The sequence below is a fragment of the Dermacentor andersoni genome, chromosome 1 (assembly GCF_023375885.2).
Source record: "Dermacentor andersoni chromosome 1, qqDerAnde1_hic_scaffold, whole genome shotgun sequence".
NCBI classification, from domain to species: domain Eukaryota; kingdom Metazoa; phylum Arthropoda; class Arachnida; order Ixodida; family Ixodidae; genus Dermacentor; species Dermacentor andersoni.
Genome location: NC_092814.1, coordinates 324,707,715 through 324,779,803, shown reverse-complemented (window position 1 = coordinate 324,779,803; position 72,089 = coordinate 324,707,715). Strand labels below are relative to the sequence as shown.

General features: G+C 48.8%; 1 protein-coding gene across 1 annotated transcript; it reads left to right on the top strand.

The window, feature by feature from the left end:
• The first annotated feature begins 19,912 nt into the window (after positions 1-19,912).
• On the top strand, positions 19,913-66,720 carry LOC126516879 (uncharacterized). Its single transcript, XM_050166967.3, has 3 exons — positions 19,913-20,742; positions 60,463-60,706; positions 64,343-66,720. Exons 1-3 carry the CDS (start codon positions 20,418-20,420, stop codon positions 64,863-64,865), a joined length of 1,092 nt encoding a protein of 363 aa, XP_050022924.1. The 5' UTR covers positions 19,913-20,417; the 3' UTR covers positions 64,866-66,720.
• Positions 66,721-72,089: the final 5,369 nt, after the last annotated feature.

Below are 72,089 nucleotides of genomic sequence, written 5' to 3'. Positions count from 1 at the left end.
CGCACGAGCGAACGGCTCCATGAATGCAGTTTCTTGTTTAGTTGAAGTTATCAAAGTGCCTTCCGCAATGCCACGTGATCTTAAAGAGGGGGAAGCATGTAAATATAATCTAGTAATTAGTGCACACCTTATTAAAATGCCCGATAAGAGAGATATGAGTTTAGTCAAGTGTATGTCAATATAATGAAGATTTTAGGCGAAAATGCAATGTGACTGAAGTTTACGTTTCAATTACGAAAAGATAATGTGGTATACTGTTTCTTGATCTGAGGCTAAGTTTTTTTTTTTTTTTTTTTTTTGCAATATCATTTGTGCTTAATGTATAAGCCCCGTTCTGTGAAAACCTTTGCTGCCGTACGATCCGGGACACAGCGAATTGGTCAGAAATGCTATCGCCTTGTCTTGCCTCCGTTCCGCCATAACAAAGTATTGTCAGCACCGCTTGCTGGAAGGCGCTATAGGTATCAAGTCAGCAGGCTAACCATGGCTGGTTACCCCGAGCACACAACCAGGACGACTGCCGAAAAACTGGCGAAATGTTTAAAACCCAGAGAAAGAGCAAGTGATGGAAATGATGTTGGTGATCGCAAAAAAGCCAGCAGTTCTTCCTTATGCGCATAGGCTGGCACATGGGCTCAAAAATTTCGCCAACCGATATGAGGTTAGAGTTGTTTTTTTTTTTTGTTTCTTGTCCGGTGAAACTATCCAGTGTGTACCAGGCTGTGCAGTCGTGCGCACAAATGTTGCGCACAATTCGTGCAAAGTATACAGCATAAGCCAAAATTCATGGCGTGCCGCAACACTGTTGTGTACGAGATTCGCCTGCCATGCGGATATTGTTCTATCAGCTAAACGGGCTAGTGTATAAAAAAAAAAAAGATTGCACGAACATTCCTCCACATTAAAGAACGCTGGTCTATCGAATTTGGCCACCCATTGCGCAGCTTGTAGTTGCAAGCCCATTTTTGAACGCACACGCGTAATCTGGACAAATAAAAATGAAAAGGCCCGCCTCATTTCGGAGGCGTAACTAATCAATAAATGTGGTGACAGTTGCGTAAGCCAGGCGTCATTCGCGCTTCACAAAAGGAAAAAAAACTTTTTTTAGATGTGTCTAACCGTTACAATATCACACTATCTTGTGTTACTGCTCTTCTGTCTTGTTTTGCTTTTGGTTAGGGGAACGAATAGTGCGCGGGCCTACGCATGCCTAAGTTGTTCTATTTATATGATTGTCTGTAAGCAATAAACTTTTAGTCGTGAGTCCGCACTCGTGTTACGTCTCTCTTCTTTGTCCGTGCTTGATTTGTTTTTGCAATGTAAGTAGTAAGGATAAGAGAGAACCGTCGCATGTAGGTATCTCGTTCTCAGCAGAATATGACGAAATAGTGACGCGTGTTCCGACATGGGGATTTGCTGGCCGCCGAGTTCCGAAGCTGGCTGCCTCTGAAATGAATTCTAGGGTTTTACGTGCCAAAACCACGACCTTATTATGAGGCACGCCGTAGTGGGGTGCTCCGGATTAATTAAGGACCACCGGGGAATATTTAACGTGTCCCCAATGCGCGACACACGGGCGGTCTTGCATTTCGCCCCCATCGAAAATGGGGCCGCGGTGGCCGGGATTCGATGCAGCGACCTCGTGCTTAGCAGCGCAGCATCTTGCCCGATAGCAGCTGAGCCACCGCGGCGGGTGGCAGCTGCCTTTCTGCTGTGCACATCGTTATCGCGGTCGGTCGGTTTGTGCAAATTTTATGCAGTGACGAGTACGTGTGCGTCTCGAGGGCTCCGAAATATTACCGGTTCCATGTTTGCGATCGGTGAGCGTCTCGTTTTGCACGCCGTTCGAATGCTTGCTTACATAGCGCGCCCGCATTTAATGCATGAGCACTATGTATCTGTCTGAGTACAGCCTCAATAAGACGACGTATTTTTTTTTTCTAACTGAATAATGAACGAATTCCGCTCGCAGGACCATGAGAAGCCCTTGAACAACGATTGATCCAGTTGTGTGCGCCGTGTGCTTTTAGAAGCTTGATAATAAATGGACGGTGCGACTTCGCCTACTTCAGGCCGCACGAAGGGATCATCTATACTTGGCGTTGCCGCCAAGCTCATGGCGATGGGCAATGGTAACTCAACTTGTGTCTCTGTATGCGGAAGTGCTTCAAAAGCTTGGTTTATTGATTCAACAACACACCCGTATACATATTACTGACGCATCCGTCGGTGCGCGTCGAATGAAGCGCGCTGCCAAGCCTTCGCAGGTAGAACCAGAAAATAGGACTCGACTATATATATATAAATTATGGGGTTTTACGTGCCAAAACCACTTTCTGATTATGAGGCACGCCGTAGTGGAGGACTCCGGAAATTTCGACCACCTGGTGTTCTTTAACGTGCACCTATAAATCTAAGTACACGGGTGTTTTCGCATTTCGCCCCCATCGAAATGCGGCCGCTATGGCCGAGATTCGATCCCGCGACCTCGTGCTCAGCAGCCTAACACCATAGCCACTGAGCAACCACGGCGGGTGACTCGACTATATAGTGCTCTCAGTTATTCTCCGTTTTTGTACTTGTGAAGGTCTGCACTTAGATGCATAGAGGTCGGGCTCTCTACAACGTGAGCGGTGTAGAGCGATTGGGGTGCCTCATCATCAAATCGTGGTTTCGGCACGTAAAACAGCAGAAGTTAATTATTATTATTATTATTATTATTATTATTATTATTATTATTATTATTATTATTATTATTATTATTATTATTATTATTATTATTATTATTATGCTTTTTTGTAGAGCGATAAGTACAGGAAAGGCACACGTAGTCAGTGAAGCAAGCACAGTAAAAAAAAAAAACGTAATTAAAAGCCACCAATGCAGAACCTCACTGTTACCGCTAACAGCCACAGCTGTTCTCCCGCTTGGTTTTTACGACTGTTAGGGCTCGTTGCGGTGACTTGTCGCTTTGATTACGTAGTTGCTGTATAGCAGTATTGCGCGTGGCTTGAAGCCAGCCGAATATTCTGCAGCTTCCATTGATAAGTGGTGCCGATGCTCTGCTTCAGCGGCACTTTTTAATGTGTGCGTGCGTGCGTGCGCGCGTACGCGCGCACGGTCATCCGTTGCATGGTGCACCTTCAGGATCACTTTATTAACTAAGGTGATACTGCTTACATACCCTCAGCTATAGCTTTGAGATTGTGGCGATATTGGGCTAAAAAATGTGCGCCGGCGGTATAGACTTTTTTATGCTATTGCTAGTGCTTTACGGCAGTTACGAGCGTTGAAGAAATATTTAGACAGCGTCCTTTGAACACGCGGTTTTACGTGCCAAAACCACGATTTGATTCGGAGGCCCACAGTAGCGTGGGACTCCGGATTAATTTTGACCACCAAGGGACCACCAAGAATGTTTTTGCATTTCGTCCCCATCGAAATGCGGCCGCCGCGGCAGGAATTTGGTCCTGCGACCTCGTGCATATATATAGCAGCGCAGCACCATAGCCGCTAAGCCACCGCGGCGGGTATACGGCGTCCTTGTAGATACCCGAAGCAACTACGGAAGTTGTGTAATATAGGCAGATGAGCATATTTGAAAAGGCATGCTATCCAGGGTGTCTAATAATGGCGTATGGGCACCTCTACTGCGCCACTAGCTGAGCTCAAAGATCGGCGGTTGAATTTGAGGGTGGCATGTAGGGCCAAACAATGAAATGTTCCTTACCTCAGTAAGGAAGCCTTCTATGCGGTGAGGCCACCTTATGTCACTCTGAATGTCACCTTATGTCACTCTGCCCTAGTCTGCTTTCCAGTTAATGGTGCCCGTTTTGAGTTGGACTGTGTAAACGAGGGTTATTTATTTTTCTTGCAAGAGTGCTCGAACGTATGGGTTCTTTGGAACGCTCTTGAGCAGTGAATCGTGCTGTGAGGAATGAGAGTGCGACAGGAAAAGACGCCATCAAAAGTGTAGTTCGATAGTGTAAGGATATATGTAGATTAACGAATGCACCGGCCCAGTCATCCTCCACCCTTCCCACGCTGAGCACATGCCTATACTTCGTATGCACTCTTGTTACCCCAATTCTTATTTCTCAAGGCTTAAGCAGATTGGTATTATGCCCATATTATGGTATTCTTAACACATCAGAAACTACATTTTACATCCCGGGCGATCTGGAAGATTTGCACGAACTGTCAAATCTGAGCCAACTCTGTCAGTCACATGCGAAGTACGGAGCAAATCGCACGCTCAAAGAATGCAGGTGCGTGGGGCGGTATCGATAATGGCACAGTTTCCTTTCAGAAGAGGTGCATCAACAGATTCAGCTTCATTGGAGCTAACAGAGTAAGTAGCAAAAATATTGAAGGAAAAAAGAAGGACGCTAGTAACTCTAGGCCGCTCGTTTATTGATGAACAGTAATCCAATAACTTGGCACCATCAATGCCTGCGAAAGAATACGCTAAAACGTTCGGCACGCAAGTTACATTTTCTTTTTAAAAAATTATTCTGATGTCGCGGTCAAAACCATGCGCTCGTTCAAAGTCTGTTGTTGTTTTTATTGTGGGCGTGAGTGTTCGCACTTTCTTGGATCTGTGCTTCGCGAGGCATTCCTATAGCTGTAACCCTTTCATGGCTGTGCTCTAAGGTTGCAAGTTAACGCGCGTGTTTCTGACCCGTAACCCAGATTTATTTGCTTCGTCCCGCAGAAACTGAAGCGAGGGCTGCCCTCCCTTCACCAGCCATGAATTGCCAAGAGTGCCAGCAGTGTCAGGAGCATCCTGAGACTCCCGCAGGAAAGGCCACCGGCTGTCCCCGTAACGAGACAAGTGGTCCCCAGGCTGCCGACAAAGGTTGTACAACTCCCACTGAGTGCTTTCATCGAGCGCTCAAGGTGCAAACTAGACCAGATCAGAGTAACGCGTTTAAATTGTGACTACAGGTTGATTTTGGGAAACCTCTAAAGAGAAGGGACAAAGGACTGACTGCGGCCAACTATGAAAAGCTCACTTGCGAAGCTCCATAGCGACTTCGCTGTCCTTTACGATCGCACCAAAATCGTCCAAAAATGCGTCTTTTTTTTAGGTTTAAATGTTGAAGCATCTATTGCACATTTTTTAACTCAGTGATAAGCCCGTAAGCACTCTATAGAAGTAATTTAAGTATAGCGCCAAGCACGTAACCGTGTGGCTCCGCCTACTGGCACTGCAAGCTTGAGTGATGCATGCTGGGTGACATTTAGCGTTACTGTTCTTTAGAAAAAAAATACTTCAATGTTGCTGCTTGTGCAAGAATTTAGAAATAGGCTTAATCACTTTAATGCTTGCATTAGGTCAGTATAGGTGGAAAAGTGATAGTATAGCGTGTTATCATGCCATTCGTTGCTTTTAGTGTAATTCAGTCTCCTGTAATTTCTGCTTATGTATGCTTTGTAAAATAAGTAAAGGATGATCTAGCTTTATTATCGCTCTGTAAAAATTCCGTATGGAAATTTCAGTATATATAAATTAATTGAATCAGTTAAAATATTGCGATAATTCTGGCGGGAAACACTTGTTTGCGTCCATGTTCATTCCATTCGCGCGCTTCGTAATTTTTTGCTTTCCTGAAAGTTCCCAAGTTTTTGTTTCATTTACGAGCGTCTGGCGAAAACAGATATGCATTTGAGCTTGACGCAAAGTGCTTCAATGGATGAATCCAGAACACAAGCGAGTCATCAAATAACTTCGCTTGGTGTACTTGCCAAAAAAATAGCGCATTTGTTTGAGAAAACTGTCAAAACTTCTGTGTATAGTGGCGCCATTAGATGTCTTAATGATGGGAAGAACGCTATAAAGAAAGTCTATGAAGCCATCGGTGTTACACCAGGAGTGTTCACTGATACGGTGCTGATCAGGACAGGCATTAATAAAAGCGCCAAGGCAGACTTCTGGGTCTCTGCCTAAATATAATTATAAGATGAAGATAAGAGTATGCGACAGGTACGGTTTCGAGAGGCTGTCGGAAAACGAAAAACATCTGGATATTACGCAGCACAAAGTTTCTGGCCTGGGTGCTCCGGAGTGAAAACATTATTTCGTGTTATTTTAGTAGACATAAGGAACATTTTCTCACAAACCGTGAATCCTTCGAAACAGATATTGATGTGAGTCGTTAGTCTTTCCGAATACCTGTCGCGCCTACTGAAACGACAAAATTGTGTCTGCTGCAGAGCTTTCGTGCTTAATAATAAGTTTGTCTAAGAAAACTGGTCTAAATTTGCGCCACTATTTCATTTTTTTTTTTTCGAAGGGGTGGTCACAGCCACAATTATTGTTTTGGTAGTGACTACAGTGACGGGGCCCGGCACTTTAACATCTGCACTACAGTGACGGGGTCCGGCTCTTTAACCACATTGACATATGACAAAAATACGAACATATATATGGACATGTTGATATAAGAACGGTAATCGAGGTACCATGACCATGATCGCATATGACAAATGGCGGAGAATAGCGTTCTTGCGATTTCGCTAAGTTCCACGTTTGGGGCCCTCCTGCATACACGATACATTTTTTTTTGTACATGAATATTTTCTCAGCGATCAGTGATCAAATCTCGATACATCTTGCGTGAAGGTTGGGCTGCAAAGTGGCTTCTTCGTAGTGCGTAACTCGTGGAGAAATGTGTAGGAATTTCTCCCAGAATAAGAAGACAACAAAAGAAATATTACTTAGTGTTTGAAACAAAACAAGTTGTTAGGCTTACATGAGAAAATCCTCAAGCAAAAATTGTCCATGCAGGAGGGCCCCAGACTTGGAACTTTGCGAAATCGAAAACATATAAAACGTTTTCCCAAGAAAACTAGTGTTTCATGCAGCTAAGGGTTATTCCTTTGTGTCAACGTATTCGCCCATCACATATAAAATTCTACAGAAAAAACATGGTAATGGGACTTTGATTAGCGTAATCTGAACACGCCCACATTGAAAAAACTGCATAATTTCGAAAATTTCACACAATTCCGACAAAACCACACCTTACTTTTGGCGTAGATGTGACAGACACATATTTAAAGTGCAGACACTTCAGGCACGCGTCACACCCAATGGCGTTATCATGAACCCTTTGTCGACATGCACTACATGTCCACAAACTAGGATTACGCTTCTGAGTGATTGTTGCAGTGAGCGCGGCCCACCCATCATCGGTGAAATAGTTTCGGATTTCACCTATCTCAACTCTGTCGTCCAGAACTGCCGAAGAAACTTTCTCAGGGGCGGCTTCAATTTCTTTTTCACCAATCTTGTGTCCCCTGATAGCCTTTGGAGACATGGAACAACATACCCTCCAAAAAAAAAGCACTACATTTCGGCAAAGCACTACAATCATATTTATTAGCTATAAACCACTGATTTGGTGCCTGTATTCTTGCTTGGCGTTCTCTTCTTTGCGGTTTGATAATTTATGTAACTGGTGATAATTTTTATGCATGCTGTAAAAAATTCTTTTTTTTCTGTTTTTAATTTGCTAATGTGTTGCATTCATCCTCTGCATTGATCCCCCTATGTTTGTACCGAATGTGTATTATATTTCGCATCCGGACCCATCCACTAGCCTGCGGCTGTTGGGTCCAACAGTCTTTTGCGTATGCACTGTAACCCTTATGATAATGATGATAATAAAGAAAGAAAGTTTACTGGAATGGAAAGGGAATGGTACAAAGTGCATTAAAAAAAGGCATGGCATATGTTGATGCTTGTGTAGCACTGTACTGGATTAAGAAAAAGAAGCAGCGGGTAATTGCTCGCTTAGAAGACCGATAAGCATCCAGTGCGATGCAACATGAGAAATAATGATATTGAAGCTTCGAAGACTTTAGAAGAAAAGAAAAAGAAAACACTGAATCATCGCGACGGCACAGCACAAGTCGCCGTGTAGACGTCGAAGTCTCTAGCTATAGCGAAATTATTTTTGAACAGCTCTTATAGTGTACATGCAACAATGGTTGCTTGCGTACGGTCAAATGCTCATATAATGCGGCATAAAGCTCACGGCACGGTGCGAAAACGCTCTCGCAGCGAAAGCGAAACATTGTGCGTGGACATGTATGCAGACGCGCAGTCGGTCACCGCGAACCCGTGCGACCGCTGCATTGAAGCTTCATTCTGTGATGCTCCATTTGGTTACACAGACGGCCCACTATAACACTGTAAAATAATTTACACCCTAAAAAGTGAAAAAGGGTGTAAATGTGTCTATAACTCACGCCCTTAGGGTGTCCATTATTTAGATAACACCCTAAGGGTGTCGGTTATAGACACATTTACACCCTTTCTCACTTTTTAGGGTGTAAATTATTTTACATTGATGAACATATTTCACATAGTTTTCTCTCGGCGATTGCTACCTTTAACGCAAGAAACCGGTTCGGGGGAATCGATCGCGGCGACCGCGCGCAGTGTCCCAGCTTACCGTACGTAGTAGGTAACGAGATAGCGTCTGTAAACCATTCTGTGCCTTCTGTTTGTCCAAGATTATTATTTTAAAGGTAAGATGCTTCTGTCATTTCGAGAGTACTTGCAAAAATGTCCAGGAGAGCTCCCGCGTAGTATGTTTATTTAGCGCCGATAGCCAAACCTATGCGGAGCGCGCCGCGTTGTCCCTCAGACTACGCAAGTGAGGCGCTTCCGACAGATGGCGACTCCGTAAGTCCTCACCCCCAATACCCCGAATACGGACATCGTTATAGTGACGGCCCCGTCGCTACAGTGTTGTTAAAGTGCGGGGCCCCGTCACTGTAGTCACTGCCTTTTGTTTTAGTTCAGAAGGAAGCTTAGTATATCTAAAATCAAGGAAAAAAAATTTTAGCTGCGTTGATCGTGAAAAATCGTGGCGGCGTATCGTGCACTTTTTGCGTAAAAAGATACTCTTTTGCTCAACAAGGGTTGAACACACGCACACGCGCACACGCACATGCACATGCACACGCGCATGCACACGCACACGCACACTCACACGTAGACACGAACAGGCACAACACACACAAACAGACGCGCGCGCGCTCACAGACTTCTGTGAGCGCGCGCAAATGAGCAATGAACATTCCGCGCAAATGAGCCACAAAACATAAACTTCAAAGTTGGCCCCTACGTGTAGTGGGAACATCTTAGCGGCAGCAATATAGGAACCTAGGAATATAGAAATATAGAAGATAGAAATATAGGAAAAGAAATGAAAAGAAGCGAAATAGATATCGTTCATGAATATTTAGTCGACATGTTTTAGACGACCTGCGTGGCAACCAGCATCCCAGAGATCCTTAGGCAGTCGGCGGGGGGGGGGGGGGGGGGGGGGGGGTTTACGCTGCTACATTGGAGACGCGGCATTTCCTTGCATCCGGCCTTCTCGCGCCGACGACCGGCAATTCTTCGCATACCGTGGGCTGTGTAGTGTTGCTGCAGTGTCGGCTATGTCGGTGTTGCTTGAAAGAAGAACTGTGCAGCACCGCTGCGCACCTTCGTTTTGACAGCAGTGTTAGAGCTGAAGGATCGCGTTCATCACCATTATTATCATGCTCTTTCATGTCCACTGCTGTACGAATGCATGTCACCGATCTCCATTTCGCATGCCTTGTGTCAGCTAACCCCATCCTTTGCCTGTATATTTCGTCCTTTCATCCCATCACCTTTCTCCGCCCTTCTCTACGGCAGTTCCCTTTCCCTTGGCAATTTCTCTGTACTCTAGTAGGCCGTGGGTTATCTATCCCACGTGTTATATGGCCTGTCAAACTCCACTTCTACCTCTCAATGTCAACTAAAGAATATCGCCTGGGAAGCCCAAATAAAGTTGGGAATCCGAGCCTGTCGCCTCAGACGTGACCCGACGAACGCCGAGATCGGACCATTAACACTCTGGGCCCGATACGTGCGGCGAGCCAGTGATCGTCGCAGGAACGCCGAAACATTTGAGCACGCTTTTCGGCGTTAATATATATATTGCTAATATATTCTGGATTAAGTTTCTCACATGGTGAACCGAAATCTGCGTTGTGAAAGAAAGCTAACCACTTAACTGGTGGCGTTTAACGTACAGGAACTGCCCTGTGGGCTATGAGGGAAGCCGTGGTGGAGCGCTCCGGACGAATTCTGACCACGAGGGCTGCACATAAATCCAAGTACATGGGTGTTTTTCGCATTTCGCCCCCATATGAAATACGACCGCCACGGCCGGGAAACGAACCCCTGACCTCGTGCTTAGCATTAGAACGCCACTAGCCACTGAGCGCCGAGTAATGCAACAGGTACAGGCAAACACTTCATATTTCGTTTGAGAGTGAGTATTGGCGGCGACTAACAATAGGGGGGCAGAACCGTGACAACAAGCTGGCTTCGCCACAAAACTAATAGTAGTGCGGAGAAGCCACAATTAACAGGTGAGTCGATGACGACGCGTTTCAGGCCTGTCCGTACAAGCGCATTTATTAGTGCTACGCTTGTGCATGCGCGCACAGTACGGCCTTGTACTTGTTAGTGTAGAGGTTTAGTGTGTAGTTTGACCGACCGCGGTAGCTCAGTGGCTGTGGCGTAGCGCTGCTGAGAACGAGGTCGCGAGTTCGGTCCCTGCTGCTGCGGCCGCATTCCAACGGGTGCATAATTTAGCCGTGCATTCGGTGCACGCTAAAGCACCCTGGGTAGTCGAAATTATTGCGGAGTTCCTCGACTACGGCGTCTCTCGTACCCGCAGAGTCGCTTTGGGACGGTATAAACTCCGCAATTTCAGGTTTAGCGCTGTTTATAAGTGCAACGTGTTCGTCCAATACAGCGTTGCTACAATTGAAAATAAACAGTCGTTGCTTTTTTATCATTGCACGGACGAAGAACTCAGCAGACAATCGGTTTTAGAAAATAGGTATGTTTTGATTGTATATATTTTTCCCCTCAGCTTTATCTCGCTTGAGTATATATAGCGCGGTTCCAGATTGTTATACCGAGTGAAATCCCTCTACATGAGTGTCGACGAGAGGCGCTGGAGTGAACGGACGGCCTAGCAATTTTTTACATTTATGAGTTAAGGCGGGTGCTATGTAAGCAGCAGAAAGAATATAAATAATAAATAAGAGCTTCAAAGAGGAGGAAGAGAGAGAACAAGGAAGTTGGCTATCGATGTCGGGGGAGGAAGAAGAAACCGAGCGTGGTTTGGAAGAAATGATGGTGCCACCTTTAGGCGCCGTTGTTTTAGGCTGTCAGGATGTCACATGTTGCGTGTGTTTGCGTGTTAGATATCTGCTTTGATCCGCTGGATGAAGGAGGAAAGTTTGCAGAAGCAGTTTATTTGATTCGATAACGTTCGTGCAATACCTCCACTTAACCATTGTGGACTAGGAACTGCGACTCCTCCTTGCTAGCTGAAGCTCCTAAAGCCTAGAACTGTGAGTAGAGCACATTGATATATAGTCAGCCGTCGACTAATAAACGTTGAAGAGAAGTGGAGTCCCGAAGAAGCGAATGGTTGAGCTCAATAATTTTGCGAGAAGCAAGAAAAGTCGCATACCAATCATGATGCTTCAAAATCTTAAAGAAATACTGTCCCATAATTTGTTTTTCTTCTGTTTTTTTTATGATCGGAGTTTGTCGGATCGCTAATCGCAGTATGAGGCTTTTATACCTTCAGAGCGTGACAGAAATAATTACGTCATATTTGAAAGCCACCATTTCAAAACGCGCGCCAAGGGCACTGCGGCTTCGGTTCTGAACCAGGTTTTCTTGTGACACCATGCGAATTTGAGGCGGTGGTCACGTGGCATTGCAAACCATCGACGTAGGCGTCAGTGAGCTCGGTACAGAGGTCGCAAGCCACGCTGTGACCGCAGCGAAAGCTATGCAATTCAAAGTATAACAGGGGGAGAAGGGGAGAGGACCGTTTCATGCATGTTCCCAGGGAATTCCTTATCAGAGAAGCAAAAACACCAAAGGACCAGGCTTTTCTCATGTCGCATTCGCAAGGGCACCTAGTGCAGGATGAAAGATAGCCTCATTTTTGTCTCTTTTCATGGGCATTATCAAAAAGTCGGAATAAACTGAAATATGGCGATGTGCATCGAGTTTCTGTGCTTAAATGTCTCGTGACCTCCAGCAGTAGACTGCCCCATTTAACCGGGCTCCCTGACGTGCTATTAAGCGTTTTCATATACCACCTGATCACCATGCACCACCGAGTTATTCCACATTGATGCTTGCTTCATACCCGAAGCTAGGCAGTACTCGGGGCATGTTTGAAACTGGTCTCATTGAAGATGGTGTACGGTTGATTGGAGATCGCAGGCAGAGGCCTTCGTCCTGCAGTGGACATGAAATAGAATGATGATGGTGATGAATTAGGGATATGTTACGAGCTCAAGAAGATGAGGGTTAATACCATGATTACGGAATATGCACCTACCTAATAATGCCAAAAAAATACCCCACAGTTTTTTGTTAACATAATCTAAATTATGGGGTATTGCGTGCCAAAGCCGCTTTCTGATTATGAGGCACGCCGTAGTGGGGGACTGCGGAAATTTGGACCACCTGGGGTTCTTTAAAGTTCATCGAACTCTAAGTACACGGGTTTTTCGCCCCTATCGACATGCGGCCGCCATGGCCGGGATTCGATCCCGCGACCTCGTGCTCAGTAGCCCAACACCATAGCCACTAAGCAACCACGGCGGGTTAGACGTACCGAAGAGCCCGCTTACTAAATAGTGCGCTTTCGTGCACAATATACCTTAAAGGATTCGTGTGTCATGTAACTATATAGATAGCAGCGACCAAACGCCTTATACTGGCTAATAATAAGCCCGGCATGGTTTCGCATCCATATGCCCTGTATACACTCAAAGGAACTCCTTCCTTGACGAGGTTGTCACATTGCTCTCGAAAAGCTATAGCGTTCCAGCTCAAAAGCGCACTTGCGACGCATACGCCTGTGTGCGTCGCATACACAAGCGCCTACTATGCTGCCCTGTTTGTTCGCGCTGGAAGACTGACTTTTTCCAGAGTCGTTACGGACGGAAGTTTACGGTAAGCGCGACGCGTGGCGTATATACATGTTTCGAGCGCATGCACCGCAGGATCGCTTCGAGCGCACACGACGCACAAGCGGAGCAGGCGTCGCTCACGGAAAAGCTGTTCAGTGCACGATCGAGGCGCACGGCGAGAGCCGATCAATGGAGCTTATAAGAAGTGGCCGTGCTGCTTCCTTCGCTCTCCGAACGGCAACGACGCCATTGAAAAACGATGGGCGACCCAAGACTCGCGCGGAAGACCGGCCAACAAGTTGACGCTGTAAGGACCCCGACCGCCGCGAGATACACGGGTGTCGTGGACTGGAAACGCTTGTTGTGCGTGCGTGCATGCACGCGACGCGTGATCACGCGGGGTCTCCCACTTGCCGTGTGCGCTCTCGTATACGCACATGTGCCAGCTTCTCGGACTCGCCGTCTCACGGCGGCGCCGAGCTTTTCATCGTCCTGCTTTATAAGCGTGTGTGTGACGCGGCTTTGTGGCCTGCCCGAGGAGATTGCGGCCTGTCTCTGCAGCGAGGACCTGGGCACTCTCGTCCGGCGCCCTCATACTTGTAGCTGTCTGAATGTTTTGCTTTGTTAACTTTTTTTTTTTTGCTATGGCTTGTCTTTATGTATGTGTGTGTCGCGTTTTATGAGTCCTTGCGCGGGCCTATACAGTGTATAGGCGGTAGCCCGGCTGGGCCTGTATACGCCTCGGTGAAGCGGCGTGAATCGAAATTACACGCGTGTGGACGGCGGTCGCTTACTTCCGTTTGCAGCGATCGATGCTGGTGCTGCGTGGAGCGCTCGCTACACTGCCCACTCTCTCCTTACTTTATTCTTGAACGCGTTTTATTTCAGCAGTCTGACGACATTTTTGTTTACTGTGCTCAGTTATTATAGCGAAGCATTATTTATTTATTTATTTATTTATTTATTTATTTATTTATTTATTTATGTCCACGAAGCGACTTCACTGCCACGGCACACGATATCTACAATTCATCGATCACAGTTCTTGGCGATCATCTCGTTTTATTTAGCTTTATACCACCGGTGTTACCAGTTATTTAGTAATCTGTATGCTCTGCGGCAAAAATTAATGCCTTCGGTTATCTATTAAAGAAAACGAGAGAGGGAGACAGAAAAAAAAGCGTTGCTTTCATTTCGTATGCGCGGAGACAAACCTTCTCCAATACTGTAGAAGGATCGACATTTCAGCGCTGTCCTGTGTGTTCCTGCCTTCTGTCATCGTCTTTTTGCGCTGCCTCTTCAAGATGTTCTTCTCCAATACCATTAAGGTTTACGTAGATTCGTTGGCGAGAATAAGAAAATTGAAGTAATTAAACGGCCGTAAGGAAATCTATCGCGTGAATTAAAAAAAAAAAACCTAGCAGCTCACCTGCATCTAACTGAAAGTGGCAGCTGTCAGTCATCAGCTTCCCGTAATGCTGAAGTGCGATTCGCTCTATGACGGCGTTGAAGAACTCCAAGCGTTATCCATCGAAGATGCAGAGGAGGGTGATACGCGAAGGCTGACGATTACAGAAGCGAACATTGCGCTTCCATACAGAGCATCACCCCTGTCACGCTTACGGGCTCGCAGCCTCAGTGCTATAAGTGCTCTTGCATGCTCAGGAATGTGCAGTGGCACTCACGCTGTTCAAGCTCACTCATGTTGACGGTCGTTTGTGCATGCAAAACTGGAAAACGTTTGGACTGTATGGTATAATACGTTTGGTATAACTTATGGGCAAACGTTTAGCTTAACGTAATTACAGTAGCGCAACAGAATGCGGAGCCTATATGATGGCGATAAAGCGCGGTGCGCACAAAAAAGAACAAAAAAAAACATTAATGTGAAGTTACAGTGTATGACACTTAAAGGACACTCAGCTGCGTTGTCAAATCGATTAGAGACAAAGTAAAGAACTGAAAGCCGGCTTAGTTAGTCTTGATTCGTTCTGAATTAATAAAAAATAACTCTGTCGTACGGCAGTCGGCTACATCGGACAAGTTAGACGATGTGCAAATGTCAGGTTAAGGGAGTACCAAAGAAAAATGAAAGAGAAAGATTCGTTTTAAAGCCTTGTCGTTGCGCACTCTACAGGGTAGAAGTGTAACTCTGTCCTATTCCATATACTATGTGATATAGATCATATCATGTTAAGGGCACCGTTATTTTTTCATGTATAAGCCACTGTGTAAATATGTGCTGTATTGCAGAATCTTTGATATCTTCCTTCCTTTTTTCTTCCTTTTTATTGTTTCTTCTTTTTTGCATTGTAACAAGATGACGCTTTGCTTGTTGCCACCTTTTTTTTTCCTTTTCTTTTTCTTTCTTGTGTTTCACATGTTATTAGGTTGTTAAAGCCTTTATGTATATCCCACTCCTGCCTAGGGCCTCTAAAACAGGCTGGCGGTACGAAATGAATAAAAAATAATAAAAAAAACCCGCATTTTGTAACACGGTAATTTTAGGCATCTAGCTGTGTCTGCCTAAAATTACCGTGTTACAAAACGCGGGGTTACACTGCTACCTTGTGCACTGCGCAACGACAAGGCTTTAAAATGGATCTTCCTCTTTCATTTTTCTTTGGTACTCCCTTAACCTGACATTTGCACATCGTCTAACTTGTCCGATGTAGCCGACTGCCGTACGACAGAGTTCTTTTTTGGTTCATTCAAAAACGAATCAAGACTAACTAGGCCGGTTTTCAGTTCTTTAGGAAGTACGTTCTTTAGGAAGAAGTACGTTTACCTAGGTCATTTACTCACAGCTAACCCTGATCATGAGAAGGAAATTTAAAGAAGAATAAAGATGGGTTGGGGCGCATACGGCAGGCACTGTCAGCTCCTGACTGGAAGCTTACCATTGCCATTGAAAAGAAAGGTATACAATAAGTGCATTTTACCGGTGCTGACATATGGGCCAGAAACTTAGAGACTGACAAAGGAACTTGAGAACAAGTTAAGGACCCCGCAAAGAGCAATCGAACGAAAAATGTTGGGCGTAACGTTAAGAGGCAGAAAGAAAGTGGTGTGGATCAGAGAGCAAACGGGCATAGCCGGTATTCTAATTGACACTAGAGAAAAAAATGGAGCTGGGCAGGTCATGTAATGCGTAGGTTAGACAACCGGTGGGCCATTTGTGTGACAGAATGGGTGCCAAGAGAATGGAAGCGTAGTCGAGGACGGCAGAAGGCGATGAAATTAGGAAATTCGCAGGCGCAAGGTTTGAATCGGTTGGTGCAGGACATGGGTGATTGGAGATCGCAGGGAGAGGCCTTCGTCCTGCAGTGGACATAAAATATGATGATGATGATGATGATGATGATGATGATGGTGGTGGTGGTGGTGGTGGTGGTGGTGGTAGCTATAGATGAATCAAATTGTCATTTTGAGGCCTATCAAATAAAGAAAAGGCGGCTGTGGTGCATCAGACAACCGTTAATCTCTCTAAGTTATAAGGAAATTTAACTTTTTCTTTAAAAAAAGGCAAAAGCGCTAATAAGGCGTTTCCGGGGCGCAAGAACGTCTCATCAGTAATTACTTGGTGCATCGGAGTGTCGTATGCTTTGTTGGGTTGTTTTAACAGACATGTGCCTAACAGACAGATCTGACATCCGACTAAATTCCTTGTCTGCTAGTCCGGGCATTTGGCGGGTCAATAGTCTGTCTATTGATGTCGCATATCATATTTCCGTTAGCACCTGCGACGGGTTGGGGGCCGTTTAGTGTTTCAGTGTCTTTATCCGTGCTTTTCGTATATTGTAGTTCCTGTCGCGCACGCGCACTTGTCTTAGTTGTCCGCGCTTTTTCTGCAATAAAAATTCAGTTGTGAGTCAGCGATATGTCAGAGTGTGCTTCGCTGTGGCCGCTGACCATTTTTCATTTTTTTTTTTGCACTAGACTTTCAAGATATATACGAAAAGACAGGCGTAAACAGACGCCCCCGCCAAGTGACGGGGCACTGTATACGTTCTCCTCGGAGTTACGTTTGGACGCCATCTTGTTTAGGTTACCGCTCAGAGCAAGTGATCACGTTTCTATTGTTCCAAAACCACATAATAAGAACTTCACATGCAGTAAGGAAGCTGTGACTCGACGCATCAATCAAAAATCAAGAGCACGCGCTTTCGAGGAGTCGCTGTGACAGTCATAGCTCGCTGGCAACGATTGCACCACGCATTTGCAAGTGGTGGCGGCGCTAATTATAGGACAGCTATTGGGGTGTTGAAATGTTATTGAGTGGTAATGTCCCATAGAAATACACGCGGGCTGTGAGTGACGCCATAGGACAGATGGGGAAGGGGGGGGGGGGGGGCACTGTGAAATAATTTTAATTACCTGGGGTACTTTAACGTGCAGCGAAAGTACGTATACACGGGCATCCTCTTACATGAGCATGCTCGCGCGGGTCTCACGAGCGTTCTCGAGCGAGCAATAGCGCGGTATCATTGACACACTGCGAAAGCAAAACGTTTACTTAAACCAGTGGGAAATAAAAGAACTCGCGCTATTTCCCGAGTGTCACAATAAAGGAGAATTGATTTGAGATTAGTAATCAGATATTGCTGACAACGTGCCCCTATAGTTCATGGTCCCCCGGCGGGATACGCGTGTTAGGCATTGTGCATCTCGCAACATTGAGTGTATACCTACAAGCTGAAATGCACCGCTGACATGGATAACTCGGTGAACCAAGTCGCCTACGACCTTCGGCGTTATTATTAGAGAACGACGAAAAAGGAGCGCGTGCCACGATCCCGACCCGTGACACATCTTGGACGTGGTCCACGCGCGTCGGCCATGACGAGCGCATGCAGACAAGACGCGCTCTCGCGTGGTGGCAGTGTAGATACAATTACACACTGGCAGGCCGAGCGTCTAGCTGCCGACCACCATTACTCACGCGCATGTCTAGCCAAAAGAACTGCGAGCCCCCATGGGCAAACAGCCGAATCAAAGCGGCGTATATATTTGCCCATCAGCGTCGCAGACGCAACACACCCAGCTCGGTCCTTTACACAAAGCGCTTCATTAATAACGTGTGTCGGTGCCTTAATTTCAATAAGAGGCCGTTACGAGGGGCTAAGGCACAATTCTGGAGCCAAAATGACACTCAAGAAAGGAAGAAAGAAAAGGGAAATAAGTGAAGAAGAGGAACCGGAAACGGGAACGCTCATATCCGCGCGCGCTTTCCGAACCGCGGGTATGAGTGACGCGTTTATTCCGAGCTTGCAGACACACGCGCGCCATAAACGCGCGAGCAAAACCATAATTCATTCGACGCGATTTCTATACACGCGGGGCCGGTTCCGCGCGCGAGAAGCGTTGAGCGTTAAGAGCGCGGCGCGGCAGACTAACGACCCGGTTAAAACACACAGACTCCTCGGCGTCTCCCCCAAACAAAAGATGCTGAGAGCTTCTTTAAGGACGCGAGTGTATGGGACACGGCGGCGATAGCATGGTCTCTCAGAACTACGCATATAAACGAAGTAAGCGAAACGAAGAAGAAAAAAAAAGAGGGAGCGGAAGGAGCGAAGACAAACTGCGCGCTCCTCGCGCCTTTCAACACGTCCGCCCGAGCAAGCGCCGAGTGCGCTCGCTTTCTCCACTTTGCGCGCGGCCCCACCGCTCTCACTTACGCTCGAGTTCGTCGCGCACGCGAGAAGGGCGAGCGAGCTTTTTTAGACTCCGCTCCTTTGCATGGCTGCCGCGACTAATTAAGAGTGGGCGAACCAGCGCCGACCTAAACTGGTCGTTTAAAACAAGTCGTCGGCGCCTCCTCCTCCTCGGCCTCGTTAGCCACCCTCGCCTCAACGGCTCCGTTCTCCGGCGGCGCGCCTCCCTAACTGGTATTAGTGTCGATCATTAGGAAGGAAGAAAGAGCGATGTTCATTCGCAACAGCCGCGGCGGCGAGGGCGACGAACATCACCTCGCCTGCTGAGAGGGAGAGAGACGCGCTGCGCGAGGGCGGGAAGAGGAATACAGGAAAGCACAGAGGCCGAGGTGGAGAAACGCGGCGCGAATCGGGTGGAGCGAATTAATAGCGCAGTCAGGAAGTGCTTAGGAAACGCGTGAGATACGCGAGAGCGAGCGAGTAGGCCCCCACACCGGTGCAAGACGGCAGGCACCGAGGGAGCAGCGCGCTCCTTGATAAATTTTAATGAGTTCGGTGTCACCACTTCACGCCGCCGCCGTGAGCTCACCTACCGCTGGTGCGGCGATGGCTTCTTGCCGACGCTGGCCTGCTAACAGCGGCGAGCTCGTCCGAGCAAGAAAAATGCCTCGCGCGCCCGGCTCTCGCGGCCCCCGTCTTCAATATTTTCCCTCTTTCCCTCTCTCTCGCTCACACTCTTGTCAAGTATTCCTGTGCTCCGTTCGTTTTACCCTCCGTTGCGCCTTCAAGCTCTTCTTCTTTTCTTTCCCTCACTCGCCCTCTTCTTTCTCTCCCCCCTTTTCTGCGTCCCAAGAAACGCGTGTTTGTTTTATCGGTGCGGCGCTTTCCTAATCACCGAAAACGAACCGCTTATTTCGCGCAGAGAAGCTGGCTTGCCCTCTAGAGGGGAGCGAGCAGCAGAAGAGCGGCATCGCCGCCTTCTCCTCCTCCTCTTCCTCCTTCGACATCCCACCTCCGCGTGCATTGCGCGCGATAAAGTATAGCAGGAAGAAACGAACGGCGCAGCGGAATCGAGTGGCTGAGCCGCGCACGCGTGCAGCTCCGGGCGCCGGTGCGAAAGAGGCACAACACAGCGTTTCCATTGGACGACGCCAAATACGACGTCACTGTTCAAGGGCGGGGACTGAAGAACCGCCTCCGCCGGGAGGCGGAACGACGGGATCGCTGCCGGCGGCCAGTCACTCGGCCGCGAGTTGTTCGTGTTCTCCGCACGGGAGCTGCGCGTCGTTATTCTTTTTTTTCCGACCTCCTCGTAGTCGGCGAGTGAGTAGTGTGCGCGGCTTCCCTCGCTGGCCACGCTCAACGAAACATCACAGTGAACCCGACAGGCAATCGACGGCGGCAAGGACCACGCGGCGATCGCTCCACTAGAGCGATTCGACGTTGGAAACGGGACTCCGCTCAGCTGCTGCTACAGCGACGACACCACCTGACATCGCCCGGAGCTGTCAACTACCCGACTCGACACGTTGCACGGCCGCACTCTAGGGTGATCCATCCGCGCCTAGAGGGATCCTTTGTGAAGAGTCGCCCGCAGGAAGGACGTCGTCTTCTTTGGAGAGTTCGTCGCCGCCTCACTACGTCCAGTGGGGGTGGACTGTTGCACAGGACTCAGCGGCGCGTTCACTCGAGCCCCGCGTGGAACGACGGTGTCTGGGCGTCGACGGACGTAGGGTGGCGGCGAAGACCACGAGCCCGATGACCGTGGACCTGTCGCCGGGCCAGCAGCAGTCCAAGTGCTCGCGGCAGCAGCACGACGGCGACGCGATGCCCGGCGGACCGGCGCCCCCGTCGTTCCTCATCCGCGACATACTGAGCGAGTCGGGAGCCCAGGGGGCCGCAGCCGCGGCGGCGGCCGCTGCGGCCGCTGCAGCCGCCGCCAGCCTAGCAGCGGCGCAGGGGCTCGTACACATGCCGTTCGGACAGCACCACCCGCTTCACCCGATGGCACACCACCACCTGCCCAGGCCGCCGAGTCCCGCGGACAGCTACTCGAGACACTCGGACCGCGACGACGGCCACGGTGAGAGCTCGCGGCCGTCTTCTCCCTTTACGTTTCTCCAGCGGGTCGCACCTTTGGATGTCGAGCCGAACAGCGAGCGCACTGCACGCACTGCGCCGCTGTTCAGCGGGGGGAAAAGTTGCATGCAGCGTTCTCTGTGATCCGTACTTATTCACGTCAGACGGATTACTGGACGAGGACGCAAGAGTTGAAGAGCAGGCATATATATTTACGCTTGCCCGGGTCAAGCAGTATATCTGCCTCCTCTCTGTCGTTTCTGCGTTCGCAGCATGCATTTAAACGTTTGCTGTCGTACAAATGAATTCGCGGCCCACATTGTGAGTGCTACTGATCGCGAATGTGTTATCCGATATAGCGTTCACTATAGATTCGTTCTCTGTAGGATGCGTGAGCGTCCAGAATTTTTACGCTTTTCTTTTCCCTTCGTTATCGCGGCCTGTTCGCATCGAAAAGCAAGTGCCTCAGCACTGGCTCTTACTGCCTTTCTACCCTTCCAATCACGGAGTTGAATTTCGGGTTACCCAACGTGTCGTTTTTGTGTGCTCAAAGAAGAATAGAATCTGTGGTCTTACAGAAGACCCAATTACTACTTCTCAGGTTTCACCTGCATACAACGTTGCCGTCTATACTACCTTAACTATCTTCTATATACCGCAACAATGATTTCTAGGTGATATTTCGCAAATGCTATCGCGGCCCCGCGTACAAGTGACACAGAAAGCATCTCGTGCTATATATATGAAAAAAATTATGATAAAGCCACGAAGAAAATCACTGCTACCGTTTCTATGCCTTTTCTATACATCTCTCTATCTCTTGGCATATCCCTCAGCAAATGTTGCTGCGCAGCTGTTGAAACTCCCCCATTTAACTCGCCCATTTCGCTGAAAACATCTGAAAGTTCCCTTTCGATAGAAATCGAACTGCTAACATCGGTATACCTTCAGAGATATTGCTGATATTGATATATCTTCCAATCATCGTTGGCACGAACACAGGCGTCACTTGTACAATGAACCATTAAACACAATTGCTTTTGTACCTGGGTGCACATTGCACAGCCCATGCACGGTGCGGCGCAAACATAAAGAAAAGCGCATTTCTGTAAGGTGCGAATGAAACTGAAGTTTGTAGTTGAAATCACTGTATAATTACTTGAACACGATGTGTTTATATTCGTTGGACTCTATGCGTAGGACGCTTAAAACATGTCAACGTATATCACTAAATGACCAATACGTATTCCACAATCGCTTCAAGGAGGAAGCGGCTGATCCTGAACGTGTGTGAGTATTCCAGCTCCAAATGCTTGAAAAAGGTGGGGAATATATATGCCAGCAGAAATTCTGACAACTGCGTGTACAAATGCTGCAAGTGAGTTGTTCTCGCAGACCGCTGTCTTATGTCTCGACGCCCTTACGGAGTTACAAACGTTGTGAAACGCGTCGGGAAACTAAAATTGAGATCGAGAGAGGGAGAGAGAAAGCTCCTTACTGAAATGCAGAGAATCCTGCCGGCGTATATAGGCGCCTACATGCTACTGTGCCTAGGGAAGGGGATCGGAGACAGAAAGGACCTATGAGGAGGAAGGCGGGCAAATAAAAGGTCGAAAATGTGTGAACATGCTATGTACAGGTGAGACAAAGGTGATGGTATTTATGTATATAAACAGGCTATAGCTTTTCAATCAAGCCAATGTCTTCAAAGGAAATGAAAATAAATGTTCAATCTTGCCGTTGTTTTGAAGGAGAAGGCATGGCACCTAGTATTTTCCTAGACGTATATTGATTCTTGGGATGCAGAGCACATTCTACTGAAATGGCAAGGGGCTCTAAAACGTAAAACTATTTCAATCTGTTTTTTATTCCAATCTCCTAACGTCAAATTTACGTAACCGCCGACGCAAGCATCGTGCAGTGACCCGAAGCGTTCTCGGAACACTCCAATCAAACGCTCTCCTCGTTTATAGGAGGTCACTTTTGTTTCATTTAAAACGAATAACATAGCCTACATTGAGTGATTTTTCTCATCTAATTGGCTGACAAGAGGCGATCGAGGAGCACGCTCAGGTGGAGAGGGTTTCGATGGGGCGGAGCCAACGCAGTGAAAATAGATAACCGGATGAGGAGGGTGTTGCCGGCGTCTGTGACTGGTCCGCTTCCCCTGTACTTAGCTTGCTATGGCTGGTTGAAAATCGCGGCTCCGTGCAACGGAAAGCTAAGCATGCCACTGAAACGGATCCTCAGAAAAGAAGGGTTGGCATAGCGATGTCTTATACGTGCCTAAAGGGCTCGGTAACGTTATACTGCGACGCAAAAGGCTTTATAATACGCAAATAAATCTATGCTGTCCGGCAGGTGCGAATAGCCACTGCCTGAGCAAACGGTGGGCAGCCATCCTCTGTTGCTTTCGGAACGGGGCAGGCTCGGACTATTCAGAAAAAAAGTTAGTTTTGATCGGCATATTAATGTATCTTTAACGCGTACACGTCACATTGACGCGGTGAGTTTTCGCAGTTTTGTGACGTCGCGTTACAGACAGGTGAAGTGGGCGCAGCCCGAAAACTGTTGACCAATAGCCGATGGCTAATGGCAAAAAGGCGTCGAACCAGAAATAAGCATTTCTATTGCTCAGTCTCTACATGCATAATGAGTGTGTACTCGTCATATCAGGTCGGGAGTTATCGCGGTTGTCGTGGCGTCGCGTGACAGGTAGGCGATGTGGGGGGTGGCCTGAAGATTTTTTGACCAATCGTAGAGGGCTGATTGTAGAATTGGAATAGAGAAGTTTGTAATAGTTTTACGCTGTAGCGCCCAAGGTCTCTCGTCTCTGTAATCTGGGCATTCCATCAAACTGTGTTCCGCAGTTTCTAACGCGTGCGCCACGATTTATCACAATGCGGGTTGGTGGCCAGTCCAAGACAGTACAGGTATAGCTATTGGTGAATGCGGCGTTCCGACGAAGTTGATGATACATTGTCTAAGCGTGACGGGGAAACTGATCTGGGAGTCTTGATTTTAGGCCGAGGTCTGTTGAGTGGAGAAAGGGACGTTAAAGCGACAGAGCCCACGGGCGATTCCTTCCCGCGTGAGCACATGTTTATTTGCCATTGCTGACATAGTCTGCAGCTGCAGTACTGCCTTACGCAAAGGTGGAGTGTTTGCGAAATCGCCAAGACTATATATTTTATAAGTCAGAGGCACATTAGACCACCCACTAAAAGCAATTTTGTCAGCCGAGAGACTGATAAGATTGCTCTTGGTTCGCGCCAAAGCATTAGGTTGAAGAGCTAAATCTAAATGCAGGTGATCTTCACTTGCAGTTTGTTAAATGTTCTTAAAGCATGCAAGGACTGGAACGGGGCAGGCGACGAATGCCACTTTTCTATAAAAAATTACCGATCCGTACTCGGCCGACGCCTTGAAGTGCTCCTCAGTTGTGCTTTATAATGTTCGCCATCGCCAAAATACTGAATTATCGCATATATGGAAGGCACCTGCCAAAGCGAATGACAGAATAAAGAATCCCCACGCGGGGTCAATCTTTCAGTGAGCCCCGATATCTGAAGAATGTCGAACGTGTGCGTTATATACATGCACGCATTCGTGAGAAAATTGTTAGGCGCACACGCGCCCGAATAAAACGTGAACAGTTTGTGTGGACGCGAACAACGCACTCTTGCGAGTAACTTCTCGTTTCGACTTCGAGGCTCACAAAATCGAGCGCAGGTGGATACGGTGCCTTCGTTCCTTAATTCGCCAGGTAGTGTTGCTCGGCATAAATGCTTGAGCCGGGACGAGCATGCAGCTTTGGAAGTATATATGGGGGACCCTTTTCAACCTAGCACGGCGCTCACAATAGAACCACAGTGGACATGTCCAGTTAGAGCGCGCTCGTTCCGAACTCGGACACGTGCACGTCAAGACGTGACGCCCTCCGTGCAACCCTATATCACAGGCGGGGGGCTTTAACCTTGTAATCACGGGGTTCTCAGCGTACGTGCACCCGCTGCAGCTGCACGGGCCTCAGCTTGCATATATACGTATACGCGCGCTCGGGTATAAAAACCTGCGGACGGACGTTTCTAAAACGATCGCATTGGCTTGGAGGAAACGAAAATGAGCGAGAGAGACTGCCGCACTGCAGTGAGTGTGACAGGCATGTAGTAGCCGCGCACCTCCGTGCTCCCAAGATTAACCCAGTTCACATGACCGAATCACGCCGAGCGAGCATTATATATACGAGTGTGTGTAGGGACACGGACGGAGACACCCGTTGCTGCGGGCGACGGACAGATGACCACGCCATGCGCGCAGAGGAACACAGCAGGACGCGCAGGGGTCGTTAGGCGACGTTTCGGGCGAACAATGGTTCACGCCGGCGGCGCATCGCGAAGCATGCCTTCGCCCTTATCTTTTTTTTTTTTTTCTTTCTTTTTTTTTTTTTTTTTGAGACTGCGTGTATGGTATGCGCGCACTCGTGAAAACGTCCCTCCGCTACAGCCACAGGCTCGCGCTATAAGCGCCCCTGTCGAGGAAAAGGTTGTCCGCGCGCCGGTGTCGCTGCTGCGAAGGACTGCATCCATGTATCTGAAACACTTCAGTAAAGCATCGTTGCAGCCGTACGGAAAGCGCGCTTGTGATTGCGTCTGAATAGGAAGACAGGGGTGCAGAGCGGTATGCCAGCTACTTGTACACTTATAGGTAGCTGCTGGCAAATATTCGGAGAAGCATCTGGGAACGGTATACTCAGTGACGCCCGAGACATGCGATAGAGAGAGAGAGAGGCTCGGATTTGTGGCGACGGAGTGCGTGCCTTTTTCGACCGTTTTGACATGTTCACTCGTATCACTTTTCCGTATATAGCTTTGAACGGCGAGTTCCCCTCCAGTGAAACTCAACCTCCCCCTCCCTCCCTCCCCTGGAGCCAATTGAGTGGCATCTCTCTTACGCGACCAGTTTTAACTTTCAGGGGCTCGTGAGTTACAGACCACGAGCCACTAAACAAGAAATATGTTTGTCGAGTTGGTTGTAGGTATTGCGATACACGATTCAATCGGCGCTGTTTCCTGTCTGAGTTCGGCGCCGTGGAATTGTGTACCACGACATTACCGAACCCCTTAAAGACACACATTTGTGGTCTTTTAGCATAAACCGTCTACAACATTTTGTGCATATGCTGTGGCATGAGTATAGAAGTATCGTGTGACCAACAACGGCAGTCGTATATATATATATATATATATATATATATATATATATATATATATATATATATAGATATATATATATCTTCAAGTCAGCGATTGCTCGCGTTCGGTTTGAACACAGTCGAACACGACGGCCCTTGCCATGTGTACGTATACGTTACCAGTACTTCGAGTGAATGGAAGTGTTTATAACACGCTGCTGTCGCGCCGCTATTTAACTTAGTGGCTGTCTACGTTATAAGCTATCCTTAATTGTATACCACGTATACAATTATGTATACCCTCACAACAACTTGGTAATATGTAAAATTGTCTAGCAGTAAATGTGTCAGTAATATCAGTCTCACCTTCCAAGTCTCTTATCCCGCGACTCTTTTTATCGTACGCGGGCGTTCTTAGTTTCACTATTCTGAAATTGACGCGTGCGCACTTATGTGCTAAGTATCACGTATAAAGGTCGTGACGTCCGGCACCGTCGCACTGAGAAAAAAAAAAGCTATCGTGAATAGTAGAAGCGTCCTCCTGCGTTATCCTGACGCATTTTAGTTCACGTGCATTTTTTGTTCGAATAAAATTCACGCGCTGGGATGAATGCAAAGCGTGCCGAATGCGCATTGCATTTGCTGCGCCAGTGGATGCATCCGCTGCGGGACGTATAATGCTATAGACATTGCACATTTTCAGTGTTCTGTGTGCGTTTTTCCTTTTTGAAACTGAGTATATGTTGCGAGCACTTGCGGCAGCATCGTTTTATCCTAGTAGATTTTTAGCATACAACAGTACCAGTCTGATAACGACCACGAGTTGCGTGCCGGAAAGATTTGATTTGCTCACGAGCGGCCGCCGACGCGCATGCGCGCTGCTCCGCAGTGCCTCGCGTATATAGCGGTATAGCGGGTCGCGTGCCACTGACCAAGGTGTATACGAGATCATCTGAAAACAAGAACGGGAAGCAAATGTGTCGGCCAACGAGAAACAGATATTACAAGCACAAGGTTTTGCGAGCCCGGCATGGAGCCTTCCATTTATTTATCATATGCTTTTTGGAAGATTGTAACAAACCGTCAGTCTGCGGGCACAAACAGTGCATGGTGCCACGATATACGCTCGCGTGCATAACAACCGACGGCAGCCTCATGGTTACATGTCAGCGTGAATGCATAAGATAACACGCATAGAAGAAGACAGATTGGAAGCGAAGCTTCACCTTAATCATTGATTCGTATACAGGCACGAAGCCTTGACGAATGCATTTCGACTTAACTTGTGAGCGTCTGCTCACCGACACCGCGCATCTGTACGCTGCACATAACGTTCCGGGACTCGTTGCGATCGGCTGTAACGCTTCGTAACTGCAAGTGATATGTACCCACACTCGCAGCCCGTAAATGTCGAAACAGGTCTGCTGCGCGCGCAACTGTGAATTTTCTCGGCCTCCAGTGCATCCTGTGCGGGACGTGTTCTGCACTTGTCGTATCGCGCTCGCGTGGGGCGATCGGGGTCCGTGGCCCCCATGTGAGAGCGCGGCGCCTAATTCGGCCGCTTAGACGCATGGCTGCGCGCCGCTCGGCCGCTGGCGGAGAGCGACTCGTGTAATTGGGGCCCATTTAGGCGGCCGCGCCTCGACTGCGGCCCAAATGGCCGCGAGACAGTTGGAAGCGAATTAAGAAACGGCGCCCGCGGGCTGTCAACGAACGCGTTTATCAGCTGGGAAACAAACACAAGCACAAGAGAGTAGCGCGCGGCAGAGGAGCACAAAATGTGCGCCCGCGCCGTGGCATCGGTGTCACGCGGGGGATGCCCACCAGCGAGTGGGCATGCATATATATATATATATATATATATATATATATGTGGCTTGCGCCTGGTTCCTAAAGTGCAGCTGCAAACTGTTACAGGACAAGAAGTGTCCTGAGGCCGCAGACACACACACATGCAGCCAGCACACGCTCACAGAGATGAACACTAAGAAGCCATTCCCACCTTTCACCGTCGGTTCTTCAATATGCGAGTCCATGCATCCTTGTTTCGTGTATATTTACAGCGTGTGAAGTAAACGAAGCTTGTTTAGCAGATATTCATGTCGGCAGTACTGCGCACACTATTGTTATACAATATAATCTGTGTAGTGTAATACAGTGAAAATGCAAGACCTGCTACTGGGTCATTAGAGCTCTGATACGTTGCTGTGATGGGGCGGCTTACTTCGGCCTGTGAATATAAGTTTAGCGCCTGTCCATGTCCTCTGCTATGTCTTATCGTTGCAACCGATACTAGGTATCAAGTATATATGCACCTACCTATCAGTCCTGACCTGAGCCTCAGCGTTAATCATCTTGGCCGCGTAATAGAGATGCGTAATTTTTTCCTATTTCAGAATGCTAATGGTAGCAAGTCCCCCCATTAATTTTTCTCCGCTACATCTACTGCCCATGATTTTGCCTTTTGCACGTTTGCAACGTGGCCTATACTCACGTGAAGTATACCGAGCCGGTGAACACGCATCTGAACGCACTCTCGGGACCTGTGAATCCCTCTGTATGTGCAGCCAGAGTGTATAAAGCATCCCTCTGGTGACAGCTTACACAATGTGGATCACCAGGAAGCGCCCCACTCAGTTCGCTGACGGTGGTATTTGCAAGGCGATCACGAGCACATATTGAAAAGCGTGCCAGAAGTGCGCGCAAGGAAAAAGTTTTTACCGAGGTGGCTAACAAGTCAACAAAGTAAAAAAAAAAAAAAACTGCAGCATTTGCCTCGCTAGCTTTGTGGCTACGTGGGCGTCCACTAAGAGACGGATAGGAAAGAAAGCGCCGTCGGTGCTGAGTCACTGCGACGAACACTTAAGCCGGTTAGTGCTTATGTGCGGGCTTAATTGGCTAAGAACGCGCATCTTTTTTCGTGAGCTATTTGTTCTTCCCCGCCCCCCTAAACTTTCCCGTTTCAGGCATGCAAATGGTATGGCAAACGCGAATAAACATCAAGGAGGTCGCCTCAGTCTCGGTTAACTATAAGGTCACGCAACACCGCAAGACCACAGAGCACGGCTTTCGGGCACGCCCTTTCAATTCTAACTCGTCAAACTATACGAGTGTCTGCCACTTGCAACCGTGAAACCTCCGCGGCCTTTGCGCTTTCCTGTCCCCTTTATCCAGCTCTGGGGAAAGCGGCCAACGATCGCTGCAAAGTGGCGCCCCTGGTATGCATGCGTTTCATGCCCGTTTCCGAGCAGGATGGGAACGCTTTCACGGCGAAGAATTTTTTTTGGCTGTGAAAAGCCCGTGAATGTTTGCTCAAATTGCCACTACGGGCGTACTTGCGGTGGATTCGTCGCGCTTGCGAGACAAACGCCTCGCCCGGGTGCGAACGAAGAAAGAAAAAAAGTGTGCGGGGGCGAGCGTCGAGTGAGGGCAAGGAAGCGGTGGTCGCACTCGTTTGCGGCAACGACCCTTGGCTGGCTTTCTGCGTTTTCCAGCATGCGATCCCAGTGTCTCTTACACGCATCCCCTCTCTGGCGGCGGGCACCAAAGCTCGGACGTCGCTTACTTCGAACTCTTTTGCACCGAACAAAGACAGGCTGGCGCTGTGTACACCTCGCCCGAGTGTACGTGTACGGTTTGTTAGGGAGTGGGGCGGTAAACAATCAAACCGCAGCACGCACGCACATGCAGCGGGCGTGGGAAGAAGACAGCAGGGGACGTTGGGCGGATTTTTTTCGGGAACGAGGGAGTCTAGACTGAGGAGGGGGTACGCGGAACGTCGCTAATACCACTGCGGTCGGGAAGCCAGCGTGACTTCCTCTCCTCCCATCGCCTCTTCTCGTCCAGTGACACAGCGGAGCGTGGAGTCCTCTCGCTCTCTCGAGCGCACAATCGCGTACGCTCACTCGCACGACGATGGCCAAGCGTGCACGGGAAACGGCGAGTGCTAACAAAAAGGCCCAAGAAAGCCACCCTGCGCGATTGCTGGACACAGAGCCAGCCGTTCGAAGTCCTTTTTTTCTCCAGACCCGCCTCCTCGCATTGTCTTGTAAACGACCGCACTCGTTCGGCCGTGATGAGTCGAGTTTTTAACCAGCTCGCGCGTACGCAGATATACGCGCTGAAGTGACAACAGCACCCACGGAGGCATACAGCGCGGGGGACGCCATTTGTGTCTTTCCTGGCCGTCTCCCACAGCTATAGGTGAACGGGTGAATCGTTTAGTCAGCCCCAAAAAAGAAGTTTGGCTGTTGGTATGCGCGCTCGTTAGCAGCGCACCCACGTGTGAGGGGACATGCAGCGGTTTCCCTCCCGGAGCGCGTGTGTGTGTGTGTGTCAGGCACGCATTGCTCTCCTTCCGGCAAGTGCGGGGAAGGTTTTGATGGACGCGGCCGTCATTAGGTGTACGGGCTCGCGCTTGTTGTGGTGGCCGCGTGTTTACGATCGTTTGCACGTTACTCTATCGAACGCGAGCGAGCACCCAAGGAAGATGGAGAAACGACGCCGAGCTAAGCAAGACCTGCGTCAGGCATTGTGCTACCCTCCCCCCTTCCCCTGCAGGGTGCGCGCATGTACTGTCGGCGGAGCAACGACGAGGCTGTGTGTTGGTCATTCAGTGGGACAACGACCCGGCAGCGCAGCTTTTAGGCCGCATAGAGTTGGCTTTTTCCTGCCGGTACAACGAATCGCACAGTTGTGTCCGTGAAGTTTGTTTCCTCTGTTTCCGAGCCGTCGTGAAATTTTCTCAAGCTGCGCTTCGAGTGGGTCGTGCTACGCACGTGTTCCTAACGGTTATCACGACGAACAAGATTGATTCGTTCATCCGGCGAAGACAGCGGTAGCTTATAGTTGGCTATGGCGTCGCGCTGCTGAGATCGAGGCCGCCGGTTCGAACCCGGCTGCGGCGGCTGCACTTTAGTGGGGGTAAAATGCAAACGCGCTCCTGTACTTATAGACTTAAGTGCACGTTAAAGATATCCCGGTGGTCAAAATAATTCTGGGGTTCCTCACTACGGCGTGTGTCATTGTTTTGGCATGTGAAACCTCAGAATGTAGAGATGCTGATGTGATGTGAGAATAATCGCCCCAGGAAATTATCGCGGAAATGCGCGGGCGAAGGCACCATTCGTAAATACGTTCTTCATATAGGAACGCGCATCAAGAAATAATGATGGTTGCGCTTCACGGCAGGTAAATATTAAGCATTGCACGCAGACGTTGTGTGTGTTTTGCATTTGCTTTATGATAAACTGCTGACTTAAATATATTGGTTTATGATAAAGATATGCGTCCCAGTGTTATATATATATATATATATATATGAGTTACCTATAGTTGTCGTACGGGCCACAATTAAGCTGCGCGATAGCGCATGCCGCAAGGAGATACAAGCAGATTGTGCGTGTTTTGCCCCTTTTTTCGTCTCGTGTCGTGCCTTATCGCGCTGCTTATTCATACCCCATTACCAGCGATAGTGGAACAACCGAACCAGTATACAGTGATTGGAAAACGGGGACATTTGAAAAGCTAACACACACACACCGGTCGTTATTGCTTTTTTTATTTCCGAGGTGGGGAAACTGGCAGTTATGCCGTTGTAAAACAGATTACTAACGCTGTCTGGCTGTTGGTTGTTGTTCGTCCGTGGGCTGTCTCACGACTTCGTTCACTCCCACAGTTATCGGGCCGGCGCACGTTCTTCAGAACTCTTCTTGCATGTCTGAATGCTGTGGAGGCAGACTGTGGTGTACTTGCAAGTATCGGCGCGTACTGGGCGTTGCAGTCGGTTTAATTTATAGCGTTGAGGCACTTCTTTATAATTGGATATTAGAGACACAAGACGGCAGCAGACGTTTAAGAACACACAAACAAACAAACAGACGGACAACAACAACTACAAAGAAAGCAGGGCAGCTTTGTACACGTCGCGAAACGTTCGGATAGAGCTGCTAAACTCTGCGCTGACCAGCGGACCAAGGCGACACCTGGCAAGCGTGCGTGTGGTGTATAATACGCGAAACTGCGTTCAAGGCTAGCCGGCGAGCGAAAGAGGGGGGGGGGGGGGGTTCCAGGTTTTTCTTTCCTGTGTTTTCTTTGATCTTTATTTGACGTGGTTGCTCTGCTAACTTCTCTTTCTCTTTTGTTTTGTTTTGTTTTTTTACCCCTGGCATTTTCGGCGCATACAGGCAGAGGAAAGAAAGGCTGCCGATGAGTGCGGCATAAAAACAAAAACTCCGTCCTTACAAAAGAAGTGGATCCTCTTCGACCAGAACAGAGAAACGTACATCTCTTGGTTTAAAAAATAAATAAATAAACTAAGAACAGCATATAGGCAGGTATTGAAACCAGACCCCCTCCCCCCCCCCCCCCCCCAAAAAAAAAGGAGAAAACAGAATAAAAAGAAAAGAAAGCAATAGGGCTTCTTTACATCTTTTTCTCCCTAAACCTCGTAGAACAAACACTACAGACTCTTCTACAAAAAAAGAAAAGTATTAAGAAAGAAGTTGGAGGTGCGCACAGTGATGGAGCGCGAACGACTGTACACTGACAATTGGCATAGACTGTAAGCAGTGGTCCGGAGCAAAGTACGGGACGTGCTTTCTTCTCTCTCTCTCTCTCTCCGCTTTTTGTAATGCGCTTTTCAGCTGGACTGGAACATAGCTGCAGGATGGTTCGTCTCTCGCACAGAATGCGCACTTGACCGGAGTTTAGTGACCGGTCACTGGTGACGCCTGAAACCGGCTGTGTTTTTGTTTTCCTTGTACCTCTCCCAGGTCTATCATCCTTTTGTTTATTTTGGGGCAATTTTATTTATTTTTTCTCACTAGCCAAACTGCAAATTCAGGGCGCAACTGTTACTGCACGTGTCTACATCACGGTGTTCTCTGAGACAACTTGTAATGAAGGTATTCTCCGTCTACGTTTCTGGTTTGCTCGAGCGACTTTAACTGAAGTGCTGTCCGCACACGTACCTACACCTTCTCTCTCCCTTCTTTCTCTTCCCCTTCTCCCATCCCCCAGTGTAGGGTAGCCAACCAGACTATTGACTGGTTAACATCCCTGCCTTCCTACATTCTTCTCTCTCTCTCTCTCTCCGTCTACGTGCGTGACGCGCGTAGCCGCCGAGTGGCCGTTAAGTTTTCGAGAAGCGTGGCTGAATTTACTCAAATGTTTTTACGGCAAAACTGTTCGTTAGAGCAAATTAGCGGAGGCAGCGCTCCGATGGCGAAGAGCGCTTATACGATCGAGAGTCTTTGTGAATTCGGCCCCTTCTCTTTTACTGGGAAAGAGGGCACCCAGTAAACTATTGTGGCTCACGTTATCTTGCAAGTAAACACCCGCGCCGGGATTCTACGCTGAACGTGCTGAATATTCGATGCAAACGAACGAGCTATTCGACGCCGTCGTCATGTCGCGCTGCGTGGAATGCCATGTTAAATGCCGGTGTGAATGAAACAGGAAGATGAACCAAAAAGAAGTGTGTGTGTGTGTGTGTGTGTGCGTGTGTGCGTGTGTGCGTGTGTGCGTGTGCGTGTGTGTGCGTGCGCGCGCGAGGGAAGGGGGGGGGCACATAGGCGAGGGAGGCGGTGGAGGTTGAGGGGATCTACGGTTTGCAAGTCATATCGCGCGCTTTTCAAAGAATCCCACCACTTATCGCCTCATATAATACACAAAGAAAGTGCATTCAACGTTGTTGACTAATTTGACATATATTTTCGTGAATGCTACGTCTTTGCTTCTTTTTACTATAGCTGCGCAGATGCGCGATATTTGCCTACTAAGGAGCCGACTATATCCAAACATTAGCTCAGAAAATAAAGCTATAAGACTGAGAGAAAAGAAAAGGCGGGGGGGGGGGGGGGGGGTGAAAGAACAAAATGCGAAGTGAAATTTCTGTAAGCTAAGAATAAATACAAGTAGAAAAAAATAGTGTATGCGTACATGACCCAAGTACGCATAACCTGTGCACAATGTGCGAGTTCCAGAAATCTCCAGTGGTCTTGATCGAGAGGCGTTAAAAGAAGAAGAAAGAAAGAAAGAAAAGGCCAACAACAAATGTACCGTGCGAACATTCACAGAAAGTTACAAGCGTGTTAGAGGAAGAACGCAGGGAATGCACCTGCTTCGGCCCCTATGGCTTTAATTAGCGTCCTGTAGACATGAGGTGATTGTTACAGTTGTTCTTTTAACGCAGATTTATAGCGGCCAGTTTCACAATAAGCAGTCAGGCCCCCCTTTAGAGACACCAGCAAAAAAAGTCACCCTTCCAGCTCCCGGCCACAATGTTGAGAGCGGTGCTGTAATTAACAAAAAAAGAATGACGTCGAATTTATACGTTGCGTTGGTGCAAATATTTTGTAATTGCTTGCAGGTCCGTTTTCCGCCACGCAGATGCACCGGCGTATGAAGCAGGCTATAAACGTTTTACAGGCTACATTCAGAGCTACCACAGCCAAGCAGTGACGAGAATCCGCATTAACAAAAACGTTTTTCTTTAATTTTTTTTTTTATTTTAAGGCTACATAGAACTGTTCCTAAAAGCAAGTGCCAGCCAGTCGTGATTCCGGACATGTTATTAGCGAGGGCAACCGGCCAATGACTGGCAAATAGCACTTATGAACAAAAAGCTTCGCGAATTCGGCCCGAGGTTCTTCGGCGCAGTTTTAATGCGCTGAGCAGTAATCGGCTGCTGAGGCTCACTTGCCGCTGTTTCGCCATTGTTCGGACCATTCATTAAAGTCACGCCTGGCAGGACGCGGTCAGGCACTCGTGTGTTATGTACGTACCAGCGTATAAAGCTGCCAGCACGTACGCACACACATACACAAACACCCGCAAGGGTACATAAGCTTTTTACGCTGCAATCTGAGACCCTCGTTTCGCTTCAACCTGTCTTCTACCCGTGGTAGCATGCAGTTCACCACGCGCGAGGCTTCGCAACCCACGGCACAACAGAAGCGTGCGCCTGCGGTGGTGAGGGCGCTCGCAGCTCCCTATATACTGCGAGTTCCCATGAGGTCCACGCGCAAAGTTATGTAGTATATATGTCACACACGAGCTGCCGCCTTTTTCACACGGGCACCGGCGACCTCTGGAAAGCGTCTCGACGTCCCCCATAGGCGACGCCCAGTTCAAACTGCACGATATCTACAGACGTATGGCTTCCTTTACAAAAAAAAAAAAAAAAAAAAAAAAACCACGCTTGCGTCCCTCTTTCTTTGCTAATACGTATACGTGGCATATGACGAGTACATGGAAAAATAGGTGGTGCACGCCCACGTCTGCTGCACGCATGCATGAAAGCTTGGCTGGCTTACATTTCACTTGGCCTGCCAACACTGGCGAGTGATTAGGTGGACCAAATAGTGACGGTTTCTGACTCTGGAAGCTCTGGAAAAGAAACAAGTTCCCTGAAATAAGGTACTCTGGAGACACGTGTGCGACATGGCGCCTGTTATCAAGAACTCAAAGACGCGCGCTTGTCAATAAAGGGTGTGCAGTTTTGTATCATATAATTTATTGGGAAAATGGAGAAGGAGGCCATACAACTCAGCTTCCGTTTTATTCTCTTTTAGTTGCCTTGAACGTCTACTGCCTCTGCCAATAAACACGCATACAGAGAGCTCGTATTGACAACAAAGTTCTCATATACCATATTATATGGAACAGTTCGTAAGAGCAGGTTCGGGCCACTCGAGATGCTGCATATGTTATGGGCGAAGACGGCCGACCAATAGCAAGCAGCGCTTACGAACCAAATGCGTTGTGAATTGAGCCCCAGACCCGCGCGCTACTGACAGTTTCTCGCGTTTCTTTCTCGTGTGTCCCGCTGGGGACACTTATTTTCCGTATCTCCCACCTGCATCGTCTAATGCGCGCGGAGGATAATATGTACACGTCACCTTCGAAGGGTTTAGCCGCGTTCAAATCTTAGCAAGGAGTGTCCACTGCACGCTTACGAACTGCCGTTATGGTAATTAAAAGAAGTAAAACAAAAAAAAAAAGCTAAAGAAAGCTGACCGGTGTGCTGAAAGCGTTAGCCACACCCCGCCGCAAAGACAAAGAAAGCTGTCTCTCGCGGTGCTCGATAGCGGCGCGTGAAAACTGGCAAGTAGCGCCAGGCTTCCGACGAAGAGGCAGCGGCGGGCGCGAACGAGTGACGAGAGCATCACGTCGGCGGCGGCAGCGCTCGCCCCTTGTCGGAGGGCGGGTGGTCGTGAGAAATGGCTTTTTAATAGGCTCGCAGCGGCTCGCGGTTTCGCCCTCAATGGGTTAATGAGCGCGTCCGCTAATAGCCTCTCCTTCCTCGGACTCCCCTGCGTGAGCACATGGGGGGGGGGTTCGCTGTAAGGAAGGCAACCGCCGCCGCTAAAATGAACGATGAGAAGAGAGGCGGAGGGGTGCCCGGGGCAAGCAGGTTATCAGCCCTCGGCGTCGTTGCCTTGTCTGGATCACGACCTCTGCGGCGCGGCGGGAGACCCGCGCGACGCGGGCGACCTCCTCCCGGTCGCGGGCGCGCGCTTCTTGACATTGCTGTTTTCGGCTTTGTTTAGCGCGATGACTGGACCGGCAGAACACGGCGTCTTCGTGCGGGCGCGCGCAGAGGCGCGGGTGTTTGTGGGTGTTCGAGAATCGGTGGCGCGAGCCAGGCGTGCTCGAGTGTAACCAGAGGGCCTGAAGCCTTCTTCTAGCGGATGGCCCCCACGGAAAGAGCATTTGTGGCTCGCACAAGCCGAGCGAGACCCAGCTATCAGAGAAAGCCGACTGTCGAGAGGAAGTCGCATGCTTAAAGAAGTCTGAAGAAGCCTAGGGCATGCACCAACGCAGGAGGAAGTCCTGCCCCCTGTCTTACTGTTCGGGAAAGCACCTGGTCGTATAGGGTCGATATTTGTATTAAGCAAAGCGGAGGGGGCCGGTGCAAGGGAGAGGGTCACTGTATTACCCTGCGGGACGATACGGAAATTTTACAGCGCTAAAACTTGCTAGTATACACGGTGCCGCAGCCAACGTCAGCCAAGTGTTTAAAAATAAAGTATAGAATATACGAGGGTGCAACCAATGGTATTCTGTCTGCTGTGACGTACCGCACCAGTACGGTAACCTTTCACAATTGAAATATCGATGATTAGATTAGAATAATTGAAGAACCTTTGAATTGCTGAATTGAGGGCGCGAATTTTGATATAAATGCAATAATTGTGTTTCAAAGCATCCGATTCACTTGTCTTCAGTGCGTTGTGTCTCGCGTAATTATTTTTTTTCCGCGTTATAAAGAAAACGCGCGAAGTGTGGAAATAGCCGCATGATTACGCGTCCGCGCGCCGCGACAACAGCGGTCCCGTTCGTTATTCGGAAGACTCAACTCTGCTCAATGCCTGGCTCGGCTGCCACGTGAAAGTGGCGAGGTATTGTCGTTGGTCACCGCGAACTGCGAGTTGCCCTATGCGCGAAGCCAGTGCAGTGCACCACGGCATTGAAGAGGAGGACGAAAGCATTAACCTCGCAAATATGCCGAAAACGTTATATTGACTCAAGGGATGGTCGCACCGCGTACTTTCGGCAAATGAGCCTGCAAAGAAATAATTTTTTTTTCGTTTTAACCCCGTTCAGGAGGTGAAGAGCACCGTTCTCCCGTGAAGAAGGTATAACGATCTCCTTTTACCTTTCCAAAGCTGTCAAGCTTGTTAGAATAAAGCCCGGTGGATGAAAAGTACACCAGAGGATCGTTTACCAGCGGCGAGGAAATAATATACAGACACCAGTGGAGCGACAAGCATAAAGTCAGTTATTTGGTAGCTATATAGACTACGGAACGGAAGGCGCGCATTACATCGATGAGTGATTATGTGGTGAATCATGCTCAAGCAGTGCCCAATGTATCAAACAGGCTATGAGGACGCCCTGTGCGTGCCAGCATAGGTCCTTTCTCCGTTGATAATCTGCGGATTACTTCAATATTGCAGGCCTCAGGAGTGTGCATCTGTATGGGTGATTGAGAGGGAGGGGAGGGATGGAATGGCTGTTTCCGACGTCGAACAACGATCACCTTATGGCAGAACTGCATGAGCATACGAGAAGCCCCTCTGAATGGCTGAAACCCGTCTACTGGACACTGCACCTTTTTTCTCGTTGATCAGTCGTTTCACGCATGCTGAGTCTTCGCGCCGAGTTACAACGTACAGGCCAACGCGCATCGAAAAGCCGCAAATATTCAGCCTAACCTGCGCTGAGAGACGGCAGCCGGCGGCCTCTCAAAGGCGGGTCAACAATGCCTCGGGGCGGGCAACAAACCTCAGCCGCGTGCAACTTTCTTTCTAGCAAAGCACACACTTCTCGAAAACCCGCCTCTATCGGATCCACGGCGCAGGTAGTCCCCGCATCCCAGTGTGTGGCGTCATCAAAGGCATCCGCGCACAGCATGCCGTCATCCGGTCCGCTACCGTTCGTCCCTCGCCTCTCTGGCTCTTTCGTTCCTCCGCCTCGAGGTGTGCTCTCATTTTTCTTCGTTTGCTTTCAGCGAAACTCGGAAGCTCCGTTCGCCGCTGTATTTATAACTCTCTACAAGTTCATTAAAAGCGAACGAGCGGGGTGCGCCTCTTTAGACTCCGAACCCGCGACAAACGCACGCGTGCACAAGCGCAAAACGAACGGAGCAACGAAAGCGAGAGCTCGCGGCCGGCGGCGGTGGCCTAATGGAGTAGTGGTGCTGCTGCGCGCGCGCGCGGCGAGCAGGCATCGCGAGAAGGCGACTCCGCGGGAGGGCGCGCGCACTAATTTGTTTCCGACACCGCGAGTCGAGCCTGATGGCCGTGACGGTAGTCGTGGCGGCGGCTCTCGGCCGGGACTGCGCATCCAGCGAGAGAGCGAGAGGCTCGACCGCGCGACGCCAACGTACAAGCGCCGGCACCTCTCCCTCGGCGCTTGGCCATCATTCATCAACCCGTGCCACGGTCGGAAACAATTTCCTGTCCGCTCGACGGTCCACGTACGTCTGGAACAAAGCATCGGGAGCTCGCGGTATAGGGTACAAGAGCTGCTGCGGCTTCCAAGGAGGCACCCCAGCCGGTTGGGTTAGAGGGCACGCAGCCTGCCGAACTACGGGGCGCGCAGGTGCGGTTCGAGTTGTAGCTCTGCGTCAACTCCCGCTCCACCCCCCTTCCTTCGTTCTCCTTTGCACCGCCATTTCGCAAGCCAGCGCAGCCTCGGGCAAGGTCAAAAGTTTAGACTATTTTCGGGCTCTTCAACACGTCTCTGAAAATTAATCAAGCTTCGTCCGCTCCGTATAGCCCGAGTTTTAGCTTTTGCATAATACGCGGCGGTCGCTTTGTGTCAGCGTGCCGTTTACGAGCACGTGCTGGGATCGGTGAACCGCCACTTTTCTTCTACTCTCCGAGTGCGTGCCGCGAAAATACATATACTGACTTATAGGCTAAGAAGAACTTGATATGACAAAATTATTCCTATTGCAGGGCGAACGTGGAAGTAAGCACGTAAGTAAAACTGAGCGCGCATTATTTATATGATACAATCTAAGCACTTATTGGCATGCAGGTCAAGTAAGCTTCGCGTTTTGACAAGTGCCGGGCTAGGCAAAAGACAGTATTATTCGCAAAGCTTTTCTTTCGCAAGTGCTCTCTGCGATCGGTCATCTGCATTCGTGGATGTCGAATCCTGATGCCTAGAATCAGGATTGGCTATAATTTTCTCTTACGAACAATTCTAGCGTAAGAGGTTGCTGTCAGGACGGGCCCCATTGCATCGGCGCGTGGAACTGTGCCAACATTTTGGCTGCTGTTACCAGTGTATGCGAGCTAAATGAGACAAGAGGTTCACTGGACGGTGGAGACTTGAATTGATCAACATTCGCCGGACGAGAATTGCCTCAGGCTAGAGCCAACGCTTTGACAACAGAATTCCTCAGGAAGCCTAAGCACTGCAGCTTTAATAATTGGCTCAACGGTCTATCCCTGCTAACGTTAGTTAAGTTGTTAAAAAAGGGTGAAAAACAAAGAAAAAATCACGGTGCAAGATACTATTATAGGTCTTATAATCATATCTTGCACCTTGTCTTTTATTACTTTTCTTTCGGCTAACGTTAGCTGAGACCCTATATAGCCTATAAGAAGCAAAATGGTGATTACTTTAAATAAAGTTGATATTTTATGCTTTCCACCGCCCTCACATGCTACTGCTGACAAAACATGGTTTATAGACTAGGTGAGAAACTCTCACAGCATAACAAAACAAGCACTATACAAAACGCTAGTTATGGATTAGAGAATCGCAGTATGTGGTGCTTACAAACAACATAATTCATGTACAGCCGTCATCAATATGAGAGCTACAACTTTTAGTACTATATTTTTTTTCAAATGCCCGTAGGGGCTAAACAGACATACCCTCCAGAAAAGTGTTTAATGAGTTTAAAGTTTAACAGGAAAACTTATTGGTATGTATCAAGTTCCTAGATTTGAACCCATGCATGACGAGTTGTCGTTAAAAAAAAAAGAAAAAAAATCAATGTTCCCTTTCATATTGATGGCGACTGTACATTTTGTCGCAGATAGTACAACCTCTGTAAGAATACGTCAGCAGCAGCAACGAAATTCTAAAGTACCGGCCTGTGTGAACGACTTTAACTGGAACGCCTTTTGTGTGTGTGTCTCTATGTGTGCGCGTTCCCTTTTTTTTTATTTTTTTTATTTCCTTTTTTTATTTTTATTTTTCGTTTTCCTCTCTATCATCTTTCCAACCCCTATCCCCCATCCCCAGTGTAGGGTAGCAAACCGGAGACTCATATCTGGTTAACCTCCCTGTCTTTCCTCTTCATTCTCTCTCTCTCTCTCTTTCTAAAGTACCGGGTATCTGCTTAAATACTGTTCGAGAACGAAGAGTTAATGCACTGATGTCTGACTAGCCCAGTTATTCCTTCCCCTAACCTAACTGAACGATGCATTAATAGCGCTAGCGCGTCGACGCCAAGTTGTAAAACAGGGAGAGCTTGGTTTCGGCATATATAGCATGTATGACATAGAACTGAAGGAACAAATAAACAAGCAAAAAGTGTTAAGAGAAAGCCGCGAAAACACGAAAGGACAAAGCCGCAACACAGGGGCGACAGCACAAACAAGTGACGTAGCTGGGCGTAAACACTCTTGGCAGAATCTGTTCACGGTTCGAGAGCCCTCTTCGAGTCACAAAACTGCATTAAGGCTGATTCGATAAATGCCAGCAGCGCTTTAGTGGGCCAGTCCCTAGCCATATTGGCTAAGCATGCGCGTTTCTATATATATATATATATATATATATATATATATATATATATATATATATATATATATATATATATATATGCATTTTTCGTTCTGTTTGTGAATGCGCAACGAAAGTGCTCCTCCTCCCAAAACGGTCTTGGTTTACACGAACAAGCAGAAACTGAACGGCTTGGCAGGAGCCGACGAGGATGCTTGACGAGGTGGGGGAAGCGGGGTTGCAAGCGTAATGCACTTTGGAGCGACGCCTTCCTACAGGGCGGGGGAGGAGCGCGCTAGCCTGACTCGCGAATGCGATACCCCTTCGAAAGGCGTCTCCGAGAATGAAAAAAAGAAAGGAAAGGAGATAAACGAAAAGAAGGCGATCAGGGACGAATGAATAAAGCACCGAAGACGCGTTTACCATGCCACGATCGCCTTTTACGCTGATATAAATGCGCCTCATTAAATTACCCGGACGAATACGAAAGGAGTGAGGGCAGATGAAGAGGCAGGCCTCGCTTAAGCGCCTGTTGCGAAATGAGCTTAATTTATCCCGGGAGCCAAAAGAGATAGCAGAGAGAGAAAAAAAAAGGGGGGGGGGGATAGAAAGGCTAGAAACGCGACAGCAGCAGCACCAATCTCAGGCACGGTGCGCGCGCTGCGTTTGTCGAGGCCCGACCACCGTATATGGGCGCTGGGATTATCATGGGCTAGAGTTGGGCAGTTTATGTCATAAATGTGTCTCCTATACAGACATGCAAGGACTGAGCGAAGGACGGCCTTGTACCGCATGTGTCGCATCTTTTTTTGCATGAAATTATAAGTCATGTTCGATAGTGAAATTTCCAGATGGAATCGATGCGAACGTTCCAGAAATAAAAAAAATAAGAGCGGCCCCCGAAAATCTAATCGAATAGATTAGATTTAGAACGAAGTTCTAATAGAACGAATAGAACGAAGTTTGAGTGGAGTCCTTCTGATGAAAGAAACAGAGCAATAAGCTGGCTTACCGATACAGCATATGTATGTGCACGTATAATGTGCCGTTCACAACTGAGTTACTCGCTAGTCATAAACAGCTGCTTTCCGTTATATGGTGCGCCATAGCGTTATAGTATAGTGAAACGATTGAACATCAACCCACGAGATGCAGGTTTTGTTCGTTGAAGGAGATTAGTACGATACTAAGCCGCACTTGCGCTGTGCATACACTGTTTTAAAGCGATAACAACGTGGCGAGACTGGAAACTAATAATTTGCTTTCCCTAAATTGGGACAACTGGTAGGTTGCATAAAAGCGATACATTCCTATTGAATGAGTGGCAGTCATTCAGCAGAGGTTGTCCGCCTGGCACGTTCGCCCAAGAACGGGGCCCGTATTCACACAGCCTTTTGTCTCGTACGGGTTCCCTGCCATTGGCTGACCGCCTTCGATAATGCCATGTCCGGCATCAGGAATGGCCGCGATTTGCTTCTACGAACAAGTCTAGCTTTTTTCTGAATACGGGCCCCGGTGCCTCTGCGATACAGCCGCGGCTCTCCTGCAGCACAATCGCGCGCATCAGTCCCAACTTGCATCGGCTGTTCTCTCCCGAGGCCTCCGATACGTGTGCTAATACTTATATTCGGACGGAAACGAATATTCGACGACTTCCAATAGTGAATACCCGAATCAAATACAAATCGAACAGTCAAGATTCCTATTCGGCATTCATAATATTCGCACACCCCTAAAAATTATTATTTTTGATGAGTTTCTTCCACTTCGTGCTCTCATAACAGTATTCGCCTCTATGCAGCATTTTGGCTTGAAGGCATTCCTTAACAATGCCTTGGTACCCTTTAATATGCTAGAAATGTCGACTTAATTTGCCTCTTTTTTTTTTCCTCTCTTTCCCTGACGAGGCACGAAGTTGCTTGCTTTAATTTTGTCAGCGTTCCCATAAGTGCTCTCGCGTGTATTCTTATTTTTTCGTCGGGTGTATTATACATGTACCCTTCTTTAGGAAAATCGATGTAACCACTAAGTTGTCAGAATCGGCGGATAAGCACAGATTAGCTTATGGCGCAGCTATTGTGCGTCGTGCTTATGCGTATGCAACGAGGCCATCAAAAGGCGCCGATAACTTTCGGCAAAAGACTGCTCATTCTTCTCATTGTCTTCTAAAGCGCTGGTCGGTTTTTTTTTTTCATTAACGTCCGCGTAAATACACGACAATAAGCAGCTGTAGGGCATAGATATATCTTCCGCATATCTCAACCGACCATTACGGCGACATCCAGTTACATGGGAGGTAGGGGGGGGGGGGGGGGATAAAAACCGCGAACATGCGTCTGCACGGCTGCTCCCCTCCTCAACTAAGGGGTCGCCGGACACCGAAAACCCACACCACACACACACGGGACAAATTCAACGATCGGCTCCGAGAAACGAGGCCTCGACACGCGCCTCGTGCATGTGTTGCCATGCAGTGGTCCGTCGCTGGCGGCTCGCTTTCCGACCTGTTGGCACGGGTCGCCAGCGTGCGCTGGGGCCAACCGGCGTCGCGCCGGACATTCATCACGAGCCGCCGCCGGCGTAGCGCGACATAGGAGAGAACGCGCGCGCGGGAGAGCCAAGCGTGACGAAAATATGCCGCCTCGTGGCCACTCGACCGACGGTGGGACACCGATATTCCGGGCTCCGTCCCATTACGTCTCCCCTTGCGCGGCGCGGGTCACAGCCGGGCGGGCAGTGAGCGGGTGATCGACGATATCAACTAAAGTGCGGACACGTTACCTGGGAGCATGAATAAAGCATGTGCGACGTAGAAATGCGTGCGTGCATGCGTGGAAAGGCCGCGTATTGGAAGTATTTAGCGCACGTGGTTACCGCCGCCGCAGCGCTAAATTCCCGCCCTCGCGTACATCGTGTCATACATCTATCTGTACAACGGATATACGTATACATAGCGAGCCCGTGCATTGCATCTGCGCTTGCAATGAGGGTATATAACAGTGCACTATAGCTGTAAGCAGATAAATCCGTGAATAAGAAACATTAAAACACGTATTCAAGTTCATTACAGTCCAGTGAAGCATTTAGCGGCGTCGTACGGTGACGGTGTCGAAGGCGAAGACGTATGTTCTTTGATATTCGCGCCGGTTCTTATCTGTGTGTTGGCGTCAGTGTAAACGTGAATAAGATTCCGTCTAAATGAGGCTTGCATGCTTGTACGATAGCGCAGGAGTTGTGCCCCTTCCGGTGGCAGTTGCCAGCCTGCTCCCCTCGCTTTCCCTTTCCTGTTAAATGTATATATGTTTTCATAACAAATAATAATAATAATAATAATAATAATAATAATAATAATAATAATAATAATAATAATAATGTTAGCTGCTGAAACCGTCTTTATTATTTCTTTCCGGATGGAATGCAGGAGGAGAATCCCATCAAAGCCAGCAGTTATATATATATGCGAGTGAATCTAGTGGCCTCAGCCCAGTGGAGTTCATGAGAGTGGAATTGAAGACTGAGTGCAGGAACAGGGGGAGACAGCATTGTTTTGCGTATACACCACACACACACACACACAAGCGTGGAAGACAGTAACAGAGAAGGCAATGAACGCAGGGCTTCGCACAGGTTGTGATTTACCGTGAACTTGCGTCTTGACGTCTCCCCGAGAATCCCCGGGGGCACGTTAACGTTAGAGAACTGCAGGTGGTCGAATTTATTCAGAATAACTCCTCCCCCCAACTAAACGGCGTCTAGCATAGTGAGTAAGTTCGCCTTGATCGGTGAAGCACGATTATCTGATTTAAAAAGAAACGATATATATATATATATATATATATATATATATATATATATATATATATATATATATATATATATATATATATATATATAATCATAGTTTTCGAGAAGATCTGACGAGTAACACAGGATGCAGCATGTAATGACGGAATACTGGTTTTTTCTCAACAAGCGACCAACACGTAGCTTTCCCTCTTTTGTTACTCATCAATTATTTTATGCAAGTTGTTCCACGTGTCATTCCTTCGCGAGCACAGCAGTGAGGGCAAGTAGCCTACATTAAGGAAGTTTGTAAATTAACCGCGGGATTTGTCAGTAGTCTCATTAGATTTCCAACTCGCGTTTAAACTTACGCACGTTTCAACTCACCTTCTCGTTCAACGTTTTCTCAAAGATGTGTGCGAATTTTGTTGGGAGCAGTTTCTCGATGTATACGTGCATTTGCTCACGCCGTGTATCCAGGCAGCCTTTAAACCTAACAGCCTTTAAACTTAACGAGGCGTTATTCAAGTTTACGCTTTCCGAGCACGTTTAGTTGCTTCTCGTATATACGTATACTCGGGAGAGTTGCACACTGCCGGACGAGAGTCGCATTTGTGGTGTTTCGTAAAGCATGTTGCCCGCAATTCTTCTCTGTTTTTCTTTCTCTCTCCGTTGATGTTTCCTTCTTTCGGTGATCGAGCACGGCCACCATGAACATCCAGCCTGCCCCGGCCGCATAATACGAACTGTTTACAAAGTCTACAAACCCCGCAAAGGCACAGCAAATCAAAATGCAAGAAAGCCGCCTGTTAAGTAGCAACAGTGAAGACGAATGAGGACGAGAGCTATACACCAAGCCTTGGTTTCCGGAAACCTGCAGCGGCTGTTCTGTCCCAAAGCTGCAGACACGCGCGCGCTCTGACTCGGAAAATTTGCCAGGCCTGGTCTCGAGTATAGGTATGGACTGCGAATAATAACAGCGGGTTACGGATGATAAAGAAGAAGAAAAAAAGAGCTGTAGCGCGACAAGCGTTTGGTAGACAGGTCGGCGCGGTTTGCTTGGAAACGCGCGGAGCTCTGAAAAAAATGGGACTTCCCGAAGCTATATGCGCATGCAGCGAGCGTAAACGAGGGAGCATTATGTGACAGCGCATTCGGTGCACGCGCCGCAGTGGCGTATGTGCAAACTCGGTGCAAAAAATAAAATAAAAAAAATGCCGCGTGCTATGTGCAACGGAGCAGTTCTTGGCACTCTCAGGATCGTGACTTGGCACCAGTGGGAATGGCGAGCCGTCCCAGTGGTGCCAGTATATATATATATATATATATATATATATACACACACTTTGCTAGCGATGGAACTATAGGCTAGTCGATAAACGAAACTGCTTGCCGCGTTAATACCTCGTCCCGAAGGCCTCAAGGGATTCTATTCGCGATTACTGTTGCGCGTTCCATGCACGTTCTAGGGGAAAAAAAAACGGTCCCGTTTACTTTTCTTTTTTTCTCGACACAAAACTGCAGCGCGCAGGCGCGCGCTCGAGAAATCTATAAACACATGGTAAAGAAGTATATATGAGTCGCAATTGAAGTGACATGGCGGATTAGTCTTTCATTCGCGGTTTTTATTTTAGTTTCTTGGAGAAGTGTAGAGCCCTGAGGAATGGATCGCGCCATGTGCCACGTCTTCGTGCGTGCGCGAGTAATAAGTGCGCCGCAAACGCACCAACGTGTGCGGCGAGGCTGTGGAAAATGCACAGCATGTGCGCTGGAATCCTGTCGGAGCTTGAATGGGGTCGTGAGAAGCTGCTCCAGTCCGGAAAGCTCTACAAAAGGGCCAGAAGTTTATTATCAAAATAAATGAATGAATAAATAAATAAATAAATAAATAAATAAATTGTTCTGACAGCCGAAACGTAATCAATAAGCACGAGAAATTGTATAAGCGACGCAAATCAAGCGTCTAATGAAGATGTTCTGTGTGCTTACATATTGACCATGCATATACCGATTAAGCATGGTCATATTTCGCATCACTGTGCGCGTTGTGTCAAAATGTTTCGAACATCAAAACACGTTCATGGGTGGAAACGGCCCTCCGTTGCAGCGTGCGTTGATTCGTCGCATTTTCGTTGCTGAGCTGCTGCCTCGACGGCACACATCTCCGCAGCGCTCGCGCACGAAGCTTCTTTTTTTTTTTCAAAACACGCCATGTGCGCGTCGTCGAAGCAATCATTCTTCATCTCTGACTCGTCATCGCTCGAGTCCGAGGCAGAGACTGAACACGAGACCGCGCTCCCGATGGCTGCGCGTGCTTCGAGTGGGTGTCATTAATTTTTGTTGTTTGGAGTTACGCTTATTTCGGCGAATCAGCGGGCAGATGAAATGAATGTGTACACATGCGCGTGTGTGTGCGCGCGCACAACACACATACACACCGGAAGTGCGTCGTTGCCTCGTGCCGCCTATGTGTAATTGCGGGGGCCTTTGTTCGCAAAGCGCGGGAGTTCCCAAATACGCATGCCGAAACGTGAATAGCATAATCGCGAAGGTTTCATGTTTTCTTCGTCATCTTCTTGCGAGATGAGGTAAACTGCGTGGGTGCGCATATGCGCATCTCGAACACAGCGAAGAAACAATGAAGTGAAATGGGCATGTGCGCACGCAATCTTGTAGCTGCATCAGTTTTTCATGGCCTTGTACGGAAAGTGCCTTTAACCGGAAAGTAGCGCAAATGAACAGAATCACAAGAAAGAGTTCGCTTGTTCTTCTTACGCTCCCTTGCGACTGTATTTATTTGCGGTATACTTTCCGCTAAAAGTAAACGTTAGCTATGCGTTTACGTGGACCTGATAAAATCCGGTCGAGTCGGTTTTTTTAGTTGAAGTACGCTCGTTTCCGGTCCACGTAAACGCTACTGCATGGATCGACTCGAGCGATCGAGCGTCGATAGGAATAAATAAATAAATAAATAAATGCGTTCTGAGGTGCGCTCTGATGCACAGGGGCTGACTGTGTAGCGTTCGAACTTCAGAACTCGTTGACGCTAGTACACAGCGAAGAGGTAAAAAGAGGAATAAAGGAAAGACAGGAATATTACCTTGTGTGAATTAGGTTGAATTACCAGCAAGAGCGAACTGAAGCGCTCAAGGAATGTAAAAGAGGGATACTCAGTCGCGAATACAACAGAAGTGTAATCGCGAGAAGGCATAAATAAATAATAATAAATCCAACATTCAAATGTAGAGATTGAATCCTATGCACCGCTTCAACTTTTTTTTTTTTCGGTGACGTCCCTACTACTCAAACTTCTGGACGTGATAGCCCATTTGTACCGGCAGAAATAACCAAATGAAGTCTCAATGCAAGCATACTCCGAACACAAATCGTCGTTCGCAGTCCAATATATACTATCCGCTCCGAAGACACACACCTGCGTGCATGCAAAGCGATAGACGGCTGATTTCGTCCTTCTTTTCCTATTTCAGCAAATATCGGGAATCGACCGCTTCCTACGCAGCAGAGAGCGCCTATTAGGAATACTTCCATCTTCTCCCTGCACACGCTCGAAATTGGCGAAGTGCGGCGCCCGGGCTCAGCTTCATTCACTTCATTCTCCAGTCTGTCTCGCCCAATGTATGCACCGGCTTGACTGAACAAACATTTAGTTCCCAGTGCCGGGTAGCAAACTCGATATCTATCTTCTGGTTGACCTCCCTTACTTTCGTATCTCATTTATCTCATCTCTCCCCCTCTCTAGTTATACGGCCCTAGCGAAAAGTAAGACACACAAAAGAACACGGCGTGGGCGTAGATGCTTTCTCGTTAGCCTCCTTTATATAATTTCCTTTATTCGTTATATTATATATATATATATATATATATATATATATATAATTTTATTTCCGTGCCGGGCAACTGCACTGGTGGAGCTCTTTCGAGTTGCCTTCCTCCATTGATGCTTTCAGGTTATAGGACAATAATCTGAGCGTTGTGTTTAAACGAAAGAAAACAAAGAAACGGCATGCTGGATTCATGTGGTGTAGTTTTGGTATACTATGTGTTCGACGGTACTTCTTCGATCAGTAGGACAATGGATTTCGTACCGAAGGACATCAAAATAATCGAGAGCAAAATTTAAGTCGAATTTCGCGTGCCACGAAGGAGAGATATGTTTACATAAAGCGCCAGAAGCCCAGGGCGAGCATTTGGTGCACAGAGTGGGAGAGAATCTAAGCTTTTTGGTCTCGAGCTAAACAGCAGGGAAGCTCACTGTCGTGGTAGGAATTGTGATGGGCGCAGGAAAGTATTGAATGGGTCCTCGATTGCAGGACATCTCGATGCCCGATCTCCCACTAAAAGAAAGGAAAAAGAACTGATTTGATTTGATAATGTTTCTCTTCATCGCATGGGTCATTATTATCAGCCGCTGAGTTGTCATTATTATCAGATCATTATTATCAGCCGCGCATGAGTTCAGCAAGGTAATTACGTAACCCTGGCAGAACTGTTCTACTGACTGTGAACTGACAAGACTGTTCTACTTGCGAACGCATCGGCACAATGTGCTGCTCTAGCGTGTGTGTTCAGTTTGGTTACCAAACATGCGTGTCCATGGGCAGTCGGCTGGACATAGCGAAATAGTCGTGCAGACATACAGCACTTGGCTTGTCGTGAGGGGAAGCGCCACCGCACGCAAGAAATAATGCTTGGGGCACTGCAAGCACGTAGAATTCGCATTTGCCTTCACTTCATGTGTACTGCGCGGGGGTCCGAAGGCGATCGCTAAGTATATGGGATCGCTACATATTTAGCCTGCATAAAAGTTCCGACGAAGCCAGCCAGCATTGCATTTCAGCTACTTCCCCGAAGGCATTACATTGATTCTTACTGATTAATGGCGGTGACAATAGACTTAATCTAGAATAATACGTGCACCTCGGCAATCACTTGTACAGGACGGATTTAAACGCCCGGCCGTTACATACGTTAGCGTCACCAAAGTCGGCGGCATGTGTTCGCCTGTCACAACGGGCCGTGTCGGACGCATGATCTTAATGCGAGCTTCCGGCATTGTAAAAGCACGAGGAACGAGCAGTCATTCAGATTCGGAGCGTCGATTTGTCGGGTCATCATGCGTACATTTTGTATTCGGAGTTTCGCAAGTGGCGTTTGTTGTACAGTACGAAGACCGCTATAGCTCATTACAAACGCGGCAACGCTTTTTAACTGAAACTTAGCCTCTGCGCAGAGCACAAATACCAAAGCATGCAACGTTCTCTCGAGCACATATAGTGCATCCGCCTCCTCTTCGGTACTCACGACAGCGTAAAATGGGCCGTGATGAGGTAGCAACGCTGGAAGTTGCGTGGTGGCGGTCAGCGTATATGTATCACGAGACGCGGCCGTAATCGCTGCGCTGAGCGTGTAAGCTTCCTGCCTCGCGTGCGACGGAATAAATCCTCGGCCCCACGCGTCTCCCTTGAGAGGGGGGGGGGGGGTAGAGAGGGGGGGGTGAAATTAAAGCGTCACTGCGGCCTTTTAGGGCCGAAACAGAGAGATATGCGCCGACGAGAACAATCGGACGTTGTTGAAGGGATGAAAGAACAGGAACTGCATTTCATTTTTTTCCCCCTGCGTGCACGCGCCCGACAAGAAAGAAGGGGAAGCCCGCCGCGGCACATAGACACTGATCGCGTGCGCGGCAGAATGACGCCTGCGTCAACCGGAAGCGCAGGGAACAGGCAGGAAGTGACGAACGCCCGGGTGAACTTGTGGCTGCCACTTTACGTTTTGTGTTCCCCCTCGCCATCCGTCTTTTAGGCTTCTTGTATGGTGGGACTATTACGCGGGACTAAATGCTTGCAGGTTGGGGCGCACAGATGTGATTTGACTTTCGTTTTATGCTGCAGCTCTGAAGGGTACGCACTACAGAACCCACGGATACTACCCACTAAATTGCCTTACTTTTTTTTTCACTATGTAAGATGAAACATTGCAGCCGCGTTGTACGTCACGAACGTTGTACACAACTAGGATATTGGAAACTTTGGCAACAGACTTTTGTGTGTGTGTGTTGCTGCTGCTAAGAAACCTTTCTGATAGGCGTTTATCTTTGACCACAAGAATGCGCTTTTTCCTTCGTAAAGCGATGCCCCGGTGGCACCAGGGCAATTCCGTCATAAAGCCTATGGCGCGGGCCAAAGCAACCATCAAATAATTAACGTTTACGACCCTCGACGAGGCTCTCTATATTTGCTGTTTCTGTTCGTGGGATGAATCAATGCGCCGTGCGTGTGACGTCCGCGCTCTCGGCGTTTCATTGAGATTGCTTTAAAATGCGGCGGGTATCGGCGGTCGCCTCGTATACCGTGGGTTGTTTCGAAGATCGCTTAGTCGATGAGCATGTTTGCAACGTTAAAGGGTTGTTGTTCTCTCGCGTGACAGATCGTGTAGAGAGAAGAATGTTCGACATCTGCGCCGCTTCTCTCTATACGATGTCGCATTCCAGGTACATGCTTCTCAACCGGTTTCGTAAAGCAAAATGAGCAACCGAACCGATCTCTAGTGCATCTCGCCACACCGCGAATCTCTCCAGCCGTCACATGAAGGGGCGTTCCGAATTAAGTACGATTCAGCACTTGTACGCGTATACTGATCAACCGCGTCCTTATACCTATACAACCGCACCTCGCGAGGCTGCGCTGTGCGTTATCTCGCGACTGAGGCCAGCTCGGCTCATTTCAGACTCGTTGCCAAAAAGAGCCCATAAACGTCCGCATAGGCGAGTTTGTTTGCGGCGGTAAAACTGAAATACCCTCGCGTAATTCCTAACGCGCCTATATAAACGCGAGCATGCAAGCAGCCTTCCCGGACCGGATTCTATCGTTTCCAGAAACATCCAGCAGACCTCCCGCAGGCAGGCATCGTTCGCGACGCTTTACACTCCTTTTACGAGTGCTCCTGCTGATAAGTGGTCGGCGAGGAGGCTATTGCACATGGACGATTACTTAACGTTGCCCTATGTAGCGTGTAGAATCGTTAGGGCGGATGGTTAGCGCGGTAACTTTATTGCGAGGTCGTCGCGAGATGTATCTATAGCGCATATAAGGTTGAGGGGTTCAGCGCAAAACTTTAGGCTCTTTCCAAGGCTGAAGAACATATATATATATACATATACATATATATATATATATATATATATATATATATATATATATATATATATATATATATATATATATTAATACACACGTTAACGCTAAACATGCGCCTCAATTTTTCTATCAGAAAAGGATCATTCTTTTGTTTTTTTCCTTACCCAGCGCACTGCTGTGGTCGAGTTTTGGCATTTCTCACTCAGTTACGCTATTAAGCAGAATTTCTTGATATTATTGATTATGCCGCGCTCACTCGCTCAGAGGCATTTGGCCATCGCCGTTAAGCTACTCGACACTACACGGTGATTCAATCAAACACTCGGCCATTCCCTCAATGTCCAACATGGACAATAATTATCGCGCTCGTTTAGACTTATACACAGTCGCGCGTGGTCAGTGGTCATCCGCCGAGGCCGCTCAACCCCCCTCGGGAAACCACCCCTCGCGAAAGAAGCGGGCGCGCCCCCCACAGGCGGAACGCCAAGCAGCGTTGACGTGCTAACTGCAACCATTATGACAATGACACGGCTGGCGGCGATCAGGAAAATTACTCTTTGCGGATCATGGAGGGGTCCACGTCGTCCAGGCGCTCACAAATAAAGACCTCTTACATAGACTCGGCGGGCTCCACGCGGCGCGCCGTTTCGAGCAACTTCTGTACAGCGCGTACGCCGCTGTTAAGAGCTGTGAAGACGCCAGACGCTGTTCTTTATGACGAGGGAGTCGCTCTTCCACGCCCCGCGGAGCGCGGTTGCCTCTCCCCCCCTTCCTTAAGGCTACGCACACTCTGCAAACTGGCTTCCCCCACCTCCGCAGTACGGACGGAGTGCGCAAAGATACAAGCGATCGGCCTGCATGCGCTCGGAGCAAACTGCGTTCGTGACAGGCATATAAGGGCCCGACTGGAGACTTCGCGCGAGCCCTCATGCGCCGCGCGCGCAAGCCTTCGCGCTTCTTTCCTTATGCCTTCTTTATTTTCCGTCTTTCCGTGCATCCCAATAAACACGGAACGATTTGCCTGTTAAACGAGCCGGGCAAGGAAGCTGTTCTCGAGTTGATCGCCGCTCCCAGGTCAAAGGTCGCCAGAGTCGTTTAGCCGTCGTGTACGTATAGTTGGGCGATATCGCGTGGGCTAGATGCAGCTTCGGGACACCCGGTGCGCTTGTTTGCACAGTCACGTTCCCCCCGTATACCTCGCCAAGTTCTGACGCGCTCCCCACTTGCAGAGAGCGCGCCACTGGCTTCTATGCTCCTCACGTTTGTACGGCGAACAAGGTTTGGCATGCTACCCGCTGGCCTTCTGTCAAGACGCGTACATGCGGCGAGTCCTTTCCGCGCCACGAAGGTGTAGCTTTCTTTTTTTTTTTTTTTTTTCGACGCTAACCTGAAGTTGCGATGAAATTTTGTTCTTGATTCAACTACTCGAGCCTTTAAACGTAGACATTCTAGGCGTGAAACGACCATCGCCTCTGGCGGCCGCTAGCGACGGAAAACTTGTGAAGTAAAGAAGCGGCAGCAATATGGGCCTAGAAACTGGGCTTTCATTTTCTTCGGACTGTATATGTTCACATAATATTTTCAGCGCTGTTTCGAAGTGTTGGCACGCAAAATTAAAACAAATTAGATTATGGGGTTTTACGTGTCAAAACCACTTTCTGATTATGAGGCACGCCGTAGTGGAGGACTCCGGAAATTTCGACCAGCTGGGGTTCTTTAACACGCAACTAAATCTAAGTACGCGGGTGTTTTCGCATTTCGCCCCCATCTAAACGCGGCCGCCATGGCCGGGATTGTCGGCACACAGGCTAGTGGAAGTGGATGCAAGTAGATGTCACGAGGGTGTCAAAAATTCTGTGACCAAGCTGTTTTGCGCTCGAATATGTAACTTTGTGATAAGGCGAGTTCGCTGGTTGGACTCCATCAGATGGTCACCGCTGGTCAATGCGTCGCCGATCGATCGAGCGTTTTGATTGACGTCATGTGTCTGAACAGAGTAGATGGACGAGTTATAACTTAGTCATGTTCGGCTCTTCGATAAAAAAAATTATGGGGTTTTACGTGCCAAAACCACGATGTGATTACGAGGCACGCCGTAATGACGGACTACGGTAATTTGACGACCTGAGGTTCTTTAACGTGCACCTAAATCTAAGTACACGGGTGTTATCGCATTTCGCCCTCATCGAAATGCGGCTGCCGCGGCCGGGATTCGATCTCGCGATCTTCGTGCTCAGCAGCCCAACACCATAGCCACTGAACAATTACGGCGGGTGGCTGTTTGGTATTGTGCCTTCTTTCGATTCTCAGTTTTTTCCGTGTTTGCCGTGTATTATGCATGTTTTCAATAAACGACCAAACCCGCCGTGGTTCCTTAGTGGCTTAGGTGTTGGGCTGCTGAGCACGACGTTCGCGGGATCGAATCCCCACCACGTCGGCCGCATTTCGATGGGGGCGAAATGACAAAACACCCGTGTGCTTAGATTTAGGTGCACGTTAAAGAACCACAGGTGGTCGAAATTTTCGTAGTCCGTCATTACGGCGTGCCTCGTAATCAGATCGTGGTTTCGGCACGTCAAATCCCATAATTAAAAAATAAGAAAATAAACCATCAGTTGACGCAAGCGCTCGTGTCGTCGCTGCTTTTCTTTGTCTATACGTCTTCTTTCGCCGTGCATCGAGAACGTCACTGTTTGCGCGATCGTGGCATTCTCAAACTTAGTAGTGATGAAAATTGTCTGGTACTGTAGGCTGGGTTTCTTTCATTTTTGCAAAACGCGCTTCGCTCACGTGTGAATGTATAAGGTCTACAAAGCGATAAACTGGCTAAGAATCAGTGTAAGCGCAATGGAAACTCGAAGCCATGAAATCGACGCAGCCACGAACGAAACACAGCGGCAGGCGCAGATGCGTGCCGGCCTGATGCCTTCTCGCTCGCCTCATATTCGTGCGGTGGCGTCGCCTGCTGCCGTAGTCATCTGAGCTGCGCATCCCCTGCTCTTGGTTCGCCATCGCCCTCGAAACCTTTGAAAACGGGAATTTTCTTGCATACCTTGCATTCAGGTCGGAATCGAGACCTGCTGCACTTGCAAAGCACGAGATACAAACGCGTGCTGCACCTCTCAATTGCAGGCTGCACAGCCCTGTTATAGACTCTCAGGAAATCGAGCATTCCTTGTTCACTTCGCCTCCGCGCGTATACCGTGAACTGGCGATCGCCATGCGCGCCGTACACACGTACGCGGGCACAGTTAGTCGTACGCACGCGAACAGAGCTGCTCGACAGCTCTTCCGTGGACCGCCGATGCGTGTGCGCACCTCTACGCGGTCCGGCATATACGAAAGGCACGCAACGCAGTCTCCTCTTCTTCGAAGGTGGGGAGGCCAGCGCACTCCGCGGCCGAGTCTTGCGTTGGCTCGTCTCGACTACCTGGCGCCACGTCCGCAGACGTATATATGAACCTCGTAAAGGCGGCCGGCCCAGAGGTGCTCGTAAAAAAACAAGCGCCCGCGACGCCACCGCCGGGCCCGCTGAGAGGCTCCCAAAACGTTTGGCGTCTGTCAGGGAAAAGCCGCGGCGATGATGCCTCCCCTGCAATTACCCCGCAGCAGCGGCGGTGCGCGGATCCCATGCAACGTGTGACGCCTGGGAACAGCGGGCACACACACGCACTCGCGGCGGCGACTGGAAGGAGTCGCACCGGTTAGAGCCTCAACCCCGATCTCCTTGGGTTGGGAGAGAGGACTCATTCCCAGGCTGCGTTTGCGCGCATCATTTTCGGCTGCGTTTTGTATGCACGTATACATGCGGTATGCCGTATACAGATGCGGCGGCCACAGTGGGAATGGCTGCTGCCGCGCGCTGTCCGTTTTGCCCTGGCTAAACAACGCGACGGAAGCGTTTAGAGAAATTGACGTCTGCAAGGAAGACAATGATTAGCGGTATTAACGCAGATGCGAGCTGGCAGTGAGATTCGCGAGTGGGCGTGTACGTCACATACGCGTGATAATCTGAATGAGAATTAGAAGAATTGCAGTGGAGGGACTGAAGGCATGTAGTTTATGCAGTGTCGTAATGTGCACGCTCCGCTCTTAGTTTGTTTCTTTTCTTTTTTTTTGTATGTTTGCATATATACGTCAGAAGATTCAGAGTTGGAGTTACGTCCACGTGACTTCAGATTCATTGCTTTTATTGCTGCCGGACAGCGAGCCGAATTGTTCATCTCATGACACCTTGCTTTGACGCTCTCATTTATCGCCCCAGCGTCCCCGACACCGGCGGCTATAGTGTTGCGAGGAAAAATGAGTTGACATTCCAAGCTTCGTCGCTCGTCTGAGTGTTACGCACCGAGCGTTGCGAAGCTCGGGTTGAGCAACGTTGGCGTTTCTAAATCTCGACCGTAAACACGCCCGTCATTCGGATCATGCACATTTAAGCATATTCGGATCTCGAACACTCTCGTTTTGGATCACGGCGAATGTGCGTTGCGCGTGCCTCCCATTTGGCTTCCACCGCTCGCTATAGGCTGTGTGTTCTATAGCGCTCCTTTCTTTCAGCTGTGGAAAGCTTTAGCGCAAGGTGCCCATTGTGAGCAAGACCAGAGATTCGAAGGAAGTGCTCGAAAAAGGCCGCGAAATCTTTCTTACCGCCTTTCTTTAAACGGGTTCACCTCTAGAGAACACAAATCCGTCGGCTGTCTTTAATAGGACGGGGCTCGAGCAAAAAGTACTTCTCTTTCTAACGCTCCCTTTCACACGCACGCACAAGCACAGTTCGTAAGGTTCCCTAAACACCTACGCACTCACAGCCAGACGGTACAAAGAAACCACACTATACCGAAAGCTGACAAGCGGTGGGCGTGCGCGGCCGGTCAGTCATCTGTCCGTTGCGGCCACGTGACTACACGTCCGTGCATGCTACTGCCGATGTGTAACCTCCGAGCGCAGATGTCCGCCGTGCAACGCTGTATGCTCTGCATGGCGGCGCGCTCTGCGTGGTTCGGAGACCCGGCATGCACGTGCCGTGCAAAAGGCGGGCGCCGACATGTATGCGCGCGAGCGAGCGAGTGGAAGGGGGGGGGGGGGGGGGGGGCAGCGAGAGGTGTGCGCGGGTCAGCCGTCGAGTGTTTATGCAGGTCAAGTGGAGACGCGCACCAGATGCCGTTCCTCGCCAGGGTCCCGCGGTCACCGTCGACACAACCGCGACGGCAAGTAATAACAATGCGGTCGGTGCATGACACGCGACAGAGCTGTTGTGTATACACGCCGCTAAGATTAACCGCGCCGGCGAAAAACGCCGTGTAGGCGAAAGAAAGTTTGCATTCCGCGTGTATATGCGTATGCCTCGAAAAATAAATAAAACGTATACGATTGCTGTCTAATGAAAGATCATCTAGGTTCCAGGTCTTCCTTTTTTATTTTTTTTATATAGTCTTTCTTTTTTCTCATCGTTTACAGCTCGCTATCGTTAACTGCGTATTAACAAAGTCATCCAGTATTGAAATTATGTGGTTTGATTTTATTACACGTTGGCAAAGAGCACTCGCACAGACTTTTGTCAAAGGAAACGAAGACAGTGCGCACATGACTGCACGTTCACTCCAGGACTTGTGGCATCGGAACTGCTCGACAGCTCTGGAGAGGAAAGCAAACTCTCGCCTTATATCCGCACACCAACGCTTTCTAGCACCAGAATTTCCATGGGGTCGACGATACACGACCAGTAACACTCATGTTCTTTGTTTCTTTTTTGACAAAGGCCGTGCCTCCCCCGCTGCTTCTTTGTCGGGTTCCTCCTCTGCGTCCTGCACGGACTCTGGTTTTTCGGGCGTGGTCCGTTCGTTCACTCTCTGCGGTGGCACGTTTTCCCGGTGTGTCATCTCCTCTTTAAAAAAAAAGGGAGGCGACCACGCGGTCTTCAAACGCATCGATGTAACCATATCTGTCATGGAAGGAAGCATCGCTGCCGGATAACCTGAACAGCTTACCGACTGTATCACTCACTCACCCTCCAGTATTCCTCTCGATGCCCCTCATATTTTTTGCCCCCGATGCCACGCGGTGACTTTAGCTGCGATCAAATACTAAAGAAATGGAATCTCATCTCGACAGTATAACAGGAGGCAGCTTCGGGGCTTCGCTCTCCCGACCTATTATGCGCGGCCTTGTACACTCGCACACACTGCATAATAAATCCGCACAAAGGGTTCGTCATGCGTGGCAACGTTGTCCGAGAGTCTGGCGGCACAACAAAAGTGCTGTCTTTCGGGAAGGTCTCGTTTCATGTCATCCAACTCTCCGCGCTTCCGTACGGCGAGCCGCCGCACGGCGGAGCAGGTGCGCGCTTTCAAGCGCCCGCCAAAAAGCACCATTACAGATGGCCCTTTATTTATCCACGCGCAGTTGTACGCGCGCGCCGATTTGCCTCGTGCAAAGAGGAAGCCGCCACAATGCGAAACACGCCAAGCGCGGCTAAAACGTTCCGCGCATTTTTCTTTTCTTTTTAAAAGATATATATGTATATTTTCATCCCCGGCAGGCGCGCTCTTGCGGAGTGCACCTACGCTGGGTGATGCGCTCAACACCGAGGGCGTTTTGGTCCATCACCGCGTGAATAGCGCGGCTCTGCTGGGCCCCCGAACACCTGACGACCGCCGGCCAGATATGACCGCAGCTTGAATAGGGAGCACCAACGAATCGGAAATGCACAACGGAAGCGTGGCGCAGTTATTGATGCTCGCACGTTCCGATGCTCCGCGTTTGGCGCCGTGGTTGTACGCGCGACAGCATCAGCTCGCATGCTACGCTTTACTTGTTGCGCAGCCCTCCTATAGCATACGCAGTGCAAGACTGTCATGGGTTTGTTGGTAATTTTTACTCTTTCAGGACCAGGTATTAGCCTTCGTGTCAACATGCAGTGAGTGCTTTATTTACCTGCACTGTGTCAGATGACGTTGACACTAAGTGCCACAAAGCAAGTCAAGGCTGTGTCACAATGTGAGGATCTAAATGCGTACGTGAAGTGTTTCCATGAAATGGCCGAGGGAGGACCACGGACGCGTGCTGTGGATTAACGAAATTTGTTCGTCCGAATAAGAACGGTTCGTCTCGGCACCTATCGTTGTCACCTGGTTGGCTATCACAGTTAGCCTCCACCTGTTCTTGTAAATATATGAAACATTTCGTGAGCGCGCACAAAACGGTTTTGTGCGCAAATTTGTGATCAGTTTCCCGAACCACGTGCAACATTTGAGCATCACGTCGTCCTTTTAAATTTTAAGTTAGATTATGGGGCTTTACGTGCCAAAACCACGATCTGATAATGAGGCAGGCCGTAGCGGGGGGCTCCGGAATAATTTGTACCACCTAGGGTTCTTTAGCGTGCACCTACCTAAATCTAAGTACACGGGAGCTTAGACATCGTGCTTAGCAACCCAGCTCCATCGCCACTAAGCAATCACGGCGGGCACATCCTTCTTTTTACGAGAAGACGAGGCAGAAGAAGAAGGCGAGACATAGATGTATATACAACACTGCACTCAGATGCTCACAGCTAGATATTTATTCACAAGGACGACCGGCTTAAATGCATAAAGAGCCTGAAGGTTACCAACACAAGCCGAGGTTCCAGAAGCACGAACAAGATATCGATCAGACAAAAAAACTCATCCACGGATAAATGAAATCTCGTGTGGATGAAGCGATATCGGAGCCGGCTTGTGCGCGTGTCGCCGATACTGCGAAGGGAGCATGCATGTATACCCCCCACTTTCGCTCCTGTTATTGTCGTAGCACTGGAAAATCCCGCATGCACGTGTTTTCAAAACGTGGCTGCAATACATAACCTATATAATGCTGCGGAAGGTGCTAGATAGCTAGGGTGGTACTATGGCGAACTATAGGCGGCATCGAAAAAGCTGAGAAAGATCGGTGGCGTCGCCATCTGTATTTCACATTCGGTTTCTTTTATGCCATATAGCTATATAGCCACTGCTACCGCGCTAATGGCAATCGGCTTGTGTTCTACAAGCCTAATCTATCAATCTGGCTGAAGTTAATATTTGCTTTTATTGTTTCACTTGAAGGCATGAAACACTGGGTGCCCCTTTGTTCAGCCTTCTGTCGTGTCGACTGCTGTACGTCCTGTGCGTTAATCTACATGCCGTACGCTATACAGTGCGCATGACCCAACTATGCTCAGATGAAACCGTTGTTCAGTAAGCACCTCTCTGCGGCATTATGATACGCATAAATGTACGTCGTTGCCTTTTTTTTTTTTTCGTACTGTGTTTATCTCCCCGGCACTAATTAGTTGTCCTGTTGGCTCTGGCTACCACAGGGAGCGAGTCCCCGGAACGAACGCTCGAGTCGCCCCCTGGCGGCGGCGGCGGGGGTGGCGGCGTGTGCTCGCTGAAGATGAAGAAGCAGCGCAAGGCACGCACCGCTTTCACGGACCACCAGTTGCAGACCCTGGAGAAGAGCTTCGAGCGCCAGAAGTACCTCAGCGTTCAGGACCGCATGGAACTGGCCGCCAAGCTCAACCTCACAGACACACAGGTCAAGACGTGGTACCAGAACAGAAGGTACGCCGCCCCGCTTGTGTGTATGGATGCGCATGCGCGACATACAGCACCTTACTTTAGGAGGAAGCTTTAGCTCGGGCCCAACTCCGAGGCGGCCTATTCAAATACATGTAAAACGCAAAAACGTTTATTGAGATAACCCCTGGACCGATTTTAATGAAATTTGTTGCATTTGAAAGAGAAAGTTAAATTCGAGTGACTGTCGGAAACGGAATTTCGATTTAGGGTTTGAATTTTCTTAAAACGATTTCAAATATTTGACAGTTTGAAAATATAGAAGCACGAAGTTTACAAATTCATAGCTCTGCATCAAAAACTCATATCGCGGTTCTGTAAACGGCATTATTAGATCATTCAAAGCGGACAAATTCAATACGTCATTTTACATCTTACGTGAATTTGCTACGTTGGTTACAAGGGTATTGCAAAAGCTGTATTTCTCTATTATTAATTTATTTTATATTCATGTGTAACAGATCAATTTTGTCCGCTTTAGATGTACTATTAGATGCAATTCACAGAATTGTATTATCATTTTTCGTTGTTGAGTTACAGAGTTGTAAACGTGATAGTTTCGTTTTCTGAAAATTTTTGATTTTTGCCAATTTTTAATAAAAAATTGAAGACCTTACTCGAAAATTCGAAACCAACAGTCACTAGATTTTAAGTTTTTCTTTTAAATGCAACAAACCTTGTCAAATTTGGTGCAGTGGTTGCCGATAAAAACAAATTCTCCTTTTACGTGTATTTAGATAGGGGCACCCGAGCTAAAGCTTCCTCCTAACGTCTTTAATGACTGGTTGACTGTTGGACTTGAAAGAGAGAGAGATAAAACAAAGCCAGGGAAATTGAACGTCTCGAAGCAGCGCTACACGGCGTTATGGGAGGTGACTGTTAGTGGGCCGCTCCGGGTTAATTTTTGCAACAACGGGGAATCAAAAGTGCCTGATGATGATGGTGTTCAGCAGACTCTCCTTTGCTTAGGGATCCTTCGAATGTGAAAATGGAACGGTGGCATGGCAGGGCATTTCAAGGAATACATTAGTAATTCTTAAAAACGGTGTATTTGAAATAACATTTTCCCCCCGGCATCACATCGTTCTCTGCTATGGGCTTCAGATGCTGTGCGATAATTGCCAGGACGCTATTAAATAAATAAGTTTGGATATCTAAATTTAAATCCGGATTAAATTAACGTAAAGCACTTCACCCTTTCTTTCTTCACCGCCATGCACGTCTTATGCGCTGTTTTTAAACCTGAAACTTTACAAATTTTACTAGCCAAGTTTCGCATGCTTGTTGAATTGGTTACGCTAGCGCACACATCGTAATTGTGGAGTGGAAAGCAATGGCTGCTTAAGGCATGTATACGTTTAGCGGCAGTGATGAGGCTGCAGGTCTTGATCGGTGAGATTTCAATTGTCCCCAAACTCTACCACGGATTAAGTTCCCCGTATAGTCTTGGCCCCCAGCATAGACGACACAGAAGCATTGCGTGAAAATAAATAAATGACTATTTCACGTTACTGGGACACGCGGGCTCACCCCACTGTTCCGAGGGACGTCGCATATCCGCTGCGCGGTCCCCTATCCGCGTTAGCTCGCGTTTTCGCTGGCAAAAAGCGAGAGTTCGACGCGGCGGTGTTCGCCTCTGCGGGGCACACTCAGCCAGCTTGCAAAGGCGACCGCGAGCGGCCTCTTCTTCCAGAGCTTCCAGGCTCCGAAAAAAGGGGCGTCTCATTTCCAGCTTTCCGTGCCGCCTTTAATTGTGTCTCGCCAAAGCGCTTGCGCGCTTCCCGCGACTGCTCTTAGCGGCAGGAAGTATGGTGCCTGAGCATCGTGGGAGACGAGTCTGCCGCGAGGGCATGGCGGGAGAGCGCGCACCCTTCTGTCGCCGCTGCAGAGACGGTCGCCTAAACAACAGCGGCCGCGCTCCTGTCAGGAATCGCTTAGCCAGAGATATATACGCGCCAAAGCACGCCCCCCCCCCCCCCCCCCCCCACCACCCGACTCCTCTCGCTCTCTCCCCCGTCCGCTAAACGGCTGCCGCGCTGCACGTTGCATGCGCCGTGTGTCTCTGCGTCGACGCCAAAAAACTGGCAAGAAATACGGGAGGGGGCCGCGCACGCGATGTATGTATCCCCGCGCGCGACGCGGCGCTGGACGGCAACTGCTTCGGCGCTCGCTCGTGCGCGGGAAAAGAAGAGCGGGGGGAGTTGGGAAGCGTTCCTTTAGCCGCGAGCCCCCGGAAAGGCGCTCGCAAATGAATGACCGCTCATGACCGCAAACCGTATTCAGCAGCAGCAGCGTTTTGGACGTTTCTTTTGTTTTCGTCTCCGCTCGCCGCTATCTCTGCGGCGCTCACGTAAAGGACTTCCGCCGACACTGCTGCCGTGTGTACAAAACGAGCGTTTAGAACGTTTAAGCCGAGACCGCCCTTCTCGTGTGTATTTTGTTTCTTTAGTACGGTGTAGTATAGAGAACTTAGAGGAAACGAGGAAACCATTTGTGCGTCTGGTTAATTTTTCAGACGTCGCTTCGCCGGTTTTTCTCTCCCCTCCGCCCCCTTTCTTTCATCCAGTCCTCCTCTGGCTTTTTGTGAATGCGGTTAATTAAGCTTGCTTTATGGTCCGGGCGATGCATGCACCGGTTCCCAGACGTTGGGCATCTGCAACGCAGGCAGAGCCTGACGCTGCTCTGTATAGGGTGCGTGAACGCGTGTTCGGAAACAATGTGCTGACTTTCTTCGAAACCCCATTCTACATATTCTTTTTCTCCTACAGTTACTTCAATGCTTTCCAGGTTCGCTCCCTGCATGTTTAGAGAACGGGTACTTGATCGCGGTGCTGATTTGCTGCAGCAGGAAAATCATCGGCGGGTATCGCTGTTTCGTTCTAAGAACCGCTGTTTTAATCATACTTACACTAATTTCTTGCACGTTCGCTGCAACTCTTTTTCAACGTTAATTCACACTAATGCACTGCGTGCGCTCTAAATAACATATCTTGGAATTCAATGAAACTACGTGTTTTCTTTTTCTTTTTTAAACCTCATTAAAAGATGTCCCAGCTGTTATAATAATTTTATTGTTGATAGTCATTTTCTTCGAGTTTAGCGATACTGCGCTAATTTCGTGCTTTCACATTTTATACCGTTTAGATAGTGGTATACACATACATACGGTCGTCAGCGTTTTTACAAAGGTTTATAGCGGAGAGTCACTGGTTGCCATTGGGCAGGTATCTTGTAGCGATGCCTTTTCCAGATGACAATATCCTCCGGCGCTTTTCGCGTTCGCGAGTGATCAAGCGACGTTCCGCACCCGGCGGAACTTCGAAAGCGGCCACTCACGAACGCGAAAAGAGCCCAAAGGCATTGGCAATCGTAAGAAGGCATCACTACAAAATCCTGGCCCTGGCCTCGCTACGCCGCAACGGCACGAGGGCCCTATACACATTGTCATTGCCAGCCTTCACTGCGCGAACCCTCAATGACACCAAATCCGCGCCTCATGCGGTCTAAGTGCTGGAGTCCCAGCCCCGCGTAATCTTCAGTGAACAAAAGAGTCGCCTACATACAGAATACGCGATTCGTGCATTTGAGCGTCTGCCAACGCTTCTTTTCACCCACGCGCAGGACGAAATGGAAGCGCCAGACGGCCGTGGGTCTCGAGCTGCTGGCGGAGGCCGGAAACTACGCTGCCGTGCAGCGAATGCTCCAGACGGCCCCGTACTGGTTGTCCAGCTACACGGGCCTGTCGCCGCAGTCCTCGCTAAGCACTATGGCTGCGTTGGACCTCTACTACCGGCAGGCCGCTCTGCAGAAGCCCATGGCGTACCGGCTCTACCCGGGCGCTCCACCGCCGCCGGGGGTTCCGGCCGGGGTGGCTCCACCACCTCCCCATCACGCCCCTCCTCCGCCGGGAGCCTCGAGCAACGGACTGCCCGCCTCCGTGGCCGTCGTGCCGCCACAGATGCCGCCGCCGTGCTCGTCTTCGACGGCGAGCGCTTCGCCGTGCTCGACGGCCAGGCCGTCGTCTCCCGCTGCGCCGTCTCATCCTCCTCTCCCCACGACGTCGTCGTCCTCTTTGTCGTCGATGGCGGCGTCCCTGTCGTCTTCGGTGTCATCTTTCCGGCCGACGAGTAGGGAATCCTGTTAGAGGAGACCAGCGTCAGTCGCCCGCCCCATCGCAGGTCTCCCGCACTGATGCACCTCCTGCACCTCCTCCCACTCCTTTTGTAGAAAGCAGAGAAGATTCCTCCCACCTTCGACCGTTGTCTCGCTCTTTGATGCACTGCGAGAGACTGACTGAGAGAGGGACGGAGAAAAATGGGAGGATGGTGAGCTCTCGAAGCGGAAAGTCTAGTCGTTACACCCACGGAATGCGAACTTTTCACTTTTATTTTCTCATTTGCCTAGCAAGAGCGAGCAGAACCACCGATTTGAGCCATTACCTAAACTTCGATGTTTTGAGAGCTCTTAGAAGAAGAGCTTCTTGCGGGGTTCACTTTACCGGCGGGTGAATGTTTTCCGCGGATGAGAGGCTTTGCGCAAAGGACAGTATAAGTTAGCGCGCAGCGGGTTGTCAAGTGACATGCAAGTGATGCTTGCGGAAAAGTTCTTTTGCCAGCCGACAACTTCCTTCGGGTCAATTTGCTGCCACTGGCACGAAGCTTTTAAGCCGGGAGCAGATTTGCCGACGGGTATTAGCTAATCCGTGCACGCGGCTACGTATAGTGCAGTAGAATTGTAAATTCTGCTGCATTTGAATTTCCCGTGTAAGCATGACGGTGCTTGTGAAGAAAGGAGCGTAATATGGTGGCGTATATGGCTAAGGGCATGACACATTACGTGGGACAGTATTTCCGCAGGGGTGTTTAGACCAAAGTCAAACTTTAGGACGAACGCCTGTACTGTTCGGTAGCTCTATCCCACGCATCGACCATTGCTTGTTATTTTCAATCGTGTATGCGAACTCCCACCGTCTGCACCTTCCGTTAGCAAGGCAGTCTGCCGAGGAAGCAGTTACGAGATGGTGACCTCGCGCCCCGGTTGAAACAGCATTCTTGCGCACACTCCTTTGCTTATGTTGTTCAGGCGTAGATCGGCGGCGCATTTCAGTCGCGAGTGAACGTGTTGAAATTAAGCAAAAAGATGCGTTGGGTTCCGATGTCAGTGGCTAGCATGGCCATGGCCAACGTGCAACTTCTAACGCATTCCACGCTTGAGGGCAATCTTCCCGCGTTGTGTAAATAACCGAAAGAGGAGAAAAGCTACAGGAAAGTCGGTAGTGGATGTGACGACTTGCCGGAAGCAGCTTGGTATTCTATGGCGCGAGCCAGACTTGTTTACGGGTGCGATATCTGTTTGCTGAGAACTGTGTGCCGCCAACGCCGGTGCCGTGCTTCGAACTCGCAGAGCTGTTTGGAACAGTTTCGTGAAAACACTGAGTGCGTGCAAGAACTGAAGAAGACAAGGGCGGTCTTATACGATGGCGCCTACGGACAGCAGCGCCCTCTGCAGCGACGTAGGCTGACGTGAACCCTCTTCAAGCGGCATTCCTGACCATCCCCCGTCAATTTGACCGACCTGTGACGAGACCACCGTATTACGAACGCATCTGCAATTGTTCTTTCGCCGTACTGCTTTTGTTGCATTCCCCCCCCCGACGTGAGATCGCGTCAAGGTGTGCTGTGCGCTCTTGAACAGTCGCGCACGTTTTGCAAAAGTGACTGTGGACGATGCGGGAAAAGAATCGTGTGCCGCCATCCTCGTGTGACATTGTGAATTGAAGCTCGGGTGTACGGCGCACCAGAACGCGCCCTGTGTAATATAAATTTGTAATCTCGCGTAGATATGGCAATAAAAAAATGCTAATAAGGCGAGCAAAAAAAAAAAAACTGTTGTGTTGAGAGTTTCTGATTTCGTGAACGTTATATTTTATATAACGTTCACGATTATACATTTTATATTTTATATATATATATATTTTTTTTATATATATATATTTTTATATTTTTATATGTATAGTTACGCCTCTTGAGGGGAATAAGTACACTGTTTTCATGTTGCTTAGCATAACTTGCAGCAAGTAGTAAAGGATCAGTAAGCCTTAGCTGCGGTTAGCCTGTCTGAGTAACCAAAAGGTATCAAAACATTCCTTCGTTTTGACCCCTCGACCGCTTCCCTCGGTTCCCTTCAGGCCAGTAAACTAGGTGGGACTGACGAGCTGCAGCGTTAACGCAATATCGAGCATGTTTGCAACGTGCGAAGCGTTCAAAATTAAACTGTCCCGGCTTCGTACCTCTCGCCTATGATACGTGGTTGGTGAAATATTAAAAATAACTTTCACGAGTGGCGCGGTTGTGGTAGCGTTAATGTAGCCCCTGAAGTCAACATACTTTACATATAATCGATTATTATTTTAATTGTCAATATTTAAAGAAAGAACATCGAAATTATAGGTCGCAATTCATGGACTCAACTCCTCCAGCATGGCCGGCACGGAAGGAATATGCGCTGTGCAGGAAAGCTGATTCTGAGGTTCTATAACGAATCCACTACAGTGTACCAGAATTCTAGTGCACTGTATCACTGCCGCCATGCACAACAGAGGAACAACGTTCTGTTGTTCCGCGTTTTATTTTTATTTATATATTTAGCTGGGAAGGCATCGAGCCCATCAAAATTCGTCGAAGAATAAGTGTGCAGTTGAATGCCACTCGTTCTTTTTGTTGTTATAGCCTGAAATATTAGATCAACAAGGAGAACGACTGGCAATGCCAGGTCGCTGCAACACATGTGCCAATACAATAAAGTTTTGGAACATCCACAGTGGCGGCGTTGATCCATAGCAGTGGCTATACAGTGACTTATATCTCCGTTGCAGACACGCGTAAACATAGACATTGTAGGTTTGCTTATGAAGGATAACGTCTGCACCCTTGACTCGAGCACTAAAAAGAGGTCAATTTCGCCATTTGTTGTTTCATCTCTCACTGGAAACGAAAGTAGTTAACTTTTACGTGCGATATCTTGGACACAGGCCGTTGAGCTTCATTCACGCTGTATGTCTGGCAGTGGAGCAGATTCAACGACAGGCTGAACCAGTTACATGGTTCACCTCGACAGAATAGACGTCATCCCTAGCGTTCTTACAGCTTCCTGAACCACGGAGCACCAATCCAGCTTTGATACAGAAAGCTAACTGTAGCCGAGTCAGAAGGGCACAGAGCAAGGCTGATATGGGCCACGATTTTGTAACGATGCATTTTTTTTCCGATGCTATTTCTCTTCACGCTTCGTCAGTGTCCAGAGCGACGCTCCGCCGGCGTTATCTATCAATGGAATCAGCCGGCCATGAACGGTGGTTGATAAGAGGAGCATTGAATCGAACGGAAGGCATCGCTACATTGTACTATATACCACCGATGTACATCAGTCGTGCTGTCGTCACAGGCGTGGTCAAAGACAATAAGGTTGCTACTGATGCACAGTTGAGGGGGGCGCCTATTGCTATGGCACCCCTGATAAAGCCATATACAAACCTGCGTCAAGAGAATTCTACAAATCAGTAACACAAGGTTCGTCCTTCGATGCGAATTCTGGGAAAGCCCTTCGCTACAGAGTTGACCCGAATTTAGTATTCCCGGTTGTAGGGCTGCGTGACTGATCGACCAACTGTCCATATAAACAATTGTTTCCTTTTTTCGCGATTATCAAAAAGAAATCGAATTAATAGGTGGAGATATATGGACTCAACTCCTTCCGCATGACTGCCACGGAAGGATCTGACTCGGAGGTTCTATAAATGGTGCACCACAGTTAAGAACGCAGTATCGTACAGGACGAAAATACGTGTTGGTGGTACCAACGTGCGTGCCCTCTTCGTACCTATTCCCGCTTCTTGTCGCAGGACTGCTGCGTATGCAGCTGCTCACTCTATCTATTCCCAATAACAATAACTCTGCGAGCCCCTTCCAATATACCTTCGCGTGTTGACGCGACACAGGTACCATCCTCTGTCATCGCTCCCTGCCCCCCCCCCCCCTCCCCGACCCCAGGTTCCAGCTTTTCAAGGACTATATCGCGTCATCAGAGTGTTATACCGTCAAAATTTTCTCCCGCCTGTATTCCGAGAATACCTCCGTGGTTTCTGCCTAAAACTTTCGTTACAATGAAGATCCTTGGAATTACTAAAAAGTCATCCGTTGCATCCATTGGCCTCAAGCAACTTATCCTGTTTCACATTTCTGCAGAGTATGGAGATACTGTACACGCGTATACCGATGGCTCTGTCACACCATATGCCTCCACTGCAGCCTTCGTCATTCCACATATGATCATCGCTCGGCGGTTTAAACTAGACCATAGCTCAACATCAACGGCCGCAGAACTTGTTGCTATCCGGGAGGCACTTCGATTTCTCTCCGAGGAGCCTCCTCGCGCATGGACGATATTCTGCGATTGCAAGCCAGCTCTTCAAAGGATTGTCTGTGTCCTCAGACGGGGCCCGTATTATTCCATGGCTATAGAAATTACAGAGCATCTCGACCACGTAACTAGGAATGGCCACAATGTGACCTTTCACTGGATACCCTCACACTGTAGCGTGATCGGGAACGAACAGGCAGACGCTGAAGTGAAATAGCTTTAAAAATGATTCTGAAGTACGCATTCCATTCTCACGAAAACATACACAAACGCCCTACTTCGTCGCGTAATACACAACCGTACGATGGAACACTGGACCCAACCAGATTGACGACACAAGCGAGTACACAAATGGGAGCCAGATATGAAATTTCGTATGCCTCACAAGCTCAAAAGAAGCCAAACAAGCACGGTGCACCGGATTCGCCTTGGTGTCGCATTCACTAACCGTTATAGAGATATGATAGGTGCCAGTGATACTAGCCCAAACTGTGAATGCTGTGAGGTGCCAGAAACACTTGAACCGCTTCCCGCGTACGCGGAAGAACGACAGCAATTGGCCTCTTCCATTGCAAACGTCGATAAGAGGTCGCTATCATACGAGTTTCTTTTAGGTCCTTTACCTAATGCAAACAGCGCAGCCCTGATAACAAGTGCCGCTATAGCCTTTCTCCAAGCCACTGGGCTGCACGCACAGCTTTAGAGATGTCACAACGCCCGTGCCCCCTCCGAAGATTTCCGGGGGGGGGGGGGGGGAGGGGCTGAGCCCTTCCACCCCCAGGCGATGCCGAAGGCTACCCACACCTCCCACCTAACGTGTCATTGTCAGAGTTTTGTCACCTACATCATTTGAGGTTTCTTTTGACTTGCCTCGACCTTATTACTTAAAATTTCATTGTGGCTAATAGCTTACAGCATCATTGCTGGCGCGGACGTGCACGGATTTTAATTCATACTTTGCCTTATTTCTGCAAATCCTGACAATATAGGAGGACAAGCGCATTAGAAGTAACAGCAGCGGCTGCCTCATCCGTCACTTCAACATTGTTTTAAATTTCCACTGTACACACCATGCACATACACAATATATTTAAATATATACACAGAACAAGGTTTGTTATATATTTAAAGAGAAAGAGGTAGCCAATTAACAATTATATATAAAGGCATGGATAGCTTAGGCCTAGAGAATGAATATGTTGCTGTATTCACTTCGCTTCAAAATGATTTGCGTGCTTTTTTGACCCTCAGGAAAACCTGTAGACTTTAGTGACCCCTTCGGCAGAGTCCTTCATCAACGGTGTGTGAAATGCACGTGAATGATCAGTATCGCTTCTCTTTCCAGTTAGCAAAGCTAACGACTCTTTAAAAACACTTCTAATAATTTACAATATTCATTAGGGATGGAAACATCGTCACTTGCATGCAGAGGCAACAAATAAATACAGGGTGTCACAATTAAGTATCATGCACCGAAATTAATAAAGGAATCAACGAGTTGCTCTAAGAAAACCTAGTGCATATTGGTTCCAGTACAGTGTAGTAGCTGCCAGTAATTGTTTCGTTGTTGAGGTTTAATTAGGTAACTATAATTAATAAGCTAACTGGAGACGTACTTTAATAATTATCAAAGTGTCAATGAGGTATTAGTAGGCATAGCCAAGGGACATCTAACTGCGGTACTTTCAGCAACGTGCTAATTCCGTACTAATTTTTTCAGACTGATAAATAAACCCTGCGAAATATGGCGAATACCACGTGATTGCGCTCCCACTCACATCATCAAGCAGCGCCCTCGAACAGGCTCCTTCTGAGTTAGCCAGAATGAAACTGAAGGAAATAAAATAAAATCCCTGCCCAAGCACTCCGTAGATATGGTTAACCAGCTGAGCTTAAACGTGCAGCCTCGGTGTTTATGACTGGGTTAATCCCGACGGTTCATTAAACGACGGCTTGGCAGGCTGCCGGATCCTCAGTACGCGGTTGCTGCTTTCGCTCGGCTGCACTAGCCTGTTCTTCTGCCCGGGCTGCAGCGTCGGGACGGCGCAGACGAGCTCGTTCTCAGTTCTGCTCGCGGCGTTGCTGATCGAAAGCTGCCTGCTCCTCAGGAGTACGTATGACGCGTAGCCTAACCATTTCGGAGCCGGAGAGAAACTGCTGCGCGCACGCTCGGCTGCGACAGAGAGCAACAACGTCACTACTGCCGTGGCCAATCGCGTGCCTCTCGCTTTCTTTTTTCGTGCATTCGCATGGATTGCGCCGGAGGAGTTTTCGGCGTACAGGCGACAGACGGACGGACAAATCGGCTAACCATATACAGCTTCACTATGAAACATCGTGATCGAGCTAGTGCCTTATCTGCCGCGCCAAGGCCGAAGTAACATGTCGCGTTTGGTGTTTGTTGGAAACAAGCTGTGATAGCGATTGTCTTAGCGTTGTTGCATATGGGTCGCAAGCCCCAAGGGTAGCGTTGGCCTGGCGGCCTGGGGCACAAATGGAAGCATCCGAAGGTCCTGGCAAAGGATGAGTCGACTGCTAACAGAACAACTTGTTTATTTTAGTATCGCAAAAAAGCGGCCGGTCAGGCCGACCGAAGGGGAGAGACGGGAGAGCACGTTACTCGACGGAAGAAATCGGAGCCTCTCTCGGCGTCCGTGGGCTGCTGCTTTTATACTCTCGGAGTCGAGCGCTAGAAGGAACGGCTCGCGATGAGGCGCACGTGACGGCGCCGCACGGACACGTTGAGACTAGAAGTGACGCATCCGCCGGGCCGGCGCCGGTCAGACCTCCTCGCTTCACAGTTGGGGAGCTCCTCTCCCCGGCTGCCGCGCTTTGACAAGCGTGGGCACCAACATGCACACACACACACACGCACACACGAAGACACGTGGCATTGAAACATGCCTGGACGCGCATGGCAGGAGGCGTTGCGGCAGCGCTGAACGGGCCA

Bases quoted from the DNA above. Each gene is read 5' to 3' on its own strand.
- LOC126516879 (XM_050166967.3), top strand. From the start codon at position 20,418: ATGACCGTGGACCTGTCGCCGGGCCAGCAGCAGTCCAAGTGCTCGCGG. The intron at 20,743-60,462 runs GTGAGAGCTCGC...TGGCTACCACAG, and splicing joins GGACCGCGACGACGGCCACG to GGAGCGAGTCCCCGGAACGA. The intron at 60,707-64,342 runs GTACGCCGCCCC...ACCCACGCGCAG, and splicing joins ACGTGGTACCAGAACAGAAG to GACGAAATGGAAGCGCCAGA.